This window comes from Anas acuta, chromosome 3 (assembly GCF_963932015.1).
Source record: "Anas acuta chromosome 3, bAnaAcu1.1, whole genome shotgun sequence".
NCBI classification, from domain to species: Eukaryota; Metazoa; Chordata; class Aves; order Anseriformes; family Anatidae; genus Anas; species Anas acuta.
This window is the reverse complement of record NC_088981.1, coordinates 84,445,990-84,518,078: the sequence shown is the minus strand read 5'-3', so window position 1 is coordinate 84,518,078 and position 72,089 is coordinate 84,445,990. Positions and strand designations below refer to the sequence as shown.

Genomic DNA, 72,089 nt, shown 5'->3' with positions numbered 1-72,089 from the left:
ACTAGCATGAAATACTGTTGAAGAGGAGAGCATAAATGTATCATACCATTTTTACTTACAGTCAGTTGAAGTAAATTGGTAAGGTGAACAGCAAGCAGCAAATGAGGTTTTAATGAGTGATACATCTCCTGCCTCTGAGAGGAAATTTTTGCCTGCAAGAAGTAAAACCAAGACCACCGCAGAGGGAAGAAAACCGCAGCTTCAGTTTGCTCGAGTGAAATCTCCGCTGCCTCAGCAAATGAGCAGTGTAAGACAGCAGACATTATTGGCATGCAGACAGTGTGGGAGAGAAGTACAAAACTCATCCTGCTCCGAACTCATCTTAAAGAAGCAGAGAACAGTCAGGGGAAGAAACTGAAGTCAGCGTGACTCTTGGAGAGCTCAAATGATGCAAGACTTTGGAAAATAATCCTTGTCTTATTTGATCAACTTGACAATACAATGTCTGAAATAAATTGCCTAGTTAAGAGAAGAAACAGAGAAGAGCTGAAAGAGGGGAACTGATTTAATGGAGAAGTAAATCTCTGTGCTAGATTTGTGGCGGATTAATTTCCTTGTTTAAAATGGGAAAGTCTCCAGAGAGCCAAATCTTACCGCTCACAAAACAGGGTAGCTTAAAAAACAAGGTAGGTTATAAAATGGAGTTTTTCCCTTCCCTCATCTTAAAGAAAGTAGTGAGGAGTATTTTTATCCTCCTTTTATACAGAGAATTTTTAAGCCTATAAAGTAACCATACTAAACAGAAAATCTTTGGAGCAGAGCCAGCTAAAACAAAAGTTTTGACAAAATCAGCCACAAGAAAAATAAATAAATAAATAAATAAAAGAATCCAGGTTAAATAAGGAACATTGCAGAATTATTGAAAAAATGGCCAGGTTACGTGACGGCTATTAGATTTAAATGCCCCAGCGGGCTCAAGCAACTTGAGGACATGAAGCTGGCAACGCCCTGGATCCACTGGAATTTGTGGTTTGGAAGTTTTTATGGTGTGTATCTTTGTCAGGCCTGAAGACTGGATTGACCATTGCAAACTAGCTTGTGACAGAGAATCTTGACTTCCTAGACATCATATTTCCTTGTCTTTCACAAGAGATAACAGCAAATGAAACCATTTCAATAGGTTTTAGGACATGTCTTATGCTAGTCTGTTTTTCTTTGGGGGGAAGGGGGGGAGGGGGGGGAGGAGACTTCAATTTATGCATAAAACATAATCTAAGCATAGTAAAATTCATTTTCCAGCAAGAAGTCAGTTTCAATGTCTCTCGAGTATGTGTAGCAACAAACATTGAAAATTGATAGCTTGAAGTGAAAAATATAGGGAATAGTTAATTTTATAGTTATAAGAAAATGGTCATTTATCTTTCATTTGACAGTGTTTTGCTGATCAAAGTAGATAAATACATTAGATGAGTTATCATTACATCCTTACTGTTTTTCCACCTAAAGTGAGCTAACGACTCCTGCAGGACTTGAGGACAGTTACTAGTTTTAAATGACCAGCTGTAGGGACCATACTGAGTGGATTGCACACTTCCCTCCAGGAGCCCATGTGTTATAGCTATCCATGCCGTGTCCTCACAGCATGTTTGACTTGTTGCTTATGCTGCCAAAACAGTGCTATAGAAGCCCTGCAGACCTCTTGCAAAGTTACAGCGCACAGTCATGAGACTGGGGATGTTTCAGTGTTTTTATATGAGTTTCTGCTTTTAACAGTTTAGAAGACTGGAAATGAAGAAGGAAGGGAGAAAGTGAAGAAGAGAGGAAGGAAAAAATTTGTACTTCTGATACTTTTTGACTTGCTTCAGTGAAGAATAAACCAAGAAAAAATAAATCTCAGAGATACTTAAGGACATCTCCATCAATTTATGACAGACAGCATTGTTTAAATCATATGCTCTAGTTCAAGTTCAAAATGATTGCTAGGTTGGTATTCTTTCCTCAATTTCAACCTGACAGAGCTTTTGCCTTGCACCAAAGGGCATATCTTTTAAGATCATCTGGACATATTAGTTTTATATATGCTCCCTAATTTAAAGGGTACCCTTTATAGTCTGCTTGCAAGTTCAAATTAGATATTTTAATAATGCTCATAAATGTAGTAAGTAGTTTGTATAACTTAGAGTTTAACAGCTACTTGCTAATAAGGGATAGTGTTTTTGCTGGCAACAGAGCTGTGCTAAAAGCATAGTAACATTTCTGTTATATTATTTTAAGCCTCTGAAAGTAACAAAAAATTCCATAAAAGTAAATTAAGCAGTGCCAAGGAACAAACCCAGGCATTTTAGCTACCTGTCACCACACTATTAAGAGATAAGAACAGTCCATGTTATCTACTGTTGTGCAATAACCGGAGTCCACCAATTTATTCATAATGGTTTATTGGAACTACTTTTTCTGTTCACAAAACATATGCAAAGACATGCAAAGTGTAACAATTTAGGTTAGAATTAATTGCACCTAATTCCAAACATCAAAAGTAAATTTTTAGCTCCTAATATTTGTCTGAATAATCTTTATGACCAGCCTAGATTGCAATCTTAGACTGTCAGTTTTCTTTCTAAATAGCTAGAGATAGGTTAGAAGAATTACCCTCTCCCTCCCCTGGATTATTTAAGTGAGCTATTTGTAGCCTTTGTAAAATACCATATGGTTATTTGCCACATAGGAGTCTGAATATGTGATGGGTCTCCCTGTGTCTTAAAGCACTATTTTTTTTCCTTAGATTTACAGGGAATAGGAAGCTGAAAAGTGTTCAGTGAAAAGTTTACTTTTCACTGAAAAAAAAAAAATCCTTTTCCTGAAGGCAAGCAGAAAATAATAAAGGAGTAAGCAGCTCACAAATTCTCAGACCTTCAAATGTTTTTTCAGATTTACATTAGAAATGAAATTCAATTTCAATGTGCAAATAGTCTTTCTTATTTCAAAATAGCTGGCTTTCTTCATAACCATGGAACTAGTATGACTGAAGCCAGATTTACCAGGCATTCAACAGATTTGCACTCAGTTTTCTGTTATGTTCAAGTTGATGCACCCTTTTGCACTTGTTTTTCAGAAATTGTAACCAGATCTTACCTAGTGCCTTCCTGCTGAAATAGCTGTGTGAATGAAGCTGTGCTTATATTTTCAGAATAATATGGACACCTCTGAAGCTATATAAGAAAAGATGTTGAGCAAATTAAGCACACTGGGCTGTAAACTTCACAGATTTTCTGCACACCAAGTCTTCTGGGATTGCAGATTTCATTACCCAGGTCTTCAGACCGTGCCAGAGAAGTTAATAACTTTAGTGCCAGTTCATGGGTGCTGAGGCCAACATTGCAGTTGATATAAATATGAAAATGTGTTACCTTGTTCAAATAGCTTTTCTCTCTACTATCAACTTTAGTATTTCCATCATCACTTCTTTGTGCTGCTGGAGTAATTTGTTGACTTATTCCACTACCTTAGAAAGGCTTTCAGGTAACCACAGGTCAAATCACAATACAAATTTTAATTTAAATATTTGTGTGAAAATCTGCAATATCAACTAACAGGAGCAAACTGTCATTACTTATAAAAATATTCTGAAATATATTTCTGAAGTACACTTTTTGTAGTTTTCGTAATAATGCCACTGGCTCATAAAATGAAGAGAATATTTTCTTCATCTGGTCCTGAGTATTCATAACAAGATTTACAACCTACCACCATTGGAACATAACTTAAAAATTAAATAATAATAATAAAAATAATTTTACAAAAATATTTTATTTATATATCTTGTTAACTAAAAAAAAAAAAAAAAAGGTTTTTAATATTAATTTTCATGATTAATTATTTCCTTGAAGAACAGTACATGAAAAAGATAAATTCCTTGCTGTATGACTATGCTGTAGTTCATTTAATTACTGTTGCTCATTCTCCCTATAGCAATGTTTTATATTTATTTTCTCTGGAACTTTAATCCAGCTCTTCTCATATATATACCTGTGGCTACTGTTATGTGGAAAAATAAGCTTTTCCTATCACTAGAACTGTATATATTTAAATAGAAGAAACTTCCATGTTCTTCTCTGAAATCTGTAAATAATAAACTCTTCTATTAGTTTTACAAATATTCTAAATATTTCAATTTTAAACTTCTCTGTTGAAATATGAGACTTAAACTAAATGAAGTTAAAGGAATTTTTCAAAAAGCCAGGAATATCTAGTTGCACACTGAATTATAATAAATTAAGAATCTATATTCATATCTGAGGAATTCAGAATTCATTATGATTCTATGATAAGATCCCCTGGGAAAATGTCTTTAGGGGACCAGTGCTGTTTAACATTTTTATTAATGCCATAAACAGTGGCATTGAGTGCACCTTCAGCAAGTTTGCAGATGACACTAAGCTGAGTGAGGCGGTTGACTTGATAGAAGGAAGGGATGCCATCCAGAGGGACCTGGACAGACTTGAGAAGCCCTCATGAAGCTCGTGAAGTTCAGCAAGGCCAAGTGCAAGGTGCTGCACCTATGTCAGGGAAATCCCAAACATCAGTGCAGGCTAGGGGATGAACACATTGAGAACAGCCCTGTGGAGAGCTTTGGGGTACTCTTGAATAAAAAATCGGACATGAGCCAGCAATGTGCACCTGCATCCCAGAAAGCCAACCATATCCTGGGGTGCATCAAGAGAAGCATGGCCAGCAGGTTGAGAGAGTTGAGTCTTCCCCACTACTCTGCCTTTGTGAGAACCCACTTGGAGTGCTGCATCCAGAGCAGTGGTCCCCAGAACAAAAAAAGACAAGAACCTGTTAGAGCAGGTCCAGAGGAGGTCAACAAGAATGCTCAGAGGTTTGGAGCACCTCTTCTGTGAAGACAGTCTGAGTTGGGGTTGTTCAGCCTGGAGAAGAGAATGCTCCAGGGAGATCTTATTGGAGTCTTTCAGTATTTAAAGGGAATCTTCAAGAAAGATGGAGAGAGACTTTTTATGAAGGCATGTAGTAATAGGATGGTGGTGGTTTAAAACCAAAAGGGGGTAGATTTAGATTAGATATTAGGAAGAGCATGGTGAGGCACTGGAACAGGTTGCCCAGAGAAGGTGTGGATGTCCCACCCCTGGAGGTCTTCAAGGCCACGTTGGATGGGGTTTTGGGTAACATATCTAGTGAACAACGTCCCTGTCTATGGAAGGGGGTTTGGAACTAGGTGATCTTTGAAGGTCCTTTACAACCCAAACCATTCTATGATTCTGTGAAATTGGCAACTGCTGAGTGTGAGTGTGTAAATTGCCTGCATCCACATATTTGACAGGAGTTTTGTGATGCTGTATTAGTGCTAGTGGTAGGAAGCATAAGGATTTTTTGAAATTTAATAACTATAGGCTTTGGTTTTAAAATCACAAAAATGTTTTATGAAACTTTCTTTATATTCCAGACATTTTATATCCCAGACATTAATTTATTTTAGTGTTTCTTGAGAAAACAACTTTTCAAAATAGGCCTTGAAAATTTAGTTATAATTGTCACATCCAACGTTAGATAACAGGCAGCTGGCTGTATTATGTTGGAGAGCTTGTTTCATTTGTTTGAGCAATAAAGAAGTTCAAGTCCTTACATTATTTAAAGAGTACCTTCAAATAAAGATAACTCCTATAACATCTTTATAGTTGCAAGGATGTGGATAGAGCAAGTGGGAGCAAAGTCTTCCAAACAAGGTAGCAGTGAATAAAAGAATTATCAAGGAGAGAAATAATGATGCTATGAAATTCAAGAAAATTCCAAGCAATTAAAATATAATAAGATGGAATATATATATATATATTTTAATCTCATGTAGGTTAAGGTATTGTGCTTTAAAAAAAAAAATCTACAACAACAAATCTAAAATTTCTAAATAAATATGTAAATATTGTAAACTAGATATTACCATTTTAAGAAATGTTTTAAATATTAAAGGAAAAAATATATATTGCCTGACAAATAAGTGATTTATAAATACTTTATAATGCACTAAATCCAAATAACATAGAAATATAATATGGAAGTTAGTTCCTTACTTTCAAGTCCGAAGTAAACAGATTTCAACCTGTAGAGAAAACACAGGATCTTCTCATCCCACAGAAGTACCCTAGTCATTACCAGAGAGTGAAATGCTAGACAGTCCAATAGCAGTCATTGGTTTATACCAATACTGTGAGAAAATCATGTTTCTCGCCCTCTCAGTACACAGGAATTCTTTCCAAAGAAAAGTACTTCCCATTCACTACATTCCAGCTGTGAGATCCTAAAAAAAAAAAAAAAAAACAAACAAACAAAAAAAAAAAAAACACTTAAAATTTTCCAAAACAAAATTTATTTTTAAAAAATTTAACTAACTCTGCCCTTAGTCTCAGCCACTGATCTTACATTGTTGGAAGGAAAAAAAAATGTTAAATACAAAGCCCCCTTGAAGAAACACCACAAAGCTAAAGAAAGATAACAGATCCTCATCAGTCAATTGCCTTTGCCCTGAAGGTTAACTATTAGCATAAGATTTAACATTTCCTTACTCTCAAGTTCAGGGAAGGCAGTCTGTGGTCATGCATCTCCTACACCCATGAGGGAAGAGTTTACAATTAGCAGTTCTAGCAGTTCTACCATAAGGAAATTTCTTCCTGGACCTCAGCCACTGCCTTTGAGCAGCTACTTCCTAAGCTCTAAAATCTAACCAAGTGAGAAAGTAGCCATGCATTTCAAGGTAAGCTTCTCATGTGAAAAATAGACCTCTGAGCAGATAACAGATGAGTGATAATGGTGTTCTAACAGAATATTAACCATGCTGTAAAGCTCTATATGAATTCTGCTCCAAGAGGGCAGCAGGCTTGGCATCCTCTTTTATAAAATAAGATTTTCAGAACAGGCAGACATATTTTTTAAGTCACTCCACTGACACTCCACTCAAACCAATATGTGACCTTTTACCTAAAGTCACCATTTCACACATTTTTTAGAGTATAGTGACTACATGATTTCCTTTGACAAGCACACTGATAGCTTTGCCATTAGGTAAGCTAGGACACTGACCTTCTCAAAAATATGTGAAAATAAGCTCAGAAGAGAATATATTAACCCTCTAACCCTCAAGTAATTCAAGTGTACATTACAGAATAATTCTTCTCTGAAGCCTTTATGAAAGGGCAGCTGCTAGAGGGCACCGTACTTTGTACGTTCAAAGAAGGATGTAATGCATAGGGGAAGAGAACATCAGAGTTCACTGGAGAGCAGCCAGACCCTCAGTTGGGTAGCATACCTTTTGCAAAAGTGAATTACTGCAAAACATCTCACTGAAAACATTGTACTAATGTTGCATGTGATTCAGTGGCTGTTTTCAAGGAATTGATTGCCTCACGCCAATGTTTTACACCGAAGATTGTTATACAAGTCCCAGAGCACACAACAGGCCAGAAAAAGGCAAATTGCCTACTCTCTGATGTGAGCTGTTTGTGTCTAATTTCATTCAAAGTAAAGACCGTGGATATTATGACTGGGTACCATAAGGGAACACTCTTCAATAAAATTTGAATGGTTGCTGAAAATGAAGAGAGGAATAGTTTCCTCTGAAACCTCAGGTTTAGGGGTAGTAAGAAAGACAAAAACACAGGTTCTTCCCTTAGGAGTTTGAAAGTGAAAAGGAGGTTCCAAAAAATAAAAATCTAGAAATGGACAAGAAAAAGAGAAAGAAGAAGGGAAATGATAATACAATCAAACAGATGCTTAGCCTAAGAGAAAGCAGTGCATAGTGCTGTGTACTTGGTGATGGTTACTTGACTTTATTTTCATGTTAACAACTGTCTTGAAAGATACATCAGTAATCAATGCTGTCAGCAGCCTTGCATTTAGAAGCAGAGTGTAATTCAGCTTGCTTTATAAGTTTCTTATCAGTAAGTTGCACCAAACTACAGTGCTACCTTTTTATTTGTCAGTTATTACCACCATTAAGTACCAGTTCAACACTGTTACAACCACTTGCCTGTTAGTCACCTGAACCTATAATTCCTATGACAAAGCATCTACCAAGCGTAGAGAAAGGGTTCAGTTTGGTCCTACTCTAATTTTAAACACACCAAATAAATAAATAAATAAATAAATAAATAAATAAAATTATTAGGAACCTGTCTGCCCACCAGGAAAAGTTTCTGACTGAATTAAAAAAAAAAAAAAAAAGCAATTCAGTTCAGTTCAGATTTTCATATTTAATATTTTAATTTAAAGTCCAAAGTTATGGGCACTTCTCTTTCTCTTTTAGAGGTTACACTCCACTTTATTACCATAAAACAGAGGAGGATATACAGATGTAAACAGTTTTAGAAGCACAGCACATCATTTTGTTGTTAAAAGCTGAACATCTTTTCTTTTTTCCTCATTTTTTCTCTTTTTTTTTTTTTTTCTCCAGTTCCTTCTTTACACTGTGGTACTTAAAAACTTCATATAATTTCAGTGTATCTAGAGATTAAGGCCAGGGATTTTTGGATCATAAAGTCTGACCTTCTGTATTTTAGAAATAGACCCTTCTGGGTCTTAGGACCCAGATATCCATGAATCAAAGCCCAGAACATTTAGTCTTTCAGACCCATTATTCCACTTTCTTTCAGCCTTCATACAGATACCCAAACAACTTAGTGATTCTTCTGTGGGGACTTTGCCCTGACTGTCAGCTCTTATTACAGCTTTTCTTTATTTCTAATTCAACTCTGTCTGACCTCCACTTTCAGACACTGGTTGCTACTCTGCCTTTCACCAGTCAGCTCAAGAGGCCATTAGTGTCCAGCTGCTCTTCTCCAGTCCTGTTGCTTCTTAATCGCCTTTTCAATAACAGAAAAGACAATGAAGAAAAGCTCTTCTCCAATCTATTGCACTTGTGGCTCTTTTCCAGATGACATCCAGTCCTACAACGTTAATATCCTTAAGTATGCCTCACCAGTGCACTCATCTATTCATAGAAACATCCCAGTAGATTGCAGTGAAGCTCAAGAAGTCACTGAGGTGTCTATTTCTCTCTGTTAACCATTAAGGGAGCTCCAAGTAGTTAGATGAGATGTCTAGCATCAAAAGTACCCATGAAAATACCTGTGAAATGATTCCTATATCTGACTTTTGCAGAAAGGTCCCTGATTTTTCAGCATCATGTTAGAGAACGGTAGATTTTTTTTCTCTTGTTCAAATACATTAAGAAATATGATTACTATATTGTACTGTGGGTACTTTTAATTGAGCTAAATATATCACTAAAATATGTTGATACAGATTTTCCTGTGATGCTCATTTTTTCCATGAACTTTTGTGTATTTAATATTGTTTCCTTATTTCAGATGCACATTGCTTCAGAAATTTGTATCACAATACAGTTTTAACAGCAATAGTTGCCTGCATGGGAAAATCAATAAGTGTATCGAATGATAATACAGTTACAAATATGGACAGTTAGAGGATTGAATTTTGGAATTGACTTCCCACGTCAATGTTAAGTGGGACAACTTAAGTTCTTGAGAAATTGCATCAGGCTACTTTGCAAACATAGCAAGGCAACTCTACTTTACCAGTCTTGTGAGTCGGTGTTAGTTCCATAATGCACTGTGAAAGGTGTATAATGCACTTTTTTTTTTTTACTTTCTTTTTTGAAAATGAAAATATAGATTTGACAGCATGGTTTTGCTTGAGGATGTGAATTTGACAGTAAATCCCCTGGCTGTAAGAGGTCTTGCTTGTAATAAGTCACCTCTTGACAACCTCTAAATCACAGGTTGAAATGAATCTGAATAAATTAAATTGAGTGTTTCTATTTAAACTGGGTATATTTTCCCTTGGTTCCTTTCGCTTTCGTCTTTTAGTTACCTTCTCTTCTGCCATCTTCCACTTTTCTTAAGCTTCTTCCTTTATTTCTCTGCACAAAAACACTGCATTTTTAGGAAAGGAAATAACGTTTATCAGCTGTCTTTTTTTTTTTTTTTTTTTTTTTTTTTTTTTTTTAACACCAGTTAAATGATTTTATATATCTGGAAACATGACAAAGAATTTGCTTAATCAAGTTCTAAATTATTTTGTTTCCTTTCACCTCTGGTTACTCCCATCTCTCTTCCATTTTATCACATTCTTTCTAGTGTTCTTGGTTATCACCGTGTCTCCTAACCAATTATTTCCCTAAATAAATCTCTCCTTCTATTATTATCAGATAACCTCTTTCTTCTTTTCCACTGTTTCTTTTTCTTCACTTTCCCTTCTCGGGCTTTTTCTTTCCCTCTTCTTTTGCCTCAGAGGTTTTGTTTTCTTTTGCCTCAGCCATACTAGCAAGACTTGTACCCTGTTCTCAGGCGTTTTGCTCTGAAATCCCGAGACTGGAAGTCTCTTTCTGGCTGAAAGCTAGTTTAAGAAGTCTCAATACTGTGTTCATTTGAACTTAGAAGAACCATTGTAATTGATGCAGCTGGTGTGATGGGACTCGCACCCAAACTTTATAAAGCTGAAGGCACACAACACAACACAACCACTGCCCAGGCACCCCTTTCCTTCGCAGCCCCCTTCCTGCTTCCAGATCTGCTCTAGTCAACTTTCTATAGTGCAGGCAGATATTTATTCACTGCTCCATTTCCTAACTCCTATTAAGTGCTGAATTACCATTCTTCAATCTTATCCATTTAGCATGTTGAACAGGAAAAAATTATTGTTGATGAATACGAAATGCTTCATGCTCACATCTCTGCTGTGTTTTCTCACCTATATCTTTTTCTTAAGAGAAAGCAACAGACTAGTTCACTGGGCTCATGAGCTGAACCAGTAGGAAAGGCTGCAATTGCTGATAGTTCATATTACATATAAAAGCATATCTCTGCTTCTAATAAAGCTTTAAACAGTTCTGTTCAGAGATTTTTTTCAGATTTTATGGTTAAAAAAAAAAAAAAAAGATTGTTATTTCATAGTGTTTTAATTCAGCACAGTTTAACTAATAAAACTTGATTCAAAATAACCACTAACATGAGTTTACAGCAACAGAAATCAAAAATTAAATGTTGAAACCATATTCCTATAGTATTCCTATTGAAATTATTTGGAAAAAAAAAAGATGATGTTTTTCATTAAAATGTTCGAACTTTATTTTCATAGTTTTTTGTGACAGAAAAAAAATAATAATTCTTCAAAATGCCCACAGTATCAGATGCAATTTCTGTGCTTTTGTTGAGTATGTTATATATAGCATTACAGAGAAATTTTTGGGTTTGCAACTATACAGCTGTATTTGTATCCATTTGATTCCACACCATAGCAATGCATACGAATTTATGTTCCCCAGTTGTCATCTTGGTAATCATCGTCCTTACATTCATCCTGGTTTATTGCACAAAAGTAATTTAATACTTTAATAATGGAATAAATTATACACTATAACTCCATCTTTAAATGCCTATTTCATTAACATTTTATAATTTTATTTTCCACATAAGATCTACCATATAACTCCCTGTTGCTCCAATGAATCATTTTACAACTTTATTCACTATTTGGTTATTATATTAAATTTATTCCAGAGCTGATAACTTAAATAATATTAAATATATCTCAGCTGGGTATTTCAGATTTGTTGAACAACTGAAATCTCACAAATGAAGGCATATTTAAAAAAAAAAAAAATAGTTTTATTAATATTTTCTGTTTATCACTAAAACAACCTCCCACATATTGAAAATTGGATGGATGGATGGATGGATGGATGGATGGATGGATGGATGGATGGACGGACGGACGGACGGACGGATGGATAGGTAACATCAACATTCCTTTTCTTCATTCACAACTTGTGATAGTAACTACTTAAAACACAGAAGGATTCTCACAATGATAGTTTATCTGATTCATTCCACCACATACTGTGGTAGTACTCACTTTCTGTATGGAGACTATCAGTACATTCTCCTTTTCCAGAGATTCCTTTCCTTAGATCCCAGCCAGCATCTCTGAAGCCAGTAAGATTCCCTCCTGAAACACCCATCCTCCCCTTCAGGAACAGCACTGCTTATCTGTCTTGGTTTTGCTGTCTCTAGGGGCAGTAATGTACATATAGGCACCTACTGTTAATTTGGTTATTTGGATTCCAGCACAACCACCCATAAAACTTCCAGAGACCAGTTTGGTACCTGCACAGCAGGACTCCCTGTCTGGGCCAAGGTGATAGAGCAGGCTGCCAAAATTCACATTAGCAGAGACAGGATCACTGATTCATGTCAGTGGGGTAAGAGGGACTGTGGCTTAGGGAGACAAGTAAGGTGGCTCAGCACGCAGTCCTGGGGACTGGGGAGTGACTGGGAAGTGCACTTCCCAGAAATGTGTGTACAGTTTTTATATAAGAAATAATGAAATAATAGAATAAAGGTTCTGGATCATTTCTGCTCCTTACCAGGCTACAGGCAAGCTGTGATTTTCTTCTGGGCTCCCTCTTAACGAAACCTCATCAATCTTGCACATCGATTGGCTTCAGCAAAAGGAGCAGTCTCACCTCATCTTTACATATCTGCCCTAGCATAGGGGGCTGTGCAAGAGGTGACCCTGCAAGTTACACAGTTATTGGGAAAGGTGTGCCTACTTTGGGAAGTACAGTGTTATCAAAAGTCCCCATACACCTTCCAGCAACAGAGCAGAGTTTGGACCCTTACTGCTCCTCGGCACCTCTCCACAGGCACTGACACTTCTTCCTGGGGATCTGGGAACAAGGTGGAGCATCTGCTTGATCTTTTGTGCATCTGAGTTTACCAGAGCAGAATATCAGAGTATCTCAGATGTTTAGGTACCAAGACAAGGTTTGTCCTCCTAATGTAGTTTACCATATAGACATCTCCAGACAGTCTAGCGACTTTGTTATCCCCTTAATAGCCAATGAAGAAAAATAGACCCTTCTAGAGAACAATCTACTTCAGACTCTAAAGTATTTGTATAAAAAATGTTAGCCGAAATATGGCCTATGTCTTCTTCCCAACACTGGGATGGGTAAGTAGTTCCAACTGAATATACACTTTCCATTCCTAGAAGCTGATCAAATGTGTTACAGGGAATGTATTACAAAGAGAAAAATCAGCTTGACAATATGAAATTCCAAGTATGAATTCACAGTTACTGTAGTGGGTTTACATAGCAAGGTTTTGGTAGCAGGGAGCCATAGAGGTGGCTTCTGTGAGAAGGATCTAGAAGCTGCCCCATGTTTGGTAAGGGTCCCATTGTTTTCCAGATCTGAGCCAATAAGCAATGTTGTTTTGCACCTCTGTGAGAGCATATTTAAGACAGGGAAAAAAACACTGCACCACACAGCAGCTGGGAGAGTGAAGGGAGTGAGGAACAGCCTTGCAGGCACCAAGGTCAGTGAAGAAGGAGGGGGAGAGGTGCTCCAGGCGCCAGAGCAGAAGTCCCCTGTGGCCTGTGGTGAGGCCCATGGTGAAGCAGGATGTCCCCCTGCAGCCCATGGAGTACCATGGTGGAGCAGGGTTCCACACTGCAGCCTGTGGAGGAGACCATGGTGGAGCAGGTGACCTGGCAGAAGCTGCTGCTTGTGGGAGACCCAGGTTGGAGCAGTTTTCTCCTGAGGGATGGACCCTGTGGTACGGACCCATACCTGGAGCAGTTCTTGAGCTGCTGCCTGTGGGAAGCCCACGCCGGATCAGTTCACCAAGGACTGCATCCTGTGGGTGGGACCCCACAGCACAGGGGATGAGAGTGACCGAGAAGGAGCGGCAGAGAAGTGCTACAGACTGACCATAACCCCCATCCCCCCATTCCCCTGCGCTGCTTGGGGGGAAGAGATGGAAGAGGGTGGATGGGGGGTTGGGGAGAAGGTGCTTTTGGTTTCTTTCCTTTGTTTCTCATTTCTCTAGCTTGTTAGTAATAAGTAATAAATCTTACTATCTCCCTATGCTGAGTGTGTTTTGCCTATCACAATAATTACTGCACAATCTCCCTGTCCTTATCTCAACCCTTGAGCCTTTTTCATTATTTTTTCTCCCCATTCCTCTTTGAGGAGGGGGAGTGAGAGAGCAGTTCTGGTGGAGTTCGGCTGCCCACTCGAGTCAAACCACCACACTGATCTAACCCACAGTCTAAGATAACCTAATCAATTTTTCATACATATCAGAGTAAACATGCAATAAACAGAAAGTGACTGTCTGAAACAGAGGGTTTTACGTCTTCAAAGAGGCAATGAGATATGCTCCTGAACAAATGAATAGAGTTGAAAGGAAGGAAACAAACTACATTTTGAACGTAAAGATATGTTGGCATTTCTCAATTACAAAGTTTCTTATGTTCTTGTAAAAGTACAATACTTTACCCTCAAAAGAGATATTAAAGTTGAGAGGAAATAAGAGCTGAGAAATAGACACTGCTGTGTTTGAAGGGTATTCTAGCTCATCAAATGTAACCTTTGAAAGAATGGTAAAGAGAGCCTTAATGCTCATCAAGGAAAGAGCTTACATGACATTTCCCAAACCTGCTACTTACCAACAGTCCAGTCAGCTGCAGCAGTAAGTTCTGGGGTGCCCAGGAGAAGTAGAGAGAAGGGATGGCTCTTTTGTCCTGTCTCAGTCTATCACATTTTCAACTCTCACCATTACCATTTTTTTTTTTTTTCTTTTTCTATTTTTTCTTTTTTTTAATATCCATTTCACAGAGCTGAAGTAGGTTATTTTGTTACTGGCTTTAAGAAGAAGGCAGTATCTGTGGAGGTGGATTTTTTGTTTTTGTTTTGGTGGTGTTTTTTTTTTGCTCCATGATACATTTAACATCATGATAAAAACTTCTGTATGTGGAATAAGACCTGAGGCACTTTTCTGAATAATAAAAATCTTCGAAGACTGGGCTAGCAAGACATATTTGGCAAGAGTGTGGAGAAGAAAAAGAGGCAGGGGCTGTTCTGGGTCTCTGTCCCCTTTTTGTAGACCCTTTCTGTAACTGTAGTGTAATACATCTTCTCTTAATGAGTCACGTAAAGATCTTTGGATGAAGTTCCTGAGAGATTGTCATCAGTGTTCCAGTGCCTATGTCCCTATATTCAAGCTGATGATGGAATTACAGTTCCTTACAGCCTATTATCTTGCTACAGGTGTTGCTCATTTCCTACTTAAGGTCTTGGCAAACTACTTCTTGCTATTTCTAATCACAGTCCATGCACCTTTTTTGTTTCTAAATCAACTATTCTTATTTATTTTTACTTGCTTTACCTCCATCTCAAATTTATTATCACCCACTACCTTACCTCATGAAAACTTTACCTGATTGCCTCTTTTCTCTAATTTAAAACTCAAATGTGCACATTCATTTTTTGCTGATATACCATTTTGCCTCACTAGAGCAATATGACGGTGTTCATACATTACTAGCAGCCATATTTTTGGTTTATTTTTCCATCTTTTAAATACGGTCCTGATTTGTGTTGCTGTTGCTCCTTTAAATGTTTAAATCATGAACTTAAGGAAAAATGCTTATCTGCCAATGTGGACAGCAGAAACCCAGTGCCATAAATTCTGAGTATAACTATGAATATATATTGCTGCTGTTCTCTGTTAGTAAAAGCAGGAACACTGGGCTCCATAGAATGAATATTTCCTAAACAGTACTCTACTTTGTGCATGTAGTAGTACTATAGTGATTTGCATGTCTTTATTTTTCCTTAGAATTAAAACATACCACTTTGTTATAGGTTTGAAGTTGCTAATGAGCTATTTATATACTACTAGAAATTATAATTTATATTTCTTAGGATACAAAAAAAATAACAATGATGATAAAGAAGCTAGAAATCTATTAAACAGGAGATGATTTACTTGAAAAACAGGTGTTAGTACAGATTCTTCAACTACAGCTGGGATCTAATTTCATATACACTTTAAAGACCAGAACTAGTAAGCAGAAGCAGAAGTAGAGATATAAAGTGGGGAGAAAAGTATTTTACCTATATATGTAAGTATGTATGAGCATTCAATACCATGCATTTGACACATTATCCATATTCTTACAGCGAGAGAGAGCATGGTTTGATTTTGGAATGAGAAACAGTTTTCCTAGATGCAACTTATGCTGTAATTAACAGAAGACTTGAAATGTATGCGTCAATACAATCAGTGACAATGGTTTGTTTACACCAACGGAAAATTTGTCCTTCATCATTCAGTGGGCTAAAAGTTCACCACTTCAGGTTATACAATGTCTTCTCTATTTTTTCAAGTAGCTATTGAAGTTTGAAGGTCAGAGAATGCTTGGCTAATGTATAGCTACCTAAGCATACTTTCTCCTGACCTTTAAGTAACTGGTGAGTATTTTAAGTGGCCACACAATTTTTAAGCCTTTCCCATGGCATTTATTCAGGAAAGAATTACTTGTTGTTTAACATTTCTGTATTTCAGACTGCCAGTACTCCGGCTATCATCGTTGCTCCAGCTCACTGATCAGACAAAGAGAGTTGGATGAGGTCTGGGGCATCAGCTGGTCTTGACTGGTTCAGTTTATGAATTTTCGTGATAATGTGTTTTAACCTTATTTCAGCAATGTCCTCAGTTTCCCAGTGTCTGTTCTTTAACTTCAGGCATGTTCATCTGTCTCGGTGACAAATGTCTCCATTAGAACAGATTCATTTTATTTTCTCAGTCTCACTCCACATGTTTAAAAAAGGTCTTGGAGATTTAGGAACTAATAGAGCTAGGCGAATACAGCAAGAAATGTCAGTGAATTATTGGTTCAATATTTTTTAATGAACTCTCTTCGTCTGTGTCCAGCAATTGTCCAATGCATGGGTTTCACAGCTGGCAGAGCTAAAGAATCAGCAATTTTAAAATGATTATTGGAGTCTAACATGAAGATTCACTTTCTATGAGATATGTACACCAGAAATCAAACTCTAACGATTTGATAGGGAATTGGAGTGCTCCTGTTGGCATGAAGTTAAGGAAGTGTTGTAACTGTATTTCGTCAGGTACAAGTCACCAATTTCAACATAAGAAAAACTGCCTAAAAATTGGTAATACATGCTGAAATAATGGCCTGTTCTACCTTTACAGATGATTCTGTCCCTCTGTCACTGCCTGTGACAGAGTTCATTTCTTTCCCTGTTGTCTCCTGTGAACAGTAGGCTCAGCCTGAGCAGAACATCCTGTGCTGGTTGGTACCATGCTTTTGGCAAGCCCAATGGCACAGTGGGGATCCTGGTGGTATTTAAATCTCTCTGAAATTGTTTGAAAATAATTTTGTGGACTGGCTGTGGATTTGAGACTTGTGAAAATAAATGATAATGGTGAACGGGTCCCTCTCATCCGCTTCAGATACCACAGAATTATGTTGGCTCTGTGTGGTACTTGGCTATCAAAACACACTTACCTCTTGTTTCCATTTCTGCTTAAACCACAGCAAGCAGTACTACAGAGTACACTTTTTTCATAGCAGACATTAACTTGTATTGAAATCTCTAGGCCACTCAAATGTTTAAATGGTAGCTTGAGAGGTCTGTCATTTTATTGGGGAAAAAAAAAAAAGTAAAAAAAGTATAAGATTTAATTATTTCTGAATCAGAAGCAAAAGAATTTCAGTAAACACTGTAGTCATCTGATCTGCAAGGGCATCTTGTTTAAAGACTTCATAAGCAGTTCATTATCTATGAATGTGCTATGGGCTATTTTCCAATTAATCTATCAATTTTATTCAGGTCTGCATACTAACAATATAGATCAAAAGAAAATGTATTCTTCTAGCTTCAAGCAGTTTTGCATTGCACTGGTAATTTACTTTGGAGTTGTTTATTTCTTCTTTCTTTTTTCCCTTCTAACCATCCCTGAAACATTCGCCAGATTATGGTGTTGGAGGACTTGTGTTCTCTAATAACCTACTTGCAAGGTGATGCTGAAAAGACTTTTCTCCTCAAAACCAGAAATATTCTCTCTGGTTATAGATAAAAGGAATTTTGAGGAGCACAAGAGGATAGGGAGAATCTCAAATTTTAACAGCAGTAAAATACAGCACCTCTTTATTGGAAACATTGATCAATAGCAGAAGGGAAAAGTAATCAGCATTATTTGCATTTGCCAGTAGTTTTTCATGAGTAGCCTAGTAGCTCTCTTCTTCTCAACAATGTAGTGTATAGGCTGTAAATCCATACCTTAAGAAAATATTCACCTAGGATACCAAAACCTGCCGCAGTCCAATCAAAATATAATCAAGAGTACTATTAATTTCTAGTTAAAGCATGGAACTAAAATGTGTCCAGGCAAATAAATAACATACTTATCTACTTTAAAAATTAATGAATTTAAAGTGAAATAATTCTGCACTACTTTGGTAAAGCCCAGCATAAAAATGTCACTGTCATTTGCTCTATTTCTGATTAAGCATCTTGTGTTTCATCATGTTTAAAAATGCTTCCTGTAGTCAGTCTCAGCCATTTTCAGGAATAAGTTTACAGTGTTTTGACACAAACACTTTCTTCGGACTACACCTGTAAAAAAAAAAATCTTGAATTATTCTGATAGTGACCAAAAAAGAAAGTGAAATAAGCAATAGTTGAATGCTATTTTTTCCAAATTAAGAAAATTTCCTCAGAACAGTCATTAGTGTTTCATTTTTTGCCCAGTTAGCTGTTGGATGGGGAGTCTGTCTTGTGCTATAAACACAGAAGCTTTTTATCTTCCCTTAGAAAGCATGGGAAAATGGTTTTCATATCAAATATTGGATATTCAAACTTTGGATGATTTTGCTATGTTTGGGTGAAAGGCTAAAACATCAAAATACCCAAGTAAATAAAACATCCTGCAGTTGCTAAGTGCTGTCTGAATAGAGTAGATGAGCTTTCCCCTTGAAGTTTTTTATTTATCAGCATTCATATAAGCAAACAGGTTTTGTTCAGAAAGAACAGGAAGGAGGAATATCATTGTAAGACCACCATTGTAAGACAACAATATCAATGTTGGAGGAATATCATTGTAAGACCACAAGCATTCATATGAACATGACTATTTGGTGTGTTTCATCGTTTATTATTTGTTACTCATTTCATCTGGCTGCACAAAATAAAGGCTTAATTTTACATAGCACCCTGTGTAAGTATCAAAGTCTCAGATGTCAGTATTTAAGACCACAGACAGAAAGAGCCACTGCCAAATCTGTATATTACGTATTTCCAGAATTGCCACAAATGGCTGATTTCTTAGTTTATCAGTAAAGCTACTGATCAATAAAGAGGATTCTCATTAAACTACATTTGATTTTTCTTATTAAAAAAAAAAAAAAAACATCTAGAATGGGATTCAAACTGAGACTAAGACATCTCAATCTAAATCTACACATCTACATAAAAGCACTCAAATATATACACTCATACTAAATGCTGGGGACACCAACTCAGTACCATCAACCATGTACTGAGAGCATCGAGTTCCTTAATTGACAGGCTGTATGGCAGGTGTCCAGCGTCATCTTACATTACACTCCCCCTACAGAGAGGGATCTGGGGGTTGTGGTTGACAGCAAGCTGAATATGAGCCAGCAGTGTGCCCTGGCAGCCAAGAGGGCCAAGTGTATCCTGCGGTGCATCAAGCATGGCATTGCAAGTCGGTCAAGGGAAGAGCAAGGGAAAAGTGACGGAAGCACTCTACTCTGCGCTGGTGAGGCCTCACCCCAAGTACTGTGTGCAGTTCTGGGCACCACAGTACAAAAAGGGTGTGAAACTGTTGGAGAGTGTCCAGAGAAGTGCTACAAAGGGAAGGGAAGGGACTAGAGGGGAAGACATATGAGAAGCGGCTGAGGTCACTTGGCCTGTTCAGCCTGGAAAAGAGGAGGCTGAGAGGAGACCTCATCATGGTCTACAGCTTCCTCACAAGGGTGGGTGGAGGGGCAGGCTATTCTCTTTAGTGACCAGTGATAGGATCTGAGGGAATGGAGTCAAGCTGCAACAGGGGAGGGTCAGGCTGGATATCAGGAAGAGGTTCTTCACTGAGAGGGTTTTCGCACACTGGAATAGGCTCCACAAGGACATAGCCACAGCACCAAGCCTGTCAGAGTTAAGAAGCATTTGGACTGTTCTGTTCACTTAGTCATATGGTCTGCAATTCTGGGTAGACCTGTGTGGTGGCAGGAGTTGGACTCGATGATCTTTGTGGGTCCCTTCCAACTCAGGATATTCTATGATCTATGATTCTATATGCTGTGAGCTATCTTTGCTATCTTCATTTGCTGCTTCTAAAGTGTGGAGGTCTGCTGTGCCTGTCCTATCTGCCAAGCCTGTGCAGGTCTCCTGAGCATCTCAACCACTAGCAGCCTGTAGACAAGTAAGTCCCATCCCAAGTGACTGCTCTGGGGTGAGATGAACTGTTCTCCAAGCATGAATGACTGCATTGACTGTGACAGGAGTTTCAACCCCCGGCAAATGCCTACTTGTAGAAACCCTAATTTGAATATCTTCTTTTTCAACTGAATTGCACTGACAAGCTTCCCTTTGTTAAAAAACTTTTATTTATAATATATATATATACCAAATAATAAATATATAATATATATATACAAAACAATATTTTTCCAAGAAACTCTAGGAAAACAAAGTTCTTTATTCCCAAAAATGCAAGGAAAAGAAAAGGTTGTCTTTTCTACACTCTTTCAGGACTCAGAGCATTATACATTTGTTTTCTTCTGCTGCTTGTGAGGGCTGGAATGAATTTTTTCCCATGTGCAGATGTGATGTACTGAGAAGTACTCTACATCTTTTCAGCTAACAGTTCCCATAGCTGTAAATCAAGTCTGTAAATCCATCATAATCCAGGGAGTGTCAAAAATGGTAGACAAGAGTGTCATTTTAATGTTCTTTTATGCTGTTTGTGACTGTATAAGCAGTTTATGCCCAGAAGGGGAACTTTAATAGGAAAGACTTGAGCTGAGGTTTCATAAGATGAAGCATTCAGGTATTTTAAGATATGCATGGCCTAGAGCTCATTCCCACCTTGTGCTGTGTGTCATTGCTCTTCTGCAGAGCTGGAATAGCTGCTTGTGTGGCTGCACTGTGAAATGAGTCAGGGAGCTTATCCAGCTCAAAAATAAGCCAGTCAATAAAGAAAAGAAGAGTTTTTTTTTATAGCAAAATCAATCCTCATGTCCAGTTTGCAGTGTAGCCACAGGAAGCAAAGTTGGAAAGAGTGCACATGGGTATGAGGGCAGGCAAAGGGTCTGGAGAGAGAATGAAAGATGCAAGAATAGGACAAGAATATTTTAAAACAGTGTTGTAATACATGGCTTTGTCATGCAAAACTGCAGTTTGAAGTAACCTCATTTCAGAACAGGTATCTGACAGGTACAATGCTCTAACTGAACTCCACTCTGCAATTTCCATCAGAAAAGGTGCTACCCTCTGAGATAAACCCATTAATGGAGCAAAATCAGATGGGAAATCTATTGCTTTTGTGGAGATTTCTGGATCCCAGATGTCCTGGGAATTGCTGGAGTCACTGGACTAAGTCAGTCAATAGCCTTGCTTCTCTGCAGGAGATAAAAAAACAAAATGCACACATTTTGGTAGATGATCATTCTCCTAGGTAGGGAGTGATATCAAGATCCTGGGAGAAGGCCAGGCTGCATAAGTCCACATCTCCCAGTGTGCCAGCCTGACCACATGCTTTGCCAGGGGCACCTTCAGATCTGGTGTAAGTGTGAAAATACTAAGTGATGGAGGAGCTCCCTTCACTATGCAAGATCTCTCATGGATCTGTCCAGGACACCTGGGTTGTATCACTGGTCTCTGCATGCATGGTGTCAGCTGCTAGGACCTGGCTGTTTGTCATCTAGTTACCCAGATACGTGGCCAAGACCATCTTTCTCAACCTAGAGGACATCTCCAGGCAGTTTTAATTAAAATGAAAACAAATATATATATAAATATATATATTATATGGTTCCTTCCCACCCTGCCAGTAACCCCCACACTTGCTTGCACGGACTTCACAACACAAGAAGTGATGAGACTGTGCCAAGAGCTAAATTGTTTGGAGCCATGAGGGCTCCAGCGTTTGGGTTCACTTGGCCTCGGCTGAGATCCAGGGTGTCACTGGCTGCTGAGGTGGTCACACCTCAAGCTGCAGCCCTTCATTCATTCACACACGTTCTCCTCTGCCAAACTGATGTTGTTGCTTAAGATATATTTGACAGCAGATTTGCTTCCAAAATCATCATCTGTTCCTAATTTCCTAGTCAATTAGAGAGCAGTTCACAGGCGCAGAAGGGAACAATAGACTCTGAGGCGATAACGTTACGACATGCTGCACTGTTCAACTACTTGCTTTGCTATCATGGTGTGCATTTAATCTTGCCACGAGCTAGAAGCCTTAATTATGATCTTGCGTCTTCCATTGTTTGAGGCAAATGACTAAGTGGTTTATAAAGACAATTAGATTGGGATCTGTTCTAACTAATCTCTTTCCGAGTATAATATCCTATTAGATACACCAGGTCTTTTTTTCTGGGGCAAGAGGATTTAATTAATTGGCATTGTTCAATCTTCTTTGGTTGTCACCAACCACCTTTACTGCTCCTCCCACACTTAAATGAACAGAGTTAAAGCTACAGGTACTAGGATGACAGAAAGTAGATGAGAATGGTAAGTCCAAGACACTCTTTGGTGAAAATGTATTTATTATCTGGGCAAGATCAAACTGTGTGATGGTTTGTCCTGATCATGAAGGTCTTGTATTTGGGAGAAGGGAGGGTGCCTGGCCATTCATTCATTTCAAACTTGACTTTAGGATCACACAACTTGTTTGTGCACAGGGATATATACATACTCATATATCACACCATCTTTGCACTAAAGTGGTCATTAACCAACCCATTATACTGAGATAGAACAATAACTTTAAAAGCAGAAAAAACTTCTGATTTTTCTCCCTCTTTCATTCCTACAAAGGCATGTTTATCTTCCGTAGTTCACAGCTTAGCACTGCATTTCTTGACCCCTTCGCAGTCTTTGTGGACAATTAGATTTTTGTCACAGCCCCCACTCAGCTACTATACCAATGATGACCATTAAGACTGTAACCACTGACAAACATATAGTATACGTCTCCATCAACACTCTCTAAAGCAGTTTCTGTGGCTTAACAAAACTAAAGGTCATTACAAAAATAATGACATTAGTAGATAACAATGGGGCCAGCAATTTTATCTCGTCATTTTAATTTGTACTCACACCTAGCACCAAGGGCAAAGTATATGCGATCAGAAGTTAGTATAAGAGACTCTGGAACTATGTTTTTCAAATTAGCAATTCAAAATAAATAATTAATTAAAAAGAAAAAAAGACTTGTTTTCTCCGTATATGAGATAGATACTTACACGTTGCTTACTGATGAGACTTCTAAACATAAAGAGCACACAATGCAGCCACAAAGAAGGGTATCTGTTGGTCCACATTGTTATGTGTCAGGTCTGAATTACCAGCAGCCCTGAAAAAATGTGAGTACTTCAGTCTCAAGAAGATAAAACCAAAATGGAAACATAATAACAGTTTTCAAAGCAATTCAAAAGTACCAGCAAAACAGAAGAGAATTAATTATTCTCCAGATCCCCAACTGATGAAAGGACCAAATGTAACAGGTTTACATCTGAAATTCAGGAAATGGGGCAAGAATAACTTCCTAAGCATAAACGGCCCAGCAATGGAATAGGTCACATGGGGAAATATTGAGCAATTATTGACTGAGAGTTTTTGAGAAGTGTTTAGGTGTATTTCCATCAGAACTGGTTCAAGCATAACATTTCCTGCCAGAAAACATTGGAGGACAATAGAGAAGACAACCCAGGCAGGCAGGGTTCAGTTTCCTATTGTTTCAGCAAGGAATGGAAGGACAAGTGCAGGTGAAGACGTACCTTGTCAGTAAAACACTCTGAAGGAATCTAGTGTCCATCAAGAGGGCCTGATGGATGTTGATAGGTTTAGTTGGTGCAATCTGGAATAACTATTGCCCCCATGAAACTAACATGTATTTAATGAAGTATGAAAAGAAGTAAAAATCAATTTTCCTTACCATCTACTGAGTCACTAAATGATTGCTTTCCTTTTTAAATTATCTATAATTAGTCTCCCTTATCTATTAATCTAAAAATGACACTTCTGGTTATCCTAGGGTTATTAAGTCTTGATAATGAGAGCTGAAATACTGTCAGCCTAGAAATTTTCAGAAACTGTCTCCAAGATTAGGGTACATATAATTTTCCTAAAACTAGAAAAAAAAAATGTCCACAGCATACCATAAGTTATTTTATTACCACGTTAGTTAACATGGTACTGAATGCAGCAAAAGTCCAAACTTTTACTGATACATGACTCTAGAAATACAGTTTTCAAAAATACATATAGCCAGTGAATCTTAAATACTGTAAAAAACCAGTTTAGGTTCTCTTCTGAATCGTACTTAATACCAACCTGGGTCTTAGAATGTATTTACAAAGTTGGACAGTATTCTTAGGGCCCACATAGCCTATTTCCCACATTCAAATATTTTAGGAATAATGTACTTTATTCCCTTTACTTATAGCAGTAAATCTTGGAGACACGTACATTTTCAAATTTTGAAGAGTATGTTTGCAAATTAAGAATTAGAAAACTTAGAGTGATCTAAAATAAAATAAAATAACAGTGTCTTGAAATTTGTGACCCACATAAACTTACTTTATGAAGCTTAATGTAGAGATTAAAAGATTTAATAGTCGATTTTAATTTTTAGTTGTGTAACCAAAAATATACTTTAATCTTCAGAAAATAACCATTCCCTTTACAGTACTTTGATCACCTATTTTTATAAATTCCTTTTATAGATGCAGGTGAGCGGCTTCTGAATGAGAATCCTTGAGAATTTCAAAATAACATCATGAAAGACCTCTCCTTGTGATAAGATATGTTTAAGTTACTAGGCTGGGTCTCTTGCTCTACCAAATGTTCCAGTGATTTAGAAAGACATTTTGAGTACACAGAGAAGGAAGATTGTTTTCCTAAATATGGGTTTTAAGTAATTCTTTAAAACAATACGGAGTTTGGATACTCTTTCTATTTGATATTTCACCTACTTATTTATGCTTTGCATCACTTTAAGTTGAAACTACAAATATTCTGCAACATATTAAAAATATTCCCAGGAAGTCCACCTTCAAAAATGGCTAGAATTGTACCTAAGGTTGAAGAATATAATTACTGAAAAATTATTTCCTTAGTCCATCAAATGTAGCAAATAGCAGCTGTAAATTAAGAACTTAAGGCTTCTTTATTTCTTTTTCACTTTAATTCAGTATTTATATAAACACCTTATGTATATTTTAGTCTTTTGCCCTCAGCGTTATAGAAACTAAGAACTGTCTGAAGCTTTAGAATATCTCAGAGATGTTCCATGTGTCCATTGTCTATACCCTTTTTCTCCTTTCAACTTGGAGATTCCTCAGATTAATAGCTAATCCTAGGAAGAAATAATGTTGTTCTTTATTTGAGAATTGACTTGGCTCAAGTTCTACAAGGGCTACCAGTTGGCATAAAACACGCCCCAAGCACATACAACACCAGCATCTTTAAATAGCATCCTATGGAAGTAAAATAAAATGCTATCAAGCTGTATCTTAAAGCAGGAATGTGGTCAATCTTTCTTTCCATGAAGGCTCCTGGTTTTAAGCTTGACCTATCCTCAGTTCAGAAAAGGCAACCACTCTGCTTTCTGAGCCACTGTGGGCTTTCAACATATCAAGAGACTAAAGAAATGCAAGTTATGAGAAGTTACTTCAGCATTTCAGACAAGTTCTGCTCATGATGTTATGTGTCAGCAGGAGTTGAAGAAGAAGAGAAAGAGCATTAGTGTTTTACATGCATTTGCTCTGAGTAAGGAGTCTAGAAAAAATGCAAAGAGCCTTAATTTCTGAGTTTCTCTTGAAAAACTTTGTGTAAAACTGGCTGATAGAAAACTTCAAGTGACATTATAAATAGTGCTGTCATACAGGTCATAATTTCTGCAAGCTGAAGCATGCCAGCATGGTGTTAGGATTCATATGAAAATAGGTGTAGAGTGCAATTTTTCCCTTCAAGTTTATAGAAAAGGTAATTTGCCTTTTACTTTAGAAAGAAAAATCTTTCAGGCGCTATAATAGACAGAAACAGTTTCCAAAATACAAGCCTTGTAATTTTTCCTTCCAATGATATCTGTCAGGGTACAGCACAAGCCAGCTGGTGGATTCTTAGCTACAAAGAAGCAGAAATGGGGGTATCCTTGGCTGGGGTGTCCCCACAGCACTACATGAGACCCCAAGGTCTCCAAAGGAAGGGGTCATGGAAGACCTCCATGAGGGGGGAATGCACTCGGTCCTGATGTTGGATTTCACATTCACCATCCAGCATACCGGGGGAAAATGACAAAAAGACAGACAAAAGGAGTCTTTCAAAAGCATAAAACACCTAATCCAAAACTAAACTTCTGCCTGCCATCCCCTCCCTGGCTGCTCACCAAGGTATTTCCTAGCTACTCACCTGTTAAGCTAAATCTTGTATTCCATCTACCTTTCTTCAAGTGTCATCCGAGTGAGCAGTATCTATATTTTTGGACTGGAAAGGTTTTTAATGAGTTTGTCAGTGTTTTTTTTTTAATAACGGTCTTAGGTCTTGTTCCTAAGGAACTTCACAGAGACCCAGGATCCTGATTTTCTGGGAGAACAGGCACTGCTGTAGAAATACCTAAATAAAGAGTTTATCATACAAGTCACAAATACAGCCATCATGCTTCCTGGGAACCTGAAAGTACAAAGCAACTCTCTGGATCAAGGCAAAATACACCAAGCATGTTAAGGAGGGTGGATAGTATTTTTTAACAGTGTTTGTAGAGGAACCTTCATCAGGGAGCAACAGGGAAAGGAACCATAGCAGATATCCAAACTGCAGCAGCTCGCGTGCACCAGATTCTTATCTGCAAGTTTTATTTCATGCTGAGTATGTTGTGCTCTAGCTTAACGCACTCCTAAAATAGTTGTTTTTTTTTTTAAAGCTAGGTTTCAAGAGGTTATACTCCAAGATGATAAAGCATCATAATATTTTGTCAATGTATGACTGAGGTAAATATCGTGCTCAGAGAACATCTAGTGTTCATCAAAGCATTGAGTTTTGACACAGACAAAGCTCTTTACTCACTTAGTAACTGCTCTACTAGTCTGATTCAATTGCAAATGTCCTGGCAAATAGCATAATGCTGAATGCAGAGAGCTATGAGCCATTCAGTTCTTTGTGGATGGTCCATTTACCACAATAAAGAAATGAGGGTCAATGGGGGACTGCAGGTATTGATTTATTTATTTCATTTTTAATAAAGTTCATTCATTCAGGACCATTAGGCTGCACATCCAATCAACCATAGAATCATATCAATTTCTTACAGTATCCTCCTTTTTTCCTATTGTTTTTAACAAGTTTTTTACATCTTGTTTTACTTTTAACTATAAAACCCTCACAAGGGAATTTCTTCATCTAAGTTCAGATATTACCCATAATAATTAAGTTCCAGTCCTTTCTCAGGTGTTACAGAAGTGCAAATAAGTATAATAACAAGCCAAATTTCTTGCTTCTGTAACTCCATTGACTTAAAAGTGTTCAGCTGCAGATAATGTCAGATAATAATTCCCTTCAATTGTCTGCAGGTAAGACCACCAGACCAAAAAGGTGCCATAACAGCAGCAGATTCAACAACAGAATATAGAGAACTAAAACTACTGTTATTATATGAGCACAGACAATGATCCATTTTGAACCATCAGATGGTTCTTTGAAAACTGGTCTGGAGGTTTCTGATAATGTTATCTTTTGAGACAATCCAAGCAGAAGATGCTCTGTGGAACTTCATGAAAAGTAAACCAACATCATAGCTGAGAAAAGTCACTGATCTTCACCTCACCCATGTTTAAATGTTTGGGATTTGTGTGTGTGTATGTGTGGTGGTTTTGTTGTTATCGTTGCTTGGTTGTTTTTATTTATTTATTTATTTATTAAATCAGGCTTCAGAAACTGGTGTAGTGAACAGCAGGGTTAATGAGGTAGCATTTCTTAGAGCTGATAAAATTCTGTCTTTGGATACAGTTTACACAGCTCTATTAAAAGTAGTGGAATTTATCCACAAGGACATAGCACAATCAGCCTTACCACGTGGCTTTTCATCTTACACTTAAGTTGAATTTGGTGTATGATTTTGTCAGTGCTGCATTTGGCTTCTGCTCACGTTCCTGTATTCTCACATATTCCAAGCTGGTTGTCTTTACTGACCATCAGGAGCACTTAGTGGATGTGCTTTAATTTTCAGATTCAATGTAAAGACACAGGCAGCTCTGGGAGATGTCCAATAAGTTTTTGTTGAAACAGATACCCATAAACTGAGAGTTTAAGTCACATTATTATTTGTTCTGAACTAAAATAATTACATCTTGCCTCTTTTTTTTTTTTTTTTTTCTGGTAAATTGAAGAGATTTTTTGTACTCAAATACACATGACTACACTTACTCATCTTTTTGCACTAGTATTAGGAATACTTTATCAAATATTTTGTATGGAAAAACTCAATGTGAAAAGGTCTTTTTGTGGGGTTAATTCTACCCTGACACAAAACTACTGACTAAAGTGTGTTTATTCCAGGGATGATTATGGACAGGTTTTTTTTACTTTAAATTAAATACAGATGATAATTACAATGAATCACTGCAAAATGGCTGAATAATTTGAAAATGTAATTAAGTGAAAAGTGTATTAGCTTTTAAAAAACATTTAGATATCTCTAAGTGTGCTGCCATGGCTTAGATTATTGCATTCCTGTGACCGCAACTGCTACTAAGGACCATGTTTTAATGACTTTCTAATGATTCATCATTGAGGGCATTCTGATGACCTGATATTCTAGCAGATGAAGTGTATTTACAGAAAGGTGTCATTTGGGGAAAAACCTTTGATAAATCTGAACAGAACTGCAAAAAGCTTCAAAAAGATAGATGACTGTCATCATTTTTATATGTGTTTTGCTATGTAATTGCTTTTTCACTGGCATTACAAGTTTAAATCTCTGAAAATAGGATTCTTTTTCACAACGGGAATCCAAGCTTAGGGAGTGAAACGCTTTGTACCCAAACATACAGAGAATATTATCCACTATGACTCCTGACAGGGGATTTTAAGAAGACATGCACACATCCTTTCTTAAAGCCATGTGTACATGGCACACATCCACCCCTGGGCAGAGCTCTGAGGAGCACCCTGAAGGTGAGGCAGCCATGAGGAGAGAAGTGTGTCCCTGGGCAGGATGGAGCAGAAGCATTGCTCTCTAGGGAGTGGAACTAAAATCTTATGGCACTGGGATGAGGACTTCTTGTGGCTTGGTCTCCACAGTGCTTCCAGTGGGCATCTGGGATGGCCTGCATGGCACATGACAGCAGCACACCCATGAGATGCTCCCTCCAGGTGAGAAACATTAGTGAGCACAAAAGTGGGAGGAGGCCAATAAAACCTTGGAGGTTACAGTGCTTTCAAATCACCCTTTACGATTTCCAGACCCCTAACAGCTGCAGGGACAACCAACTAACCACTGCATCATCCCCTGCTTGCTGTTTGGGTGGCTTTTAATGGCCAAGAAGGTACAACTGCAAACTGGGAAGGCACAGTTTGGGATGCCCCCCTTGCTGCCTCATTATGCCCCACTGTCACCCACAGCCCTTGCTCTCCTGTCCCCGCAGGGCGGGCAGCCCTGTATTACAATCAGCCATGAAATTAGCTTTGTTATTTCTCTAATATTATACTAGAGATTAAAAAAAATAATAATAATAATAATAATAAACTGCAGAAAATGTATCAAACTGCAATAACTTCACGTGAAATGGATAGTAAATCTTCCTATCTTTTAACACAATATAGTAGGCACAGCATTAAATAAATTAGCACTGCTGCTGTTTGTTCTATGTTCAATAATGCAAACCTGTTCCTTATTTGAGGTTCTGTACAAGTTTAATGTATATATAGTATTACTACAAGGTCACTTTGGAATAATCTCTTTGATTAATTCCAGGGAGGCGGCATATGGGGGGAAAAAGTAATCTTGAATGGAAAATATATAATATCAGTATACACAGAAATGGCAAACAGCCTGCTTTCAAGTCAGAGTACATAAATGGCAACTACTATAGTTTTGCTTATGCTGCACAGCCAAGTGCAGTTGCAACGCTGCCAGTTGTTCTCCATAATAAAATAAACTCTTTTGGATTTTATTCAAAAAAATGTGCAGACCTTCTTGCCATGTTTGTCACTCTAGTATCCCAGTACTTTACATTAAATAATTTTTTTAATTGTTGGGTTTTTTTCTTCAGATGAATTCTCTATACTAGCTGCTCTACTCTGTATATATTATAATAATAAGCTATCAATCAGGATGAGAATGGCTTACCAATAAATAAATAAATAAATAAGAAAAGAAAGGAAGAAAAGGAAAAAAAAAAATGTAATATCCTTTATTATGTTTCTCCTCAGCACAATATTGCATCCAAACACTTCAAGGCAACCAACAGCACTGGGAAATAAATTTCCATTATACTGTGGGCAAGGACAACAGAAATCCAAGCAATAAGAACACCTCCTCTGCTCTGGGCATACTGCAGTGTCAATACCTACTCAGTATTGGTCAACATTCAGACACATGTATCAATTGCTGGATTAGGTAGATATTAAAATATAAAAGTGCTTGCATTACATCCTCTACATTTTTTATATCTGAAATTGTTGTGAAACTTTACTAACTCCAAGGCACCATTGTGCTCCTCTATTCTGACTGGTAAATGAAGGCCATTGGATTCTGGTTCAAACCAAGCAGCTGTGGAGCATCTCTGCATATAACTATCTTGCTTCAAAGACTTTTCAAGGGATAGAGAACTTACTGCAGCCTCTCATAAATTGCTGCATCAGACTTTTGATCTGGCTGTGGACGAGGAGGGGGGGAGCACCCATTGTTCTGACTCCCATTACTGTCAACTGCCAGCTGGTGGATGCAGCATTCCACTGTCCTACTGGTTTGAAGAACCCTCTATTGCAATAGCTGTTCTCCATGTAGGTGTTCATCGATGAATAATTCTTCAGTCAGTCCTTTGGTATGCTCAATAGACACACCTCCTCAGACCCTTTGTTCTTAGACTTTTTTCTCTGATTCTTTCATTATTTTAATAACTCTTCCCTGAACACTACAAGTTTCAAGATCTTTCTTGAATCATGAGCACAAAAGCTGTGCCCACAATAACATCAAACCAGTAATAGAGTCTCTTTCCTGTTATTCATCATTCCCTTCAGCAGATGTCCAAGGATTGCATTAGTACGTCAACCACACTGTTTTCTGGGAAACTCTGGTTCATCTGAGGATCTGTGATGACCCTCATGTCTCCTTCAAAGACAAAGCTTCCCAAGGCAGAGTAGCCCTTGCTGTCATTATGGCTTTCCGTCTTTGTTCCAGACATGTGACCTCTCAATGAACTGGCCTGACTTGTCCGTACTGCTTTCATGCTCCAGTGTCTGCATGTGCCCCAGGTCACCTGATGGCTTAAACTCACAGAGATCCCCCAGAGCACTTTAGAGTACATCTTGGCTATCCTCTCAACTCTGTATCAGGGTGGGAATCATGTAAACTTCAAAACCCCTAAGGTCTGTTTACTCTTCCTTGTTTCAGTGGGGTCAGAACGGAACTCAAATCAGACCTGCAGGGGAGGCAGGAGGTCCTGAGCTTCCTGACAAAGTCTCTGAGCTGGGCAGTGAGAGGATCATGCTGGTGGAGTGGACACCAGCTAAGAATCAGGGAGAATGAACAAGGACTTTCTTCCTTCATTATTACACATGTTGCACAATATGTTTTTGTACAGTGTCCTCTCTTACAACTGGAGAGAGAAACAAAAGTGCTTAAAGTATTAGAAAAACCTGTCTTATCAATGACTGAAAAAGCATCCGTGTTTTCCATGGAAAATGAGCACAACAGGAAATGAAAGAGAAGTACCATAGATTGCAGATGATATGGAAAAACATTTTTAGTATTTGTATTCCCTACCATTCAAGTAAAAAAAGATATAGTTTGAGTAGGTAAACTTTCTGCAGATGTCATGCACGTACACAAATGGATTGGAAATCGTTTGAACTACATCAGGTCCAAGATTTCAGATGGCAGATCATGTTGGGCTACTTTCATACTTGCACCTACATCTACTTTTTATAATTGCAAGTTATCAAGTTGGATACCTCTGTGAGCAACTCTCATAGCTTTCCTCTGTCATTAGCTTTGAAAAATAATAGAGACCTTTCCACTACTCTTTGTTACATGCATAAAAGAAAATATAATGTATGTGCTTGTCCTATACCCACTAGGAATGTCTTTTTTTTTTCACTATTCTCTTGTACTCTTATGAGTACTTTTCAATACTCATAAGAATCAAAATGCCAGACTTCCTAGAGTTCAGCCCTCCATCAACTGTTGCCACACTTTAGATCTTCTTGTATAAGTTGTAATTTGTAGAGGCTTTGTGGATGAATGATGCTCGCAGAATTTTTTCTTATACCGCTAGTATCAACATTTTTGAATTTGTGTCATTTAGTTTCCTGTGTCACTGCTTTGCTAGCAGCAATTCTCCATCCATACCAAAGTTTTCCTGAAGAGCCCTGATTCAGCTCTTTTAGCATGAACATTTGCGTACTCTAAAAAGCTTTTAGACTCTTCAGGAAAGTCAAAAAGCATTCAATATAGCTGCCCTCTTCCTTTTAAAAAAACATTTGTGGTGGACTAATATATTGCCTCAAACATGCTAATTACATCTGGTAATGGTTGTGTATTGCATTACAGGACAGGTGCAGTAAACTCAACAGCCGCACTCTTTACTTGTTGCACTCAATCATGTTAATGAAAGCAATAAATCAATGACATGTTCCAAACCTTGACTTACCCCAGAAAAGAGAAACATTAACAAAATTTAGCAGATCTAGCTCAGAATTTCTCACCCACGGATAACTCTTTTTTCACCCTGGAAAGGATTAAATTCTTCTTTCATCAGTAGAACGATCCTGCCAGATGCTAAGCATGCATATGAAGACTCCCTATTTTTAGGGACTATATTAACTTTGAAAGAGGTACACTGTTCAGATTAATGATATGAAGAGCAGAGGGCTCAGATTAATGATGTGGCAAACAGAGAGCTATGGAAGATGATTTTACAGAGACAACAGAAAACAAGTAAACTTAAATTCAGAAAGTCAAGTCTGTTTTCCCTGTTATGGCACAAACATGCAGCTTCTACAGACAAAAAAAAAAAAAAAAAAAAAAATGGAAATGGATTTAAAACATTGCCAGTACATAGTCTAAGATAGAAGGTGAAGTTAAGGCCAGGTTTGAAAGATCAGAGACTTAAATCACTTCTTCTTTTTCAGTGGAGCTGTACTGCATTTGTTGAAAATTTGTTTGAGTGAGTTTTCAATTTCATACAGTGAAAAGTGTTGTAAACATGTCTTTGTTATCTGAGGGTGCATACACAGTATTCTGTATGTACTGAAGAAAAATTTTTCCTTTAAAGCTTTGGTACTCTTCCTCAGATGCTGTAGTACGTATGGACCTTCATTTTATATAGCAAAGGTAAATAGAAACAGCTATTAGTGATACCTAGAAGTCACTGAGAACTAAATCTGTCACTCTGAGAAGGACCAACATGTCATCTTCCTTGATTCATAGTGTCAAATCTTCTCATTATTCTAGGTATCAATGCCTTCAAGGCAGTGACATGTAATTACTAAAGGTTGCAGGTATTATCTTAGCATAGTCTAGCATGGGAACCAGAGTAACCAAAATGCACATTTCATATGTGCCAATGATCTGAGCATGTCTTTAAAGTTAGTGTAGAAAGAACAAAGACGTTTCATTTTCATTTCAATGTACTTTATCCACCTGCAAGGAGCCTGTTTATCAGAAATTATGGACATGAAGCTGGTTTCTTTCCAAGGGCTAAAGAGAGGTATGTATCGTATCAAAGAGAAGCTTTCAATTTACTTTATTAATATTGCCAGTAGCTGATAATGGTATATCATAACTACTTGAAGAGTTGTTCTGACATAGTGGCAGCTGGGTCTTGCACGTCTTTAACTCAAGCAGAAGAGTTTTGAAGTAGGTCAGCTCACAACATCAAACAGTGTCTGAAGTAAATTCATTCACTCGCTCTGTAAGATCTTAGCTCAATGTACACAACCGTGTAGTTGTGTACAGGTATGTACACAGTTGTGTACATTAGGTATGTCAGCCACTGGCAGTTACAATCAGCAGTATAGACCACTGTGGTTGGCCATGAATAAATGGAAAGATGAATGATGAATGAACAGGAATGATAAGAAACAGTTAGGGGAGGAAAAGAAGAAAAGAAAAAGGGAAAAAGAAAAAAAAAAAAAAGAAAAAAGGAAAAAGGACAAAAAAGAAAAAAAAAAAAGTTTTTTTTTTTTTTAAAGTAGATGAGGACAAGTTTAGAACTTGTACCTTTCAAAAGACATCTGGTAGTCAAATGAAGCTGATAGTTACCCTGGCATCATCTGTTCACACTCTCTAGATCTGTCTGGCCATGGCATCTCTCAGAGTAGGCTGATAATGGCACAGTGGTATTAATACAGCAGCCTCTGGAGTGCCAGGCACAATGGTGAAAATCATCTGTCTCAGCTTCATATCTTACAACTACCCAAATCAAATTGTGATCATTAAGATTAGACATCTGCTCATTACTTTGTCCACTAGTTGACCCTAAATTTAAGTGAAACAATTTTTGGCAAAAAGATTATTTTTTTCCATGTTCTTATATCTCTAACTCACAAAAATGCTCTTAGCATTACAACATTTCTGGTGTATCCAGAAACCTTTTCTTTCTTAGATTAATTTTAATTTTTCTGTCTTTAGCAGATCCTTATAAACAATTTTCCATAACGAAATGAATTGGATTTCTGTTACTTGGAACAGCTCCTCTGAGCTGTGTGTTAAATGTCTTTCCTCCTTTTTTGCTGTGCTTGATACGCAAAAGAGCTGAACTGGCTGCGACACAACTCCAAGATATTTGTGGCTGTGAAGCTACAGAGCAATTAGACAATTTATTCTGAGGAATGGAGCCTACTCTACACCTCCACCTCAGCTTTTCCTTATGAGTAACTTCAGTCGGGTGGCATGACAACTGATATCCACTCTCCAAGACATCTACTGCCATGAGGCAGGGGGCTTCCCATCACCTTGACTGGGACCACAACATCAGTGGTTGTCAGGTTAATGCAGGCACATATTGACACTGACCCTTTCTCTTTCCTTCAAGCCTGTAGGCTTAGCTCCAGACTGATTTGTGTGTTTTGATACATATCAGTAAAGTCAACCTAGTGAAGATAACTTGGCTTGTAAACTACAGGAGCCAAGAGTCTTAGTTTATTACCTTCTCAGCCAATGCATTACCATTTTAAAACTCTTCTTATATCATTCACATTCAAAGTAATAATACAGATTTGCAATAGCTGCCTTAGAAATATGTGGTAATTATAACACATTTGTAATAATGAACTTCACTACACAAAAAGCCTCTTTATCTGAGAGGAAGCAGATGAGACATTCAAAGACAGAAAGGCTGACATTCTTCAGATACAGTAACTGTAGGGCATCCGGATAAATAAAGACAATTCTAGAGAAATGAGCTCAAAAAGACAAATATTTACTCTGCATCATACATTAGGCCAATCTGCTTTCCAATTGCTGGAATGATTTAGACCATTGAGCTCAGGCACGTAGGAGATTAGTGCAGCACAGCAGTCAGTAGACTGGTCCAACCCTGCCAAGATAGCATGTTTATAGGAGACACCACAGGGTCTGAGAGTTTATCTTCAGAGTAGTTAATCTAGTAACAGCAGTAGTGCATTAACTTCCCCTTGGTCATTTTGCTTTAATTCACTTTCAGAACACTTGAAACCAAACTTGCTCCAGTCAGCCTCCATCCAGTCTCAGCAGGTACTGCTGTCCCTCCAATACTGAATGACTTTAAAAACTTCTTTCAAGATTCTTTCTACTTTTTTTTTTTTTAATATATATACATATAGCTTTTAAGATAATAAGAAGAGAGATTCTGCATTTGATCATGCCCTCAGTACCATCTCTGAAAACCTTGTGAATGTGGCAGATTATCATGTTAGGTTAAGCACTGCAAAGTGCCACTGATTTCCTGCTGAGCTGTTTTTGTTGCTCACCCTAGGCATCTGATCTCTTTCTGGGTGCCTAAGCATGGATTTACACTTAGTATGAATGTTGTAAGAAATTATAAAAAGTAATGACAGTATTGTTAGTGTATATAGGACATTTTGGCTGGAAGACTGAGCATTGTACATTGTTGTATGGGTCTTTTGCCTTCAGGAAGACTTGGTGATTTGGAGATCATAGAAAATATGAGAAACTACACAACAGCCAGATAGCTTCTCAGGGTGTTTCAGAGATGATGGAAGGGAGGAAGGAGAGAAAGAAGAAAGAGAAGGAAAAAAAGGAAGAAGAAATATTTTCATCCTTGTTAGTGTTTGGTCTTGCTTCTCTTCAAATAACTGAGAATTTTGTGGTTGCCCTGAGATGTAACTTGAGAAAAGTGTTCTGTACATTCTCATGCAGGTAATAATACTCTCCTGCTTAAAATAATAATAATAAAATTTAAAAAAAAAAAAAAAAATTCAACACAGATATTTCCCAGGTGCCAGGACTCAGGGCCTTTTTTTTTTTCACTTAGAAACTGCCTGTCTCTCATCTCTTCTCTGTAACAGAAAGCAGGGTGCAGACAGCAGAACTGCTAATTCACACTGAGATTGGTAATCACGGAGCTCTCTTTCCCCTCAAGAAACTCCATGCCCACTGCCACATTTCACGTCTCTAAAGGACATGCCTATAGCCTTACTTCAGGCCCATACTTCCTGTGCCACGTACACTTGTTTGGTGGCCTGAAGGGGCTGATGCTAGGATCAAGGAAGCAGAAAGGTCCCTGAGGCACTGAAAAGTGGGCACTGCAGTCCAAAAGGACCCATAAGATGGCACGCTTCACAGCATGCCACTGCCTTCTACAGTGCCCATCCTCTTCCACATGATTCAGCACTCCACACACTTCCTCTGTGTATGCTTTCACGGTATCAAGCTTTTGTTTTGGTATCAAGACATTCTTTGCTGGTTAATCTGAATAAATTAATATGCTCCTTTTCCTTCCATTCATCTTATTTTTATTATTAAAGTTTTATGCAACAGGCAAAGGCAAATACTTGAGCTAGTGTACCTCTGGAGTCCTGCTGTAGCACTCTCAGCTAGAACAATTTGGAATTTCTTCAGAGTCATCCAAGAAATCATCACTCCAACTTGTCTCACTTCAGATGTACTCTAGGTAGCTAATATTTGCCTGTATGTAAGGTCGCTGTCATTTATTTATTTTTAATCTCTGCATAGTGCAGTACCTTTCTTGCTGTATGTCACACTACTGCTCCCTGCTGCCCAAGTCTATTTCAGATCAATAGATCCATTTTAATGCCACCTTTGCAGGAGATAGATCATGTACTGACTGTGGGTAACTGGCTTCTCAGAAGCAGAGTCTGCTTGCTGTCAATGAGATGCTTGTCTCTCCATGATTAATTACTTTGAAATGCCCACAGAGATTTAAAATCATGATTAATTACTACAAAATGCACAGAGATCTTAAAGACTAAATTCTACTACTAGCTAAGTTTACCCAAGAGTTCCTGTACATCTTGCATCTGGGGACACTTCTGCAACACGTAATCAGCTGATAAAACTCCCACAGAACATATGGTTAATTATCAGGAAAAGGCTAAATAAAAATAGCTAACAGCAAGTTCTGTGTCAATATTCATACATATTCAATGACTGGGATGTTAATAGTCTATTTCTTTAACTGCTCCTTTGTTTTACCTAGAAGATACACATTTATTTGCAAAGTAAAATACCCTCTAAAAGGAGTTACATTGCTGGTGGTGTTTTTTCTTGATTTGACTTGCTTAAAGACACAACAGTTCCCAAAAGGTTAACATTCCATCAGAAAAAAAAAAAAAAAATCAGATCCCATCTATAAGATGCATTTATTTCCCAGTTTACTCAGCACAGAAGCTGAGAAGATTAATAAGCTCTAGTATTTTATACTAAGCTTATTAGAGATGGAAATTTTAATAGGTTTGAAATCATCTTCTGAAATCCTACATTAAAAGAATAGCAAAGAGCAACCTGCTTCCTTTTCTGGGAACTCTCCCAAAGACCTTTACTATTCAAATAAAAGACAGAGTTCAGAGCAGACTACTTCATGTGGCAGGGAAGGAAGGGCTGTCAGTCTACCTGCAGTTCTTCCACCTTCAGTGTGTGTCAGATTCATGATAGTCTCCTCCCTTCTGGCAGATGAGCACCCACCAGCACACTCAGTTCATGCTTCAACAGGTAGAAGCAATCTGTTTTGCTCTGCGAGAGATAAGATGGGGCAGAGGACAGGGCAGCAAGGGTGTCCATGACCTGCATAAACAAGTGACTGTAAAGTACCACAGATCGTGTTGGCTCCTCCGATTAGTGAAGCCTTGTCAATAACACAGGCTCTTCAAATGAGAAAAATGTATTATGCTAATCATTTCAATCCTTCTTCACTTATCCATGTGGAGCTTCACTGCATTATTCAATACTTTTCAGTCTAATGCACTGAATTGAGTCTTTTTAAAAAGTTTTGTTCCTGTAACAATGCTGGAAATTCATACTGAATTTTATCTTTGGGCTTTCTGGGAAAGTACTCCTTTCACAATTTCTTTCTGCTAACTGCAGAACATTTTAACAGAGATTTGCAGTTTTGCCCAGCAGATTGCTGTTAAAACCACAGGGGAAAAAATGTATGGTGGGATTGCTTGTCAAGATTCACCAACATATATAAAACCAAGGACTGTGGTGACCTTTAAATACACACACACCACCTTATGGTCTAAGCACAGAGTAACTGTACCCTTTGGCAACAGGTATTTTATATATGGGAATTTCATTCTACGAGGAGGTTTGTTAGGCACAGCATTATTTTTTTTCTTTTGGCAGACCTGTAACAGAAAGATAAATGATCGCACTTGCTGAAGCCAAAACAAGCTCCCTTATTCACTTGTTTTCTCAGAGCTTTCCACTTCCTCTAGTTTTACAAATCTGGGTGAAAAAAAAGCTGCTGCAAGAACACCATAAACATTTAAATCCATGCAATAATAATAATAATAATAATAATAATAATAATAATTATTATTATTATTATTATTATTATTATTATTATTATTATTATTATTATTATTATTATTATTATTATTATAGAGCCCAAAAGAGGGGTGGATTCAAGTGTGAAAAGAAAGAACCACCAGAATTTGACCTGGGAACATAACACGCTCTACTTGTTAGACACTGTCAATCATCAAAAGTTCTCATTTCAGGGACAGTTGTTGAAAAGGCTCCAGTCTAAGCCTGAAGATGAGATAACTCATGGAAGGAGACACTGCAAACAAATTTAGAGAAAATGAACTTGACTTAATAGGATCAAAAAACAAATACACTCTCTCAAAAAATTACCTACAATTTGCCAACACAGAGCTGAGCTGAGCATTGGGTTAGAGTTAATGAGTATGCTGAATCTTTTTAAGACAAGCTGAAGAATCAGGAAATCATTATAATCTATAATTGCAAACATATCATTCACTGACACATAAATTGGGTAAGAGTTACATGTCCTGTGGACAAAGAACTGTGACAGCCTGGGAAGCAGTTTGCATATCAGAGTACATAGAAAGCTGGCCTCTACCTCCAGCATCAACCAATTGTTCAAAGTGCAAATATGTCTCTTTAAAACACTCAGGCAGGAAAAAAAGAAAAAAAAAAAAAATACACAGATTGGCCCAATGAAGTGTGGTTATGAGTAACAGCTTTTTAATGGGAGAGCACAGATGTTTAATACACAATGGCTATAGTTTAAATTGAAAAGTGCCATTGTTTGGCCATCATTAAAATCAGGGTACCCTAAAGGAGGTATTTCAGGACATGCAGACTTGAGGAGCACATGCATAAGGTACAGCTGAATTGTTATGCCTTCCCTGCTCTGACTGAGTGCAAAGAAAATGTTTTTAACATGCACAGAAAGCAAAAGATAGAAAACTACATGTTTAGCTGGGGTAGGAGGAATGAAAGGCAAAGAACATGCAGAGGAGCATCAAAAATTTCCATTAGAAACTGCAAATGGATGTTTTTCCCACAGCACCAGTACTACCACATCCAGAGGGAAAGCAGTGCCACTAACCCAGTGCTCACAGGCTGGCAGTGACTGAACTTGTTCCACTGCAGTGGTGCCCAAGTCAGCTGTACCCTAGCGTGTCTTTACAGTAAACAGTAACACCCTATGGACAGAGTATTTGTAATAAGGGGCACCTGCCGGTCAGACTCATTGCTATTTAGAGTAGCAAACTTTGAAGTTCTCTATAAAATTATGTTTCTGTGGATTTTCCCCTCCAAGATGTCACTGGCCACTAATTCTTGTTATACAGGCCAGTCAGGCAGCAGCTAATTATGCCCAGAATTGCAAATAGTCCCGTATGCTCCCCAAATCTGTTTCTCCAACACTTCCCCCTACCTATCCAACAGAAACAGGGAGATTCAGTTTAGTGAGCAAAAAATGCAACTTTTTCATACACTTCACCATTACACCAAACAAACAAAAAAAAATGGAATACAAAAATCTGAACAATGGTGCACAGACACTAAGACAGCTACAGTGAAAAGAAGTCTGGACATATTGTGATTGCTTAAAATCTGTCAGAGTTATCCCATTGCAAGTCATGGTCAATCAGAGTAACTTTGTTCTTAAGACCTCAGGGAGGAAGGGGATGATGGGGTAGCACTGATAAGAGTTTTTACTGGTCAGGAAAAATGCAGAGAGAAGTAAAAAAAGCCTATTTAGTTCATATGTTTCAGGTGAATGTAGGTCACCTTTTCCCATTTCTTCTGCTCATGTGTCTCTCTTCTTCTTTCTCCTTTATTCTGGATTGCACAGCTATCAATTTGTGAGTGACAGAATCAAGATGTTATTCAAAAGGATCAAACCCATAGGAGATGTGGGAAGTGGTTGAAAATCCCTAGGTAAAGAAGAAAATCAGGGGCTCCCACTCCTCCAGTGCATACATCCACCACTAGACATTAGGGAAAAGGTATATTGTCAAAGACAGAGGTATCTGCACACATCAAGAAAACGAATCTGCAAGTCTAGCATAAAACATAATCACAGATTTTTGTCAGCTTCTAAAGTTAGTTCATAAAGTGGTGTGGAATGGTTTCATAACATGCATTAAATGAAGCAGAAAATGAAGCACAGGTTCTTTTGACTGTTCTCAACAAAATGTTATCATCTGCCTATTACAGAATTTCACTTTAACATTTTTTTTTCTGTGACTGTAATAGAAATCTGCCTCCATCTCTGTTACAATTCAAACAAACACATCTCTGAGATTGCCATCCTTCTTGCTGCGCAGTAGTTAGGGGCTAGGAGAAAAGCAACTTTATGAGATTCATTAGCTGAGAGTGACTGGGCAGAGCACTGGTTAAAGTTATTTTGGCTAAGGAGTGTGCATAAATCTTTGTGTGTATCCAGCTAAATCGTTCTTAGAAGCAGGTAGATATGGCACAATAAATAACACCATTCTGTTCTGTCCAGAATTATCTATGCCCAAATGGTCTGAGAAGCACAACCAACAGGTACAGTGCTGGCTTTAACTTCTGCCACTAAAGTCAATGGGCCACAGTCCTCAGTACTTAAACGTTTCAGTTTCGTTAACTGCAGGAGTGTGTCCTAAGCTGTACAGCCACACGCTGTTTTGCATTTATATTAATGACCCTCTCTCATGCAGAGATCTCATCAAGGTTCATTACACTTTCTTCATCTTTATAAGATTCTGTAACCACAATAAATACTAGTAGTTAACAGTCAGCTGTGAGTAGTACTGACCTTCAGTCTGCATGCACCAGACTGCTCCCATACATTAAGTATGTCCACGCTGTCCTCCTTTTCTACCACTTTGCCTTGCGCATAACTTACATCATCTGAACACAGCAAATTGGTGTTTATACATAGAACCCACAGCCCAGACATGCCCACAAAATCAGAGATAGAAATGAATGAGGTAGGGAATAATAAAGATGGGAATAAGAGACAGAGGCAAATGAGAAGGAGGAAGGACACTGCAGTAGAGAGCAGCCCCAAGGGGCTGAGGGGGAGGAGAGGATGCTTCAGTAAATTCCTGTTGCATTACCCACATTCATTTATAACTTGAATGGCTAAACTTTTGTTCATGAGTATTTTTTCTCCCAGCTAACCTGGTAGCTATAAGTGCAAAAATAGAGTATATATCTTTTCCAGAATGCATTCCCTGCTTCTCGTCTCCCACTGTGCAGAAACTAAACATGCATTCATTTTAAAACACTTCTTAAATGAGTTCTTTAGCCTCCTCAGGTATGGGATCAAAGAGTTAATTACTGCTTAACTTCCAAGCTGGTTTTGTCATTTGGTTTAAACAACAACTTTCAGAAAGCCTGGTCAAATAAGATCCCAATCTGTGAGACACTGAGCACCATCTCTGATGCTTAATGCCCTCGGCTGCCTTTGTCTTCTGGAGGGGTTTAGGATGAGGTCATTAAAAGCAATCACCAAGAAGTCATGGCTGATTACTCTTTCAATTAGGGCTTGATCCCACAGGCCGTTATGTGCTGTAAGTGCAGAAACCAAGGGCTGGTGTTGAATACTCAGTATTTGCTTAGTGCCTGATCAGTGAAGCTCAATAACAGAATGAGTGAAGGCAGAAAAAAAAAAAAAATAAAGTGATACAGCCAAATTTGTGCTGTCTCAGTGCTGAGTCCTGCAGAGGACAGAGAGGTGAGAATGTCCAGCATGAGCTGCTTGGGACGAGAGACAGTCACAGCACTGAATGTGAGGGGTTCAGGTATTGATTGTGCCAACAGAACTCATACATACATTACCATATTTGAGAAAACTGCAGAATAAAGTGAGATCAGAGGTGAGAGGCCGGTATTTGCCAGTATTTGGCCAGGTCTGTATGCAAGGTAACATTTTTGCTGTTTCAGGAGATAGTAAGCTTGTACTGGGCTGCAGCAGCAGTCTTCCCAAGAACCCTGCAGCAGTTCAGCCCTGTTCCCCCACTGTCACAAGGCCCTGTCCTGGTTTCTCATGGATTGGTCTGAGAGGCCAAAACAAATAGAAATGTCATCAGAGAAAATAATTTCTCTCACTTGCTGGTATTTTCACACCCGTTGTGCCTTCATTTTCTGCATCTGTCTAGGCAGCAGGCTTAGTCAGAACATTTGCTGAAACAGCGAATGCTCACTCAAGCTATAGATTAAGAGCTTTTAGTAATTATTCAATGCATAAGGAATAAATTAGAGGAAATCAGATAATTAAGAAACAAAAAACAGAATCCAATTTCCCATTAGTCATCAGCTCTCCTTAGCAGTTCTGACCTCAGAATGGTTGGTGTCTTTTCTGCTTACTTTAACTGATTTTCCTACTATTCCCAGGTGAGACGAATTTGGGGGTTAATAGTTAATAACTACACTGATTGGAGTTGCATTAGAAGAGCTGTCTTTAGTCAGAATATTTTCAGAATTTCTTATTCATGCCTGCAGTACATGTCAAAGGTCTTAGTTAATTTTTCCACCCTAATAAACTGTTTTCCCAAAATTGAATGAAGCAGAATGCCTGTCAACTTTGTCTCAAAATCATTCATCAGTTAATCTATTTCAGTCTTCCTAATAGTGTTGATTTTACTTTTTACAACATATGGTGTATCTTATATGTGGTATCTCTTATACCATTTTATGCCATAGAAAAGGGAGATCACTTTCAAACTCCAGCACCTCCCCTAGCAGTTAATGACTAATACTCTGATTACCATCTTTCTCAGTTGCACAATTATGTTCTTTTTTCCAAGCTTCACATCTCCTCTGCTTTCGGAGACAAATTTTGTCTCTCAGAGGTGGCCTCAGCGGAACTCACCATATGCCTTCAGACACCCGCTCTATCAGCTGTATCCCTTCTCTCTTCGGCCTCTGAGTTTCTTGTGTGGATTTAATTTGCAAAATGTAAGGAGAGGGGAAAACTGCTGCTACAGTGCTGGTAGGAAAGTGTTGATCTCTGTGGAACTTTGATACCAAAGGACAAGCTTCAGAGATGGGACCTGCATTGTTAATGAAGAACTTCAAACACCAGATATGGAAAACCAAAATACGGTTTTTCCTCTGGGTTTTGTGATTTTTTTGTTTGTTTGTTTGGTTGGTTGGTTGGTTTTGTTTGTTTGCTTGTTTGTTTGTTTTTCTCAGGGGATTGCTCTCATCTATCCAAATGACTACCTGTGCCATCAAGCACAGAGACCAGTGGGCATCTCCTGGTGGTCATTTCTATTCCCTACTGACTCCTAACACTTTCACCCTGCTTGTCACACCACAAGCAAACAACCATTCCCCTCAAATGGGGCTGACATCTCTGCTCCAGCTGCCCTGATAATCACACTGCAGAATCACTGTCAGGCTTCCTCACTCACACTCTCTTTAATCCACTGGAAATTGAATGGGAAATGAAATGGCATCACCGGAGTGATAGAGAATACCAGTCTGAAAATATTTGCTGTTCTGGTAGCTACCGTTATCATCTAGAGGATCCAAGGCCTGATTTTCAGGCAGATGTCTAGATTTTCCCTGGAAAAGAAACCAAAGAAAGAACCACTACTTTCAGGCAAGTGACTGGCCCTAGCAGAAGTTTCAGGTTGCAAACCATAGTGAGACGCAAATGTTCCCCAACCAATCTACTTGATACATCTTACTGAATCGCTGAGGAGTCTTTCATCTCCACATGCTCATTTTTCTGCATTCCATTTTAAGGCACCTGGCTACGTCATGTCTGATGGCAAGGTGCCCAGGTTCCTCAAGTGAGGAAGGGCAGGCATCACAGTAGGTGTCAGCACATCTTAAAATCAGGAATGTCCTGCCTGCCCTGGGGACCCACCACCACTCCTATCCCCCACAGAGCCCCCTCTGTAGCCTGGCACACAGCCTAGAAGTGCCAGCATCTTAGTGCTGCCGTTCAGCTCTGGCTTTGTCCCTGTTGGACTAAGCAGTGTGTACACACTGGAGCTGCATTAGCTCACATTTCTCTGTATGCTGATAGAAAATCATGATGAACTATCCAGTCCATTTTGGCTCTGTGAAGAGCTATCAACAGACTTAATACACAAACTGATCCTGTATATCATATGATAGATTCTGTATAGCACAGCACCTAAATTACACTGAGTTTGCAATACCATCTGGTTTCATTTTTCATTACATTAGGGGATTACTTTATTATGTTTGACCTGAAAATTGGCACAGGAATAAAGCAGGGCCATGGCTATATTCACAGTGGCACAAAGCTCTATTCTCTCACATAGGAGAGTTGGGTCTCAGACATAAATCTCTTTTCTTATCCTCGGGTCGGGAAAATAGCACGTACCTAAAAGGCGATTGGCAATATCTAGCATGTTGCATCAGGTTGACCTGGAAGCAGTGTCAGATGACACTTCCATAGAGGTGGAATTCCATCCTAATTTCTACTGTGCGATAGAAAAAAATCTGCTAGATGGTGCTTGTTGCAAGGTGACAGTGAGGACTCAGGGTAATGGCCTACAGGTTTCAAGTTACTCTTGGTTTGATACGTTCTTAAAACAGAGAAAAGAAAATGCTTCAGTTATCTTTCAAAGTTTTCCTGTGACTTCCAAGGAATGATGGGCCAATATATTTATTCTACTGGTGATGAAAAGAGGCTAAAAGAAGTTGACATTTTCTCATTGTTGTCTATGTTTCACTCAATCAGCCAAAACTCTTCCTTGAGCTCCTCTTGCAGACCAGCTCTCTGACTGATTAAACCACAATATGATGATTCATCATTGTCTGTCCATTCCCACTTTACTGTCTAATTAAAATGATTTTTATGCCCAACGATAATTGCTTTCTTCTATTATTACTCTGAAATGTTAATATAATTTAGCTCACCAGTCTCTGTGTCTACCACTAGAGACAATAAATAAATTAAACACAGAAAAATGATGTTTAAATAACATTCAGATTGAGTCATAAAACTACAACAGCATGGATATTCCAGTTAAGGCTACACAGTCTTGCCAAAGACATTTGCTGTACATATGGCTGGTTGTTTCTCCGAGTTCCAGAAAAAGCAGTGCTATGCACCCTGGGTGCTTCATTAGCAACACATTAGTGGCCTTATACAGTCAAGTGAAGCAGAAAATCATTTTACAGTGGTCATTATTTTTATAAGTCAGTACTTACTGACAGTTCTTATCCTACAGCATCTGAAATAATGTGGAACAGAAGATGTTGCCAAATGTTGACTTTTCAGTGGAAACCTCTTGACTTAATTATCTCATTAGTTTATAAATTTTTTAAAAGTATTATCTTTGTGGGCAGTCTTTGTCTAGTGATCTTTTGGTAAAGGTAGTAGCAACAAATTACTTCCCTCAGAAGACAGAAATGTCTTCTCAAAAATAAAATCCCTGCAAATAAGCTATTTCAGTAAAAAGCAATCAAGTAAATATCAATTTTGGATGTTTTGATTTTGAACATGCAGAATATATATTTCATTCTTCCTTACTAGGTTTTTAACTCCCACCACCATAATCCCATGTTCAGTCTGTCACTGTTTTCTGGTTTTCAGCACTTTTCCTTCATGCTTCTGGTCCTTCATCCACCCGAAACACACACATATGTGAGTGTACATGCACATATGGATGTAAGGAATGCCAGTTCAATTATAACTGACATTTGGGACTGATCAAATGCTCAGAAAGCTGTAGTGTACAAATCATCAGGACTATCTCAGTAGCAAACTTCAAATTTATCCATGTGTTTTCTCCCTTTTCCTAACCTGAAATTTTCCCTATGCTTTTAGTGATAATTGTATTAGTTGCATGATCTCAAGTAGACCTTTTAGTGAAGTCTGGAGAAAAAAATTTGGTAAGAAACACATTGGCATTTCCAGAGACATCTGATGATATCTTTCCATCCCTGCAGAAATGCACTGTAGAACTTCATAATAACCAGTTTTATCACCCAGATGCCTCATTACCTTATACCGCTGATCCATGTTATTGGGGTTTGTAAATTTCTGTGACATCATAAAATTTCAAACTTTGCTTTACTTCACAATGAAGCTGGTCCCCACAAACAGTAATTTTGTTTTGTGGGGAGAAGGTTGAACTTAGAAGTTGATATCTTGACATATCAGATGGAAAGGTGAAATGTTTTAGGTCTAGATGAGTTTCTTGAAGTTGTTTGAGATTTTTGAGGTTGACTTTCAACACTCTACAGTTAGTTTTACACCAACCATAAGGAACTTGGTTTTTAAAGGTAAGGGCAGTGAAAAGCAAGCATAGATTTTCAGGAGATATGAAGGGTGACTTGCTGACACAGCCTAACAGACACCTTGGGACACAGCATGGGGGGCCATGTTGCTGTCTTTCCTTTACACCCCATTCTACTACAGGTGGACCTACTCCTGAAATGGCGCTCACACAGTGCTGCTTATCTCAATCCCACCAGTTTTCTGTTGCACATACAGCATGCTTAACTTCAAAAATAATTGTGCCTCCTGACAGACTCAGGTGTCCTGTCCTTGTCCTTTTGACTCTTTTTCTCTCACAGCCAATTGTGGGCTCAGCTGACTCAAAACTGTTTGGGAGGTTTGCCAAAATAATTTTCAGGTGGTCCCTAACCAGCATCAAGCCACCAGCAAAGATGCAAGAAGCAAGAATTCTAATCTTCCTTTCACAACAGAAGAGACTTTTTTTCTAACTAGGACAATACTCAGTTTGCATGAGGAGGCAGTAGCAGGAAGAGCTCTCTAGGGGAAACTATACCATATGCCTATTTCATCCAAGCATTATCAGCTTCAAAAATTTAAATGTTCAGAGAGTAAGCTTCTGACTTAAAAAAAAAAAAAAAAAAAGTTTTATGTTCCCTTAAGCCCTTTCTGACCTTCTTCTCCTCACATGGATATTCATGTGCATTTGCTGGGTACTCCATCTTATTTCCTGCTGCTGGGACCATCCGTACTGGCCTGGACTGGGCATACTACTTAGCTCCCTGAATCAAGGCCGTGCTGTTTCAAGAATTCATTATATATAGGAATCTTTTATTTATATAGATTACAGCTGAGTATTTATGATGTACCATTCTATATAAACTAGCTCAATCTCTCTTTTACAGCTAGGGAACTGATATGTTTGTTGCTAAAAATCTTCAGTGAAAGATTTGAAATTCTTTCTCTGTGAAATGAGAAAGACAGAGAAAGAAAGAGAGAGAGAGAGAAAGAGAGAGAAAGAGAAAGAGAGAAAGGGAAAGAGGGAAAGAGGGAAGGGGAAGGGGAAGGGGAAGGGGAAGGGGAAGGGGAAGGGGAAGGGGAAGGGGAAGGGGAAGGGGAAGGGGAAGGGGAAGGGGAAGGGGAAGGGGAAGGGGAAGGGGAAGGGGAAGGGGAAGGGGAAGGGGAAGGGGAAGGGGAAGGGGAAGGGGAAGGGAGGAAGGGAGGAAGGGAGGAAGGGAGGAAGGGAGGAAGGGAGGCAAAGACTTGAGACATAACAATTGTTTTGAAAATTCAGATTCAAGGATTCAACTTTCAAATTCCCAGCACAAGACATCCAGTAGCAGAGATTTAAAGCAGAGAACAAATTCTTCCCTGTCTTTGTCAGCAAATGGATAGGAAGTTAATGCCTTTTTCTCATACACAAAGTAGCCAGAAGACCTCTGCCTTCAGAGCATCATTTAAAGTTGCTGCTCACTTTCAGAAAAGTACTTGATTTTTGTAATAGACTATACTGTTGGTTATTATATAATTTCATCTCTATATAATGTTTGTTGTGAGACAGAAGCTTACAGTGTCTTTCCATCTGTCTAACAAATCTTTATCGCAATAGATATTAAGGAGTTGTTCAAATGGTAACTGAGACACAAAGAAAGCAAGTGCCTTGCCAAGTTTACACAGAAAGTACATTAGATTAGGGTCTTTGGACTACAAGCCAAACCAGAGTTCCATTCTCCCCTCCCTCATTTGCTTGAATACCTGCATCAGCCAACCTTGAAAACTGCCTTGATATACCACTTTAGACAAAACTGAATGCTGAAATGTGCACTTAGTATTTAGTTGCTTTTCTTCTAAAATCTTCAATTTCTTTGCTTACAATTCAATCCTCTCTATTATATAGGGCAGATTATTCTTATTGGCCATTAACAGTAGAAGGATGTACAGTCTCTGACTGGAGATAAATGCCATGCAGCTGGGATAGATGGGATTATATTTCTTCTTGAATAGAACTTCTCAAATCTAAGACAAAGCACTCTGCCATGATGCCAGAGTAGCCCAAGTGAAGTTTACACAAACAAATGCAGATCTGTCTGCAGAAAAGAAAATTCATCTGTATTGTTCTTGTCAGTCCATGGAATTCCTTTCAGCTTTAATTTGTAAAACAATGCTACTTAGAAGATATAGCAGCTGCATTCAGTATTATTCTAATACCATCTCCAAGATTTTATTACCAAAATCAAGATCATAAATATGCACAAAAGTAAATTTATAGAAATGTTTAATTTAATACTGCAGTGTTCCTTTTAAATCCTGACTGATGAAAGCAGAAGAAAAACAATCAATTTAATTTGACTTTTTGACTTTTTCAATTATTTCTGTAATTCCCTCCTCTAAAAATATAGATTTTCTCTGAAATCGGACTCATTCAGAGAATGTTCTAAACTGGGCTTTCTGAGTTTCCTAATCTAATGTTTTTAATCGATATGGAAACATTGGTCTGCACAGAGTACCTTCTACAGAACATAGCCTCACAATATGAATATTTTAGATTGGATTGGATTGGATTGGATTGGAATGAACTGGATTATAGGCTTCAAAAGCAGATGAACATTTTTTACATTTCCTGAACATTCTGTTATCAAAACCATAAGCTTTTTTAAATTGATTTTTTTGAAAAAGTGAATCTGTCACCCTGCAAATTTTGCACTGGTTGACACCGATGAAAGCATCAAAAGCTATCAAATCAGAACAGTATGTTTGACATACTTTTTTGTACTCTCCTTGTACTGAAGATATCATTACACAGGGTTCAGCATTACAGAGATAGGTTTGGGGTTTTTTGTTTGTTTTTCATTTTAAACCTGTTATTCAGCATCACGCTAATAACATGTAAGTTATCTTCTGTAACAGTATTAATTAACATCACCAGCTGAATACTGACTGAGCTAGCTGGCAAAGACTAAATTAATTTGTTTTTGTCATGGGTATAACTATTTTCATTTAGTTTGTCAAAAACATTTGCCTTATTCCCTTGCAGAGTGAGAAAGCATTGCTGGATACCTCTCCTCTGTGCAAGATTAGGTAGAAGATCCAACTTCACTTGCAGCAAGAGATAGCAGTCCAAAACAAGCCTGCACACAGCTGTCTACCAGCTGAGCTGTGTGAGCTCGGCACTGTTATATAGCCTATAGGTGTGTGCATGTGAGAACAGAATCAGCAGCAGAAAAGCTTTCAGAAAAGATGCACAAGTAACAAGAAAAGAAAATGTGCCCTGAAAACACTTTAATGAAGTATTGCCTCTAAAGTTTGAAATTGGGAACAAGTAAGTTATTTCACTTCCTTTTTCTTCCCTGTCCAGGTGAGACTTTGTGATTATGATTTCTCAACAAAGAGGGCTAAACCTTGTCTCCTTCCAGTGGGAGCTGCCCACAAGCCCTAGAAACTGGCTCTCCACAGCAGCAGCAGGCAGTGCCAGAATAACAGAAATTAAAAACCACAAATGTCCCTAGCGCTGCCATGCAAAGCAATACATTTCACAAGCAGTCAAGCAAATAAGGATTTAGATCAGCAATTGTGAGTACTACTGCTGGAAGTGCTTGTATAGATCTCATGAGAAACAGAGAAAATCCCATTCACTTCACTGGCCAGTCATTTTTAACCTATCCCCAGCAGCAAAATCACACCTAGGCTTCCCACTTTTAGACATAGATACCAGTTAGATAAACAGGACTAAGCCTGCAGACTATGGTTGAAATGCATGAAATAACAAATCAAGACAAAGAAATTAGAATATGCTCAAAAATGTATTCCATGAGCATAAAGGAAGGAAATGTGTTGCATATGTTATTTTTTAAAGATAAGCCATTCTATTCCACCTATAAAATTAATCATGTTTTACCTGAACAGCTTTGCATATCAATAAAGCACTGCATTGCTTAGGATTTCAGGTATTTTATAAGAAAGTACAAATGTGTGGCATGTAGATCTCCACATCAGAATAGGGTCTTACAGTCTCATACAGCAAGATTAAATTTATAATTGCAAGTTGCAATCACTATGCTGAAACGAATGTTGAGCCAAAAGCCTACCTGCCCTGTAATATTGCAGGAAGGTTTTCTTAGCCTGGAGCTGCAGTGATTGATCTGTCATTTGAGTGCCAGAGAGAGCATTTAGGACTGGAGAGAGAAGACCAATAATGCAAGTTGGTGTTTCATTAAAATGAGGCTGGTCAACAGAGTTAATTCAAAATGTTCATCCTTTTGCAATTTCAGTTATGTCTCTTAAACATTTTTTTTCTGTGACAGCACAGCCTCAAATAAATAAATAAATAAATAAATAAATAAATATCATTAGGAAAAAAAAAAAAAAAGGTCCATTCCCTCCCTTTTGTTCTTAGTGAATGCTTATGGTTTTTTACTGTTTGGGGTTTGCTTTACTGCATTAATGCAAATATGCAACAGTAAGGTCACAAGTGACATCCTAATACAGAGATAGATCACATAGGAAGACTTAGAGCAAGGGTTACCTCACCTTATTGGGTCTCAGTTGCCCAAGATATTAAGCTGTCTCACCTTCCCTCTGCTGCAGAGGGAGCAAATTTTAGCCCTAATTTAGCAGCCTTCCATCCCCAGTTCTGCTTTGCAGGTTTCAGCAATGGCAGGTTTTTTAAACACAGTGAGATCAGATCAGACATATCTCTATTTCACTCTCCTTCACCTTTTTATTGAGGAACTGCTTTTTCCTCCCAAAAGAGAGTCATATTGTGGAGAAAATGTCAGGTGTAATAATGTACTGAGCCCCTAGGGCTATTAATTCTGGCTGAATGGCCCTAACATTTGTAGCCCTGCTAATCTGAAGCAATAGCTCCCAAAGCCAGGATACTGGGGTTATAACCTGACAAACAGGACAGTGGAAAGATTTTCTTTCACAGGATGCAAGGGATGAATGTTTTGAGAGCCTTATTTGGCCTGAAAGACCACCACTGTCTTATTTCTCTGTTCTTCCTCCAGGAGTAGAGCCAATAGGAACTTGCAGCAAAGCTATAGGAAAGGCCATCAGACTGAACAGAGTGTGGGATAGTATGCACATGGCCACTGGGAACAACAGGGAGAGAGGCAGGCAGCAAAACCTGTGGGTCAGAAGAGAACAAAGGCAAGGGGCTCACACCAGGGCAGTCCACTGGAGGAGAAGCAGAGACAAGAAGGATGCCACACTGTCACAGCAGCTCACTTTAAACCAAGCCTTGTTATGCACCAAGACTTCAAGTTGTAAGCCGTGGCTAAAAATTACTTCTGATGGGGGAAGACAACAGTTGGCCTGCCTCATGGAGAAAAGTGGGTAAAAGGCTATTAATATAATTATTTTAATACTCACTGTTGCCCTGTTTAGCTAGCAGGTTAAAGTTTTCCATCCAGCAATAAAAATATTGGTTGTTAAGACATCAGTTCATATTTGCAAGTGGATACAGTGAGTACGCTCATCATCACAGAGTTAGTACTATCTTCCCTTATTTCTGGTGTGCTTTGAGATGCTCCTTTTTGTGCTGAACCCCTTCATCCCTCATTGCCACAAAGATATCCCTAAGGGAAGTGTTACATGTACATGTTTTCTGGTCTTCCAGGGGTGTCAGGCAGAGCACAGGTAATTCCTGACCAGCTTGCAGGGTTTTCTGACCAGTGGGTTGATAAAAATGGGCATAATAGGCATAATATCTGTGAGGCAGCCAGCTGGATGGCAGGTCAAAGATTGTATGTGTATTCTCTGGAGAGTCACTAATCAACCAGCAGCCACCAATGATCAGGGAGGAGCAAGGAAATTTGTCACACCATGACAGATCCAAGGGCTAGAGGCTGGGAGTGCTGGGAAGCAGAGGGTAGGCTGGGTGTTGTAGGATGAACAGAAAATGGCAGGGGAAACTACAGCAGCTTTACTGGAAAATGTTACAAAAGGGATCAGATCAAGTGTGAGTAGGACATTGGAGACCTCAGTGAAGGCTGCTTGGGACAGGGGAGCATGAGAGGTCCAGTGGTGACAACAGGCTACAAGGAAGGAGCAAGAAGTACGGAGGTGAAAAGCACTGAGGGGCAAAGAGTACCATGAGGGAGAGCATGGGGAACTCAGGTTACCTCCAAGGACAACAAGGTAGGAGGAAGATACACTACAATACATTGCCTTGCATCCACTATCATTTGAAACCCAAAACACTCTAATTAAGTTACAACTAGATCAGTAGAGTATAACACTGGTGTCAACTAAAAGTGAACAGCATTGCTGGTCCCTGTTACATTCTTCACACCAACTATAGAGAATGTTTCCAGACTAGCAGGATCTTTCAAAAGAGAAGCTGTTTTTTTCAAGAGAAGCTGTTTGTTTATGCCTGCAGCATTGGCTGCTTTTGTAAAGCAAGGAAAGAAATTCCTAATTAATTATGCTTGTTGCCTATCCCCTGGAAAAGGAAATGGATAGAGGAGAAATTGTGCTTACCTTGAACGATCACCTTCTGTGTTAGCTCAGCAAGAGGGACTTATTTGTGCTTAGCCAGATCAATCTTCAGTTCACAACGTGAGTGAAGCATCTGTCTTGGTAGCTGTTATTCTGCTGCCTGTAGCCATCTGGGCTAAGCAGGGGTATCACATCAGACTCCAGGTCCAAGATTAGGCTCAGTTCTCTGTGGGGCAAAGGGGAAAGAAGGGAAAGAAGGTTTGGCCTAAAACCAACTTGCAAAAACTATCTCTCACAAGCGAGAAAGAGTTCACCAAAAGTTGACCAGAACAGAAAAAAACTGGGGGGGGGGAAACAAAAACAAAAACAAACAAACAAAAAAATATAAAACTCGTTTCTGCTGTTATGCAATATCAAATGAATATATGATCACCATCAGGAAGTCATGACAAGGGATTAAACTGAAATCTCAGTCAAATCTGACCAGAATTTGAAATTTGATGTCAAAAACTATCATTGATAGAACTATCTAAGGGCAGCAGCTGAGCAAGGTAGTTGCAATTTTAACAAATAAAACTAAGGTTAGTGATAAGTGACAGGGTGGATACTTTCAACAGCACTTTCCAATTCCCTTTCTCTCTGTTCTTTTGTCCTAAAGAAAGTGGCTGAAGTTTCTCTAATATGTGTTTGTTTAGTCATTCCAGAAGTAAAATTAATATTCTGATTTATTTTAGGTAATATGATATTTTCCATAATAATTTCAAGCAAAATTTGTTGCTATTCAGAGAGAAACTAATGTCCTGTGTTGACCAGGCACATCTAAGTTAATGTTTTCCTGCATAGTGTCCTTCCATAATAAAAGTGCTTATTAAGGCTGAGACTGAAAAACCAAAAGGAAGAAGTAGTTTAGCATTCTGATAACAAGGAGAGTACCCAACAGTTTCAAGCGTACAGAGTTTAGTTAAAACCTTGCAAAAGAGTATTGTAACATTACATCTAGATAAAAACAGTTGGATGTTTATTAACAGCCCATGCAGACTGCATTAATATGTGTTCAGATTATAAATCCTCAGAGAACAGGCGTTACTGTGAAATAATCATCGTGCTTCCAATTGAGAAAGTCAAGGTAGTGAGCAGTGATTTGGATACATTTCATCAGTGCCCTCTACTGGAAAAAAAATCATCACCTCTTTCTCACAGGCAACTTACTAGTTCTCCATTGATGTTGTATAAGATGTGCAATCGTTTTTATTTAATGATTCAAAGGAAATTCAAAGAGTTTGTTTTTTCCATCAGTAAAAAAAAAAAAAAAAAAAAAAAAAAATGCTCTTGGTGTCATGTAGGTTTGTCTAGATTGGGAGTTAAAACTTTTCTTTTTTTTTTTTTTTTTTTTTTTTTTTTAGTGTAAATGATTCGAAGTGCTTCACTCTAAAAAGATTCATTTCAAGATTGAGTCTGTGGTCATCTTTTAATTATTATACCAGAGAGTTAAGACTGTAGATAATAATAATGAAGAGAAGGGCAAGAAGTTAATAACAGATCATTAAACGTTTTCTCCTGAGAAAATAATGGAACAATTCTGTTTCAGCTTCAAAAAAAATGGGAAGGTAGGGGCTTGAGGATAACACCAACTTCTTCCATAGCCTCAAAATACAAAGGGAAAACAGGGGGTTCATCATAAATGGTCCATCTTTTGTCTACAATTATTTTTAAAGACTACACAATATTACAGAGGACCAGGAGTACTTTTTCAACTTAGCCCTGTTGCTCCAGTTGTTTTTACATCCATGGCATACATTGCTTTTGGAGCCAGCAACAGGATGTAGTGAAGGGAAGCCTTGCCTACAGCTTACAGCCTCATCTTCCTGGCAGTCTCGCCTGGCAGGGCTTGATTCTTTTCATCCAAGACTCTCTCTTAAGTCCCTACTTCAGATTTTAGGTGCTATTGTTGATTCCCTGGCTGGTTTCCTGTCTGCAGGGCCATTATTGCTAGGTATAAAGCAATGTGGTGCCATACTGACAGTCAAATTGTAAATTATTAAAGAAAATGAATAACTGGATTGGACACGGAAGAAAACAAGCAAACAAACAAACAAAAAAACATTATAAATGTTATTTGGCACTAGTGGGACTAATATAATTACCGTCATAATAATTTCAGAGGTATCGAAGCTCACTTCTGTTTTGCTTGTTTGGGAAAATAATCTATTATCAGTAACAAAACAGTCAAGAAACATTTTGAGAAACATTGTGAATTGAATAACAGCATTTAACAATCATGTACAGATGGAAAATAATTAAAGAGTTATCCTGGCTGTCAAAAACCTGGAGGTACTAATGACTTGAGAAGGTGTGACATGTTAGTTCACTCAGTACTGATAGACCTCTTATATTTTCAAGGTCCCAGTGGATAAAACTGAGGGTGGGGAGGAGGGAGGAAGGAAATATGTATATATATATACATACATACATATTTCCTTCCTCCCTCCCTATATATATATATATATATATATATATGTATGTATGTATATATTGTTATACCAAACAAAATGTTATAACCATTTGTACCCTGAAATACAAAAATGTAAAATACTAGTGATGAAAAATTATATTTCTCTTTTGAATTCTGCCAGCCTCCTGACTTTCCCAAATGTTCATGAAAGAAGCCAAACAAAAAAAAAAAAACAACAACAAAAAAAAAAAGAATAAAATTCAATTCAATGAAGAGAGGAGGCACAGAGAACATAGCCAGGCTTTTTTCAGTGGTGCTCAGTGCCAGGACAAGAAGCAATGGGCATAAATAAGAGATTCCCTCTGAACATCAGGAAACACTTGTTTACTGTGAGGGCTTCAGAGTGCTGGCACAGGTTGCCCTGAAAGGCTGTGGAGTCTCCCTCCTTGGAGATGCTCAAAAGCCATCATGCCATGTTCCTGGGCAACCTGCTCTAGGTGGCCCTACTTGAGCATGGCTGCCAACCTTAGCTGTTCTGGAATTCTATGATTTCAGCTGCAGGAAACTTCTGTACTGTGTTAGTGACTGAACATTGTTTCCCAGAGAGGCTGTGGAGTCTGCCTCCTTAGACACCTTTAAAAGCCTCCTGGACATGGTCCTGGGCAGCCTGCTCTGGGTGTCCCTGCTTGATTTGGGGTTGAAGCAGATGGCTTTCAGAGGACCCTGCCAACCTCAACTATTTCAGAATTTTAATAATAATTTTAATAATAATAATAAATAAATGAAAATGTTTAATCAGCCTGCAATGTGAAGCAATTATTTATTTTAGGCAAAATTAATGTTTTGGATCAAAGCTAAATAGATCTTACCATTCTTACTTTGACTATGCTTGAAACCACTTTTCTTCAGCCATTGCTGCTGCCAATAAACAACACATCAGTCCACCTTCAGTCTCAGTGCAGGACAAGCACTGAGAAAATTATTTTTCTCCTTATTCAGTTGCTGTGTGGGGGGGTATTGCTCACCTTTCTTGGGTGAACAGTGATAGGATGCAAGAAAATGGTCTCAGGTTGTGCCAGGGGAGGTTTAGCTTGCACATTGGCAAGAATTTCTTCATGGAGAGTGTGGTCAAGCATTGGAATGGGCTCCCAGGGAAGTGGTTCTGTCCCCATCCCTGGAGGTGTTTATGAGATGTGACACTAAGGGACATAGTTTTGTGATGGGACTCAGTAGCTCAGGTTAATGGCTCAACTTGATGATCCTGACGGTCTTTTCCAACCTAGATGACTCTATGACTCTGTGATCCTCCTGTGCCTTGTGAGCTGACCTGGCAGGAGGTCCAGCAGGGTGGCAAGTACCTCATCCTAGGACCAGTGCCTCAGTGTGGCAAAGAAAAAGCTTGTGGAGGTGTCACCCCAAGGCTGCCATGCCTGTATGGCACAGCAGGACTGCCTGGTGAGGCAGGCAGCTGGCTGCTACCTTTTGATTCTTGTACATCCATCATTTGTAGAAAGCAACGTACCCTACAAGTAACAGCTCCTTTCCCAAGTGAAGGCCCAGCAGAATATTTGTAAAATTTCCAATAATGCCAAGAGCCGTGTCGATGGGGAGAGCAGCACTCATGGCAGTGTATGTTTGAGCTGTGCAGTGATGAGGGGAAGGACAATGAAGATAGAACTGAAACAGCTATTGTTTCAGCTTTCCCGGCTTCAATCAAACTCTTCAATATTTCAATGGGATTTTTTAATGTATGAATAAATAGTGCTTTAATAAAAGGAGTAATATGTCTGGAACCATAGATTTTTTGTTTGTTTATACATCTTCTCTCATGCAATATTTATAAACCCACTCGTTCCTTTTCTGATAATTTCTCTAACACATTGAAAGACTGCCTGGCAAGTCATAAAATGCAATTGCTGTTTTCACAGCATATTGTGCACTTCCAAAAGAAATTTTTAGCCTCAGATGAATGCTACTCATTGTTTTGTAGCAAATTGCAACATGCTGGGAGCATACTGGGAAATCAAATGTCAGCCTCCAAAGTATCACTCTTCCATTTAAAGGTCACATCTCATCTTAATGGGATAACTGGAATGTCTGCTGTGATTTCATATCCCTAAAACCTCTCGTCTTTGCTCCAGCAAATGTTGCTTTCTGACAGCTCTTCTCCAAAAATACGTCACATGAACGCACATAGACACAAATGCTTATGGTGATGCTGGGCAAGTAGATGAGACAGTTTCATTGATTCAAAGAAATCAAGTGTTTTTCTCTGTCATTTCATTTTAGGGGAGAAATAGCACTATTATATAAGAAGAGGATCTTATTTGAGATGGTTTGGGGCACAATATTGTTTTTACTGTGTTGTATTATATTGTATGACAACCATAGTATAGGTATAAAATCTATATTGACATAGTCTAAATTTAGACCTATTTCCTCATGCCCTTATACACTTTTTAGTATTTTAATTAATAAAAAATAAAAATAAAAATAAAAGTCAGTGGAAATATAGCTGGACCTTCGCAGGTACAGGGCATACAGTGAAAACTGTCATAATTATTTTCTTACATTTGAATACATGGAGATTTTCCCTTCCTGCTCATTTTTGTACAAACTTCATCTGATTTGGCCTTTTAACTGAATTTACATTGATGTGTTCTTTTTTTTCTTTTTCACATATATGGCATTCAAAAAAGAAACTCCTAAGCTCCCACTCTTATATCAGTAAATCACTAAAAGTTCTATTACTAAATTTATGACAACAGAATATAGTTTGATACAGTCTGCATAAGAACTTCTCACCCATTACATTTTTATGCGGCATAGAATCATAGAATCATAGAATATCCTGAGTTGGAAGGGACCCTTAAGGATCATCAAGTCCAACTCTTGACACCGCACAGGTCTACCCAAAAGTTCAGACCATGTGACTAAGTGCACAGTCCAATCTCTTCTTAAATTCAGTCAGGCTCGGTGCAGTGACCACTTCCCTGGGGAGCCTGTTCCAGTGTGCGACCACTCTCTCTGTGAAGAACCCCCTCCTGATGTCAAGCCTAAACTTCCCCTGCCTCCGCTTAACCCCGTTCCCGCGGGTCCTGTCGCTGGTGTTAATGGAGAAAAGGTCTCCTGCCTCTCGACACCCCCTATGGCATCTCTAAAGCCATTCTGAGGTGGCCCATAAGATAGGTCCAGCAGAGCCTGGATCTGGATTTGGGATATTTTAAGCCACAAAACCACTGACAATAACATGTACAATCACAAGAGAAAGAATATATGGCGCTGCATTGGAGTTTCTCTGGCTGCTGCAGTTTTGTAGCTTTGCATGTCAAAGTCACCACTAGTCTCAGTGGTAAGTTTGGCATACAGTTACTTTTAGATTGAGGTTTTGATCAAGAATATAGATAATTAAAATTTTGCTTTAATTTAAGCAAAAGAATCAATTATTGGTTTGTGTTTGTTTTTTGTTTTTTTAAGGAAAACTTTTTCATTTTTCAGGAACCATCATGGAAAATTTGGGGTTTTCTTTATTATTTCATCTATGACCTTTGGCAAAGATGCGGATGTTGTCTCCATTGTAGTACTCTCTGGCAACTCTGAAAAGAAACATTTTTTTTATGGAAAATTACATGTTGGCTTCAGAAACCAGGCTCATTTACCTTGGTAAGGAAGAGCGTATTCAGGATAGAGTACTTCACAGGTGGAAAAAATTGTTCAGAGCAGCCTTTGGCAAGAACTGGAAAATATCTCCATTACATTATAGAAACAAAATAGGTTTGTCTGTCTCCGTGTGTGTGCACATGCACAGGAGTTACTTGCTGATATCCAATATCAAAGTTCTTGTTGAAGAAAGAATAACCAATGCACTTTGGTAGATAATCAATCCCTAAAAATCTACCGTGTCATTTTAAGACAATTAAGCTACAGTTCTTACAGAGATATAGTTATGTGTTGAATTGCTCTTTCCTAAACTAATATTTCCCAAACCTGTGTTTCAGTTTTTGTTTTCAGATTTGGTGCAGTTTATTTGTTGATTGCATATTGCAAATCCAGCAGAACACCTAGAAAGCCATCCATCTTGAATGAGCACTCACCACAACACCAGAGGCCTTCCCAAGCACACATACCCCCATGCCCATCAGCAGTAAATAAACAGACAGCTTGCTACATACCCAATACACATTATAGGTGTCCTTTTACTTTTCTGCAGGCTTCTGCTGTTAATGAAAACTAAGCAGAAACATGGAGTCTTCCAAACTCTTTGCACTTCTGGTGCAGAGGAGGAGCTCCACTTACTTTTTATACCTCTTTCTCAAGTGCCATACCAAATAGAGGGAGTCCAGTGCTGGAGCTGCTATTACAAAAACTGAAGGTAACATCTTTGAAGGTGAGAGTTAAGTCTTCAGGTGTTACATCTGCATGTAGCCTGCCACATAAAAGTCCAGCTTTTAGAGTCCGAGCAGCTATAGCTCCTCCTTCCTTGGAAAAATACTGGCCTCAAAGAAAAAAACATTTGGACTCATATTTTCTAGAACTCTTCAAGCTATTCTTTTTTTCTTCACAGTAAGTTAAACTCATGGGAAGTCTGAAAATCTAGTTCTCAAAATTCAGAAAAAAATGTTGAGACCCACTTCTCTTCTTGACTTTTTCAAAGTTAATTCTAGATTAATTACCAGCAATACTAGCTCCATTTTGTACCATGTGGAATGATGAGCAGAAGCTAATCCATTAGTGCATTTCAGAAACACTTCCAAACTTTGCAGTTTGTTACTGATGCTGTGAGCTGGAAAAATCAATCTCTGGGCTAACATACTAATGAGCATAGCAAGCAGTTTATCTTTCTGTAGTGCATTTGTAATGAGAGACAGAAGATTCTAGTTTTAAAATGGAGAAGAGATTAAACATATGGAGTAGACAGATGACCATTCACCAGGGGGTACCTGGGTGACCAAAAAAAAAAAAAAAAAAGTGCCCTACACTTGACCTGGCCACAATATGCAAACCATGCTGCCTACAAGTGTCTTAACATTTTTTAGTTTGCAGCCATCACATTCAGGTGTTTCTGGGTGGACAATGGGAACAAACTGAAGATCTCAGGCAGGGTTTGGCCTCCCAGCTCCTCACCTTGAGAAATTGCTTTTTCTCATTGTAACAGCAGCCAAAAAAAAATCATTGTCTGAAAATGACTTAATTGTGAAAGACAATGCAGAAAAGCCCATAAGTTTTGCTCAGTTTTGGTAGCCTAAGATATTGATTTCTGTTCACTCTTTGAGCTGGCTGCAATACGAATGGCAACAGGGAAAGAGAGAGAAGCTCAGTTGTGTCACCTCTAAGGAGCTCCAGCTCCTCATCTTCTCCAGGCTGGCAGCATGAAAGGAAAGGTGGGGAAGGAGTTTGTTCAGAAGCAGCATCAGTCACACAGATGGGAGTGGAACTCAGCCTGGGGAGATAAATGTAGAAGCATGAATGATAAATGCTTCTTTTTTAGGATTCTCTTGAAGATTCATTTCTTATTTGTGAGTGATTCATTGTTTTCCTTCTTGATTCTCAGGTTATCTTAATAAGCATTTGAAAACTTTTATTCAGTAACAAAAGGAAATAAGGCTTGAAGTCTCATTTCATAAATCATAACTGACATTCAAAATATCCTGAAGTATCAGGGCTTGTTTTTGCAGTATCTTTTGAAAGTGTCCTGTGGATCAGGCAAACTCTGTTTGCACACTCCTGGAGCTGATCTCAACAAAACTTCTGAGGGCCTGTGGAGAAAGTGTGAAGGCTCTCACAGTGCTTAGGGCCATTCTCCAAACTTTCTCCCCTTCCTTTTCTTCTGCTGCTACGTGACAGGCAGAGGAATTCTCCAGCATTACTTACTTGGCCAGAAGTATCAGTATGCCAGACCACAGATAGATTAAGCATATTTGATCTACTCTCTATGCAAATAAAATTCTGAAGAATTTAAATTTAATTTAAAAATAATTTAAATTCTGTTGAATATGAACTCCCTTTAATGAAACCTCAGCCAGATCTGCAGCGTGGCTTCACGCAGACAAATGGAGAGGGAGTAAGTCTGATCTGCACATCTTTCTGCCTGGCCCAGCATATCCTCTCTTCTCTCAGGACACTTTTTCCAATATAATTATAACATCTAACAAGAAGACACAAAGAAGTGGCACCGAACAGTGGGATTCAAAACAGTAACAAACTGGAAAACATAAGTAGCTAGAACTTGTATCAAACCCCACTCTTATTACACAGCTGAGCCTCAGGAGGGTTTAAAGAAAAATAAAGTAGCCATGATTTCCCCAGTCAACCCAGTCACAAACAGTACCAGCTACTGCCTCAGAGATTCACATTCTTTGATGAAACCTCCCAAAGCAGAAAGGAAATTTTAAAGGACTAGAAAGATGGTCTTTATTATTCATCTGTCTGCCTACATGAATATTATTGGTTTACTTAGAGATGAAATAACTCTGTAGAAACTACTGTTCATGCCAAAGGTTCATAACCTTTTCCAGCTGCAAAAGCTCTCACACAGTCTCTGCTGCCCCAGAACATTTCCTACCTCTGGAAAACACATATACAACACACTGGCAGGGAGGGTACAATAATAATTTGGGAAGAGCCTAGCAAGTGTTTAGGGCCTTTCAAACTTTGTCCTTCTTTCTTTCTTTCCCTGTCCACATTGGTATCTTGAGGCATCTCTGAAATAACTTCTCTTCATGGCAATCCACAGTCAGCACTTCTGTCATCCGAGATTAAGCATACAAACACAAATACGCTCAGTGGCAAAACAGGGAGATGTGGGGTTTTCATGAGTTCATGTTTTCTAATTAATTCAAATACCCAGATGAAGTTGCCATAGTTCTAACCAGGGTCAAGAATACTCATAAGTATTTTCTGCCACTGTTTAGTGTTTTGGTTGTTGGATGTTTTGTTGTTTGTTTGTTTGTTTGTTTTCAGTCTGTTACCAGATATTAAGAAAGAGAAGTTGCTAATGAAATGACAATTTATGTTGTTGTCTTTCTTGAAATGAAAACCCACTTACCTTTAGATGACTGAGTTTTAATTTTTTAAAAAAGAAATAAGACCACCTCAAGAGTCAGAATTTGGCAAAATTTGGCCCACCAATGCCAAAATAAATGGTTACCAATAGCATCTCTGTTAAATCAAAAAGCCAAATACAATGAGCTCTGCAGTCCCAAGACATTTTATTGGTTACAATTCCATTGTGATTAATCAGTAGTGATGTTAAGTTCAGGGACCAACAGGGACAGCAATGTCTTGAAGCAGTGAGGTATGTTGTAAATGTCAAACTGGCAGTAGCCATTCTATTATCTGTTGGCCTTATGAATTAAGAAATCCTGCTTCCTTCTTCTTATTTTGCACAATATGAAAACCTAGACAACCAAAAGGCATAGAAAGAAAGAGAAATAGGAAGGAGAAAGAAGAAGGAGAAAGAAGAAGGAGAAAGAAGAGGAAGAGGAAGAGGAAGAGGAAGAGGAAGAGGAAGAGGAAGAGGAAGAGGAAGAGGAAGAGGAAGAGGAAGAGGAAGAGGAAGAGGAAGAGGAAGAGGAAGAGGAAGAGGAAGAGGAAGAGGAAGAGGAAAGGGAAAAAGAAAAGGAAAAAGAAAAGAAGAAAAAAAGAAGGAAAAAGGAAAAAGAAGGATTCTAGAGTATGCAATTATTTACCCCTGATATTCAGAATAAGTCCCAGGTCACGAGCTTGTCTTAGGAACATACAGATCATATAATATAATTAAGTTTGAAACCACTGGAACATTTATAGCATTTTGTTGAGAGAGAAGACCCACAGTAAGAACTGTTCTAATAAACCTGAAGGCCTTTAGCATGGTTGCTTTGTTTTTAACAGCTTTAGGTCTCTTAACTCCAGTTTTGAACTAGGTAAAATTAATCTGAACTGCAACTGGAACTTGTTACCTATGTTGTTTCAAAAGGGAGCTTTGCATTCAGACGCAAGGTTTGTCCTTTACACCAGCTATTTTCTCAAAGGTACAGCCACTATCAAACCTATAAAATATATCTATAGCATTTATCATGGTAATTCAACAATGTCTTTATATGCCATGATGTTTCTTCCACAACAACTGAAATTTGGAAAATGTGTTCATGTCAATAATCAGACGTGATAAAATAGCCCAGAGATTATATAACATTGCAGATCTCTTAAACTACCCAGTGAGCGCAACAATGCATTATTTCTTCTGAGATTCTAACTGGCTGTGTTTTTCTCAGACAAATGTGTGGAGATGCCTCCATCCATTTTTTAAAACTTCGGTATTTTCTGAAAACATCCAGACTCAGAAAGACCTTTGTAAACTTACGTTCCAAGCTGAAGTTCCAACTGAACACTGGCATGGAAAAAACTCTGTGGAAATTGTCTTATCATTATAACAAACTCTCAAAATCAAACCAATCTATCACATCAAAAACCTGAGCAGCCTTAAAAATATGCATTTATGCTTGGTTGTGCAGTGACATTTTTTTTTAATGTTGGCTGATTTCAGAGTACTATGAACTTAGAATATTAAACACCAAAATTCCCAGTGATGCTGCTTACTGTTTAAAAAGCAGAGGGTTGAAATTTATGCATTTTAGAAGACAAAGAATTACATGGCTTTTGGTTTTGTTGTTTTGTTTTGTTTTTTAATAAATATCTGAAATGATGACCTACCACAGTCGCTATAAATATTTTTCTTCATGGATTTGTGGTAGAAATTTAAAATGCATCCTGTACTGCAGGAGCCAGAAAAATGACTATGAAACCATAGAGTAACTCTTCGCCAGCAAAACCAGCATCCACAATGACTTTGAGAATCTATAGAATTTGAGCTTCTTTCTGTTAGGTCATACTTGCATCACATTAATGCTATACCAATAAAAGTCAAAGATATGATCTTTATTAGGTTGTTAATACAGTGCCGTGGTGAGTTATATTTTCTTTTTTCCTATTCTTTAATATATATGGTCTCAGACATCTCGGATGCAGACCACATCCTAAGAGCAAGGGAATCTCTTCCCACAGCCTCAGTATGACCAGGACTGAAGTCTTAATGTAGAGGTAGTTTTATTGAAGATCAAAAACGATAACAAGGCATATAATTAGATGATCTTGTTGTTTTTCAAAGACACTTCATGGTTTCTCACCAGCAAGGACAAAACTTTGTTGGGACAGAATAACAGAGCAGCAGAGGATGGGGGCTGAGTGGGTTTGGGGTGTAAGACTGGGGGAGGGGAGAGATCCTTCTCCTCTCATCAGGTGAAAATCATCCTGGGATACAGACCCCTTTTTCCTAGCAGGAGCCTATGTCTGCTTTACTCTCCATGTCTCCTTCAAGTGCAAACCTGGCTCTCCAACATGCCAGCCCTGGCAAAGTCAGCAACAGGATGCTGGCTTGTCTTTGCTGTCACCATTTTGCCATCACTTATAGCCAGAAACCACTGCCTCTGTGCCTGTGCTTCAGTTGGACCTGCTATCTTTATTTATTGTGGATAATGAGACTGTCAAACATCTGAGGGGTAATGGATGGTTGGAGAATAAAAGAGAAAATAACAGTATTGTATTGCTAGCATTCATAAGAGGGAAAAATACTTTGGTGTGTTTTTGTATGTGATTATAATAAGAAAATCCAGGAAATATGAACTAGGTTGGGCAAATAGTCAGTTCTCTTACGGATTAATGACTAATTTCTCCAAAGTAATCACAGCAAACCAAACAGGACCACATATATGCAGGCTGCTAGGCAGTACGGAGACTGCAGAGAAAGCATCAGACCCGAGCCAGATGGGTTTCAGTAATGCAGAGCTGCTGGGAGCTGGTTCGCCCTTCCCACAAACAGGCTGCCACAGGGACATGTGCCCTGCCACAGTCCATCTGCTTGGAACATGGATGACCCTCTACAGGCTAACTCCACATCACGCTGCATTTGGTGGCAGCAGCATACACAGGCAATGCTCGGACTACAATAGCAGTGGGCATTTGCACTCCTAGCAGCAGCAAAACCCCTATAGGAGAAGCACTCAGGCTGTGGGGATTTGTCTTCCACCCACTGCTCCCCCTAGTCCACAGCATGATGTGTGAGGTGTGTATAAGCACTTGAGTAGGCATGGGGACCTCTGTGCAATTTCAATGCAGATCGAGCCATCAGGTTATGAGTTTTGGCCTACCATAATAAAATTGGTATTTTATTGCTCCATCTGAGCAATGAGTGAAGGGGAGGAAGCTTGCACTGGACAGGAGTAGGACTGTAATGACACAATCTATTCCTAATCTCTGTAATACATGGTTTTACCTACCCTTTTTATTCCTTATTGCATCCAAGCAGAAAGAAGGAAAAATAAATAAAGTGTTCATTTTCTTTCTGCTTTCCTTCATGTTTCTGTATTTACCCCTGTGTGGGATAAACATCTTTTATTACATCTTCAGTCAGCTGGACAAAGTCTGTCAGGCAACATCCATCCACCAGAGAGCTTGCAACATGGAGTGCCAAGTGACATGAACAGGTCACTAAAAGGAACAGCTGGAAGGTCTTACCCACACTTTGTTGAAAGAGAAGTCTCAAACATGAAAATATCTTTTGCCTGAAGAGTTGCAGGAAAGAAAAAAAAAAAAAAAAAAAAGGAAAAGAAAAAATCATCTATGGGCCTGCATCCAAAATCCCAGGATACAAAATGACATTGGTAGTACATAAAATTTGAAGCGCAAAACCATGAGCTGTGTCCATCTCTAGCTGAAACGAGCTCTGCCAGCCAAGCCCAAGTGCTAGCTAGTGCTTTCAAATAGCTCACATCTCTTGGCTGCTGCTTCCCCACTCAGATTTTGGGGCATCTGAACTCCAAACACCAGCTGGGGCTGTCAATGCCAGCCTGTCCATTCTGTGTGGACAGTGCCAAGTAAGTTGGTTGTGTGGTTTGGAGCACAGTAAGTTCTCATTTACACAAATACTCTCTGTGTTGCTGTTATTTATCCCAATTTTCAGACCAAAATCCTTTCACATAGGTCATATTCAGTCTCCTCCCATTCTATTATGCCTTGAGACTTGCCAGTAAGCTCTGTCTGTTAAACAAAGCTGACTGACATTTCTGAAAGCCTTTCTTAATGGACCAGCCCCATCATGATAACCTCAGCAACTGGATGCACAAAGCTCAGAGGGATTTGAGGGAGGTGATCAGCCACTCATTCTCTTCTGCAGAAATCCTTGCAGCTTTCTCATTCCCAGAATGTTAAAGTCCCTTCTGCTACCGCATTAAGCAGCATGCTGATCATTGTTTGTTCACCCTCACTCCAGGCAGAAATCACAACTGAGTGCATAATGCAATGACCAGATGCACATAATGTAGGGCACATAATGGACCTTAGACGAGGACATGGAAAAAGCTAGCAAAGAAGCTCCAGAGATAGTGATGTGCTAGGGGGGTAGTGTTCCCAACCATGCCACATCCTTTATGTTCAGACATCCATTCAGACCAGCTTAATCCCAAATTTATAAGGGTCATCTTAAAGATAAGGCCCAAGATTTTGGCCAAGATTTAGTACATGTAAGAAATTGCACTGAAGATATCTCATCTTCCCACAATGCATGTGCTAAGCTGATATGCTTGTTAAATTGCTACAGCCAGAGGCTCTGAGTCTGTAGTCTGAAGGAAAGCAAAAAGGCTTATTAGGTCAATAGGGATGTTCTGCTGTCAATCTGTGATCCAAATTTGTCACCTCAAATGGGGGAGATGCAAGTACAATTTAGTTTAAGATTAGTCATTAAGGACACATTTCAAGCGCTATCCATCCTTAATGTAACTCCTCACACTCTTTTAGATAAATAATGCATGCTTTTCTTGTTTTGATAACTCTACGATATAGCCATGTATGTCCCTCCAGGGGACATCCCTACAGCCATGGATGCAAATTAACAACAGGCTCTTTACACTGTTGTCACTACATTGACAGTTACCTCAAAGCCCTGGTTATTGAAGTACCTAACAATTTCATATTTTTTTTGACAGGGGAAGTTTCAGGTCTTCTTATCAGAGCCAATATAAAGAGGTCTTTTTCAAACCTCAGTAAAAAAAATAAAAAATAATAAAAAAATCAGATGAGGCCAATAAATGATGCCTTAAGAGAAGACAAAAATACAGAACAGTTGTTAAATAAAATAGTTTAAAACTAAGATTTTGGGCTACTTTTTTTTTTTTTTTTTTTTTTTTTACTTAAAAATTCATTATATGAAAGCTAAAGAACTGAATAGTGTGCTTGCTAAACTGCTCCACCATTGATTTTTTAACAGCCTCAGGTCATAGCCTTTTCCATATTTGAATCACCAATTGAAATAATTGATGTGCCAAGTATGGGAACTTATCAATCCAAACTCAGAGGCAGAATTATGCCTCACTTAGCACTTAATGATTTACCTTTCTGTTTCTGAGGTGCCTGATTTTACTTTATGTCTCACTTTGGACTGATGCTACTGAAGTTGCCTAGAGGGGCTGGATTGAAAGCACTTGAAGTGAAAGATGTCATTGCACAGATATATCACTCGATTACCATGCTTCCAAAACCTATCAAAAATTAAGCACATGATTGAGTAGAATACCACTGGGAAATAAAGTGTAGAACCCCACTGAGTTACCTTTGATTGATCTTAGTACTTCAGGGGAAACTCTGCCAGAGACAACAGTCTGCACCTTCTTGTGTCAGATTCTGTCGCTGCAGAACTGAGCCAGCCTCAGATCAGGGCTATTGCAGCAAAAGGCCTCTCTCCCCAGGCTCTGCCTCCAAACTTTTGTGCATTGCGTGTCAGCTTCAGAACCAACTGATGGTACTTTGGGACCACTTAGCCATTCTGGTGCCAAATGCTCGCTTCTTCCAAACTGAGGAGTAAAGTAATTAAATGATCAGAGCAGCAGGGGCAGAGGAAGGAAGAGGCCATTGATGTCAAAGGTTTAAGCATGACTCTGCTCTCCTGCAAAAAGAGCTCCCAGGAAGCCCCAGGCTATATGGATGTTTTTATGGGTGATTCCTACCAGGGAATTCTGCTGTGCATAGGTGTGAAAAACTGGTGGGATGCTCACATCTATTTAATGTGGATTTTAAGGCTTCAGGACCTCTTTCAGCAACTAAATTGTGAGGTGTAAGAGGAGGAAAAATCAGCCAAAACTTTTTCTATTTCTCTCTGATTCTCTAATCTCTTATTCGTATCTTGTCCAGGCTGTGGATGTGAGGCTCTTTGTGCTATCAAATCTAATGATGCAAACTGAAGCCTGGGAGAAAGTGTTTGCTTACCCCATTCATAAATACTCTGTCACCAGGTCTTATCTGACTCAATAAATTAAAGCTCTATGTTTCTAGTGTAGTCAGCTTTTGATTTTACCTGTTTGGAGTTAGAATTAACACTGAAGAAGGTTTGTTTGCAAGTATACGATAAGTCTTAACTCATATTCTGGTCTGGAATATTCATCATATTGTATTAAATCTGTAAGTACATGTTTTATTAGAAATTCACAGGTTCATAGATAATATTATTCATTTCAGGATGCAGGACAGCAATGCAGGCAGCTGTCGTCTGATATTGCACAACCAACAAGGAATCAGGCTTTGGCCGAGGGAACTACAGTCTCTAGTTCTTCTGAGAAACAGCTGGCATCTTTTCTGCCCCTACAACACCTCTATCACCTCCCTCCAGCTCTTCAAATACTTGAACATTTTAAATCCACCATTTGGGGATACAAGTTTCAAAACCACTGTTCATCTTTTGTCTGACTCCACAGATGACTACATTCCCACTGGTAGGCAGAAGAAAAGCCAATGTACCTTCTTGGTAAATGCACAACAACAAGCTAATGTGGTGGTAGGTAGCTAAGCACCACCATGCTGTTCTCTCACTTGCCCTTCTTCATCAGAACAGAACTTAACTACGTTTCCAGCTGGTATCTTGTGCTCTATATTTAAGAGGACAAACTTTTTTACCAGCTCTCTATTAAATAAATTAATTAATTAATTAATCTGAGTAAGGTTGTTTTGAGTGATTCACTATGAATAAATCTAGCACATTTAGCCATTATCCATCCTCTTTGCAAGCAATCTCCTTTCTTGTATGAAAGTGTCAGTTATTCTTGAGAATAAGAGGAGAAACTTAACACATAAAGAAATTACAGTTTCAAGTAATCTATAACTTGTTAATCTCAGTGTGGTATATGACTGGCTACACAATACAGTTTCTTCTCTCGAGGCAGATCTTTTCAGAGATTCAAGGATAAAAGTGGACAAATAGCAAGCAAAAAAACAGTGAATATTCTTGTCCCTCTTCAGTTCCATGTTTTTTGATATTAATACCAGTGTTCATACATAGAAAAGACATCATTTTGCAACTACGCTCTCACTGAGATGCTTAGCAAAGAAACACTTCGTACAAACAACCATTTGAATTTCTAAGGAACGTTCACAATAATTTCCCTGGACTTCTACTGAGCATTTTGGATCGCTATCATATTAGCCTGTGTATTTGCATCTCTGCAACAAGGTAGGAAAGATACCAGGTATCTTTTTAGTCTTGCCTCTTACTGGTTAGCAGACTGCTTATGCTAAGAAGTGACAAGGGTCACTGCAAGTGAAGTAGGTGCAGTGCCTAAGGATCTTATTGCATTCCCAAATCTCCATGATCTGATGAACCAAGAAGGAAGCTAATACCCACAGAAACACATACTGAAGATGCACACTGTCATGTGCTGCTTTCTTTGCTAAGCCTTCTCAGTGCATCCAGGTTTCAAAACTCTACAGAACACATGCCTCAAGAATTTAAGAGATTAATTAGCTCTTACAATGGATTTTCTACGGGCTTAGACACAGTCCTTTAAAAAATTTGGATGTTTAATTTAGGGTGCTCTGAAAAACATGCTGAACTGAATACTATCAGCCACTTATCAAATCAAGTAATGTAGAATGGCCTTTATTAAATTCTGTTCCACACTACTTTCAAGCATCATCTTCTTTTATAGCCCTCCCATTACTCTGTTAAGTGGGGAAAGAAAATATGTTTTCAGAACTTTTCAGAGCACACAAAGGTCAGCTGCCTCTTCATACTTGTACCTTTTTTAAAACTACTGATTTTAGAAAGGATGAGTAATTTTCCATCTTCTTTCCAGGGTGATTGACACATTCATTTTTACTCACATTCATATGAACTTTAAGAAGCATTATGGTATAAGAATGCTTCCCCACTTTACAGCAGTACTTTCACGTGGGAATAAATGCAGTACTTTGCCTAAAATACCAATAATTACACTGTAGCTAAAAGGTAAGCAGCGTAAGTACCTGATATAGCATTGCTGCTGCATGTTATTGAACAGCCACTTAGCCACTGTTCTGTTTGACAACTGTAGAGTATAATTATATGTTACTTGAAAATGTTTCTTTAGCAAAGTGCCACTACAAAAAATCATTTTTATTTTAAAAAGACTAAAACACCTCAAAAAAGAATGCCCTGCTGAGCTGAATGCTGTATTACAATCAAAAGTAAATCTGTCATTAATCGAATGAATATATAGCATGATAAATGTAGCTAATATGAAAGATCTATGGGACTGAATTTGGAGAGAGTTTTCACCATTTCTAGGTGGAAGTGGTGGGGCAAAGAAAACAGGAAACAGAAGGTGCAGCAGCAGGCTAAGTCCAGGGCTGGAAGCAGAAGGGACATGTTGAAACTCCAACCCTCTCACCAATGCCCTGTGCA

At 38.5% G+C, this 72,089-nt stretch overlaps 1 long non-coding RNA gene across 1 annotated transcript; it reads right to left on the bottom strand.

Moving 5' to 3' along the window:
- Window positions 1–17,619: 17,619 nt before the first annotated feature.
- Window positions 17,620–54,120, bottom strand: LOC137853068 (uncharacterized). The gene is made up of 3 exons (XR_011094213.1): window positions 53,941–54,120; window positions 23,332–23,441; window positions 17,620–18,457 (listed from the first exon to the last, which is right to left on the bottom strand). It is a non-coding gene; the product is annotated as an uncharacterized lncRNA (long non-coding RNA).
- Window positions 54,121–72,089: the final 17,969 nt, after the last annotated feature.